General features: G+C 38.4%; 1 protein-coding gene across 2 annotated transcripts; it reads left to right on the forward strand.

The window, feature by feature from the left end:
* Window positions 1–4,966: 4,966 nt before the first annotated feature.
* Window positions 4,967–56,766, forward strand: MAEL (maelstrom spermatogenic transposon silencer). Of its 2 annotated transcripts, XM_004385772.2 has the most exons (12): window positions 4,967–5,361; window positions 5,942–6,034; window positions 7,800–7,899; window positions 8,832–8,987; window positions 10,583–10,624; window positions 21,378–21,502; window positions 22,204–22,258; window positions 22,384–22,525; window positions 38,248–38,310; window positions 39,015–39,147; window positions 55,602–55,677; window positions 56,236–56,766. In XM_004385772.2, exons 1-12 carry the CDS (start codon window positions 5,230–5,232, stop codon window positions 56,421–56,423), a joined length of 1,305 nt encoding a protein of 434 aa, XP_004385829.1. In that variant the 5' UTR covers window positions 4,967–5,229; the 3' UTR covers window positions 56,424–56,766. The 2 variants fall into 2 exon arrangements, with proteins under 2 accessions (XP_004385829.1, XP_004385830.1); XM_004385773.2 differs by lacking the exon at window positions 5,942–6,034.
* The last annotated feature ends 4,788 nt before the right edge of the window (window positions 56,767–61,554 follow it).

The following is a 61,554-nucleotide window of genomic DNA, read 5'->3' on the forward strand; positions in this document are numbered from 1 at the left end:
AAGAAGAACTGATGCCTTTGAATTATGGTGTTGGTGAAGTATATTGAATATATCATGGACTGCCAAAAGAACGAACAAATCTGTCTTGGAAGAAGTACAACCAGTATGTTCCTAGAAGCGAGGATGGCGATACTATGTCTCACATACTTCGAACATGTTATTTATTAGAAGGGATCAGTCCCTGGAGAAGGACATCATGCTTGGTAAAGTAGAGGGTCAGCGAAAAAGAGGAAGATCCTCAATGAGATGGATTGACACAGTGGCTACAAAAATGGGCTCAAGCATAACAATGATTGTGAGGATGGCGCAGGACCAGGCAATGTTTCATTCTGTTGTACACAAGGTCACTATGTGTCGGAACTGACTTGACAGCACCTAACAACAACAAATCTCTGCCTATCACTCCAACTTCAGCATGTATCATACTGGATACACTACAGCAACATCAACTAGTCTTCCTTCTGTTCTGATGATATGATCAGTTCTTTATTGTCCCCTCTGTCTGGAATACTCTTCTTTTAATTTTTCACATGACTAGCTCCATTCCTTTGCACCCTTTCTCATTTTGAATGTCATTTGTCCCTTAAGAGTTTTCCCAGATCACCTATCTAAAAATTTAGCTGTTAAATCTAAGTATTGTTTAAAAATGTTAAGAAAAAGCATTCTTAGCCAAGATGGAATAATAGGGAAGAGATTTATCCTGCAGCCTGAAATAATTTAAAAAAAAAAAAAAAACAGCTAACAACAAATATACAAAACAATGTTTTGACACATTGGACATCAGGGAATTTTGGTAATCCCTGGGGGCGGGGGGGAGAAACAAACAAGGTGAGCCCCAGCAAAAGTTTCCAGAATATAGCATCAAGAGAGATGAACTACGTGGAGCCCAGTGGTCTCCCTGAATTGAGGAGATGGAGTTCAGTGTGCAGGTAAGCAGTGTGCCTAGAGTTTGTAGGGTGGAGTAACATAAAAGAGAGAGTAGCACAAAAAAGGAGCCCCAGAAATCTGTTTAGGATCTCTCTTGAAGCTTCAGCTGAATACTGATGAGTGCATGTGTGGGAGGGAACAGCATGGCGCCAGGGAAGGAGCAACCTGAAAGTATTAAAAGGACCAATCTCTGGAACCCACACCAGGCTGGGAATTGTTTGTGTTCCCATCAGCCAAAGTGGAAAAACCTCCAAATTCATAGGCTATTGGGTAGAGTACTCAGAAAGTTGTTATGTCAATAGTAAAATTAGTCCTAAAGGTTGCTCTGATCTTAAATAACAAAGCATAAATGCAAGCCTCAAAAGGAGCAAAAAGCAAGCCTCGACCTGTTTCCAAGTAATGTTACTGTCTCAGAATAAAGTGCGAGAATATTTATAAGAATGCAAAAACATCCAGCATCCAATAGGGTATTCACAATAACTAGCGTTTAGTCAGCTATTACCAGGCATGGAAAGAAGTAAGGCAATAAAACCCATAATAAGGAAAAAAATCAATCAGTAGAAACAGACCCAGAAGTGACACAGATGATAGGTAGTAGACAAGGACATTTAAGTTAACACACGTTCCTTATGTTAAAGGTAGAGGAAAAACAGAGCAGGTTAAGTAGCAATATGGAAGATAGAAAAAAGACTCAAACTTCAAGATGAAAACTAAATTATCTGAGATGAAAATTACCGTGAATAAGATTCTTAGTAGATTAGACATTGCAGAAGATAGTGAACGTGAGGCTGTAACAATAGAAAGTATGCAAAATGAAAAAGACTGAAAACAAATGAAGAGAGCATCTATTAACGGTGGGGAACTTCAAGCAGCCTAAAGGGGTAGTGAGGAAGCTTTTGCAGGTGATGGATATGTTCATTATTTCGGAGGTGATGGTTTCAGAGGAGTACACAAAACTCATCAAATTATGCACTTTAAATATATGAAGTTTATTGTACAATAATTATGTCTCAACATTGGTATTAATAAATGCAATCTGGAGCAAAAATTCCAGATGATGTCAACACAGGAAATGGGAGTGGAATGGAGGAGGAGTGGGATAGGATATGAGTAAGGAAAACAATAATTTTCTAAGCTTCTTGTTTGAGAAGAGAGGGTATGGATACTTCTTAATTATAGAAGTTGTTAGAAATATGTAAGTTTTAAAACAAGTATCTTAAAATTTTATGGGTAACCAGTGAATGAAGAAAAACAGAATGTATAACTTTGCAACCAGTGGACGAGAAAGTAGAAACCAAAATACTGATCAACTAAAACAGAAAAGGGGAAAATAGAAACCAACAAACATAGTATATGGAAATTGAAAAGAATTGAACTCAACTCTATTCAAGAAATTAGAAAAAAAAAACCCACAAACTAGCCTGAAGTAGTAGAAAAAAGGAATTAATAAACATAAAGCAGAAATGAGTGAAAAAATACAGAAACTTATAAAGTTGTCAAACCTTTTTTTTTTTTAAAAAGATTAAATAGACAATGACAAGTTTGAAGGAGAGAAAGAATGGAAGGCATAAACATTAGGAATGAAAAAGGAGGAAAATATTAGAATTATATTTTAAAATTACAAGTAAATATATATATTTTATAATTTTTTTATTTTTTAAATTAACTTTATTGAGGCATGATTTACACACAATAAAATGCACACATTTTAGGTGTATAGCTTGATGATTTTTTAATATATACCCCCGTACCCATCACCACCACCACAATCAAGGTATAGAAATTTCTGACACCCAGAAGTTTCCTTCTGTCTAGTTCTTAGTCAACCCCTCCTCCACATCCTGGGCCCAGGTAACTACTGATCTGATTTATGTAACTATAGTTCTGCCTTTCTGAAGTTTCATATAAATTGACTCATATAGTATATACCCTTTTATGAATGCCTCCTTGCACTCAGCAAAATTATTTTGAAATGCATTTATATTGATGTGTGTTTCAATTGGTGAACATTTGCACTATCTAGTTTTGGGCTCTTATGAATAGAGCTGCTATGAACAGTCATGTACAAGACTTTATATGGATATATATTTTCATTTATCTTAAATGAGTGGAATTGCTGGGTCCTGTGGTAAATAGTGGTTAAGGGCTACAGCTGCTGACCAAAAGTCCACCAGGCACTCCTTGGAAACTCTATGGGGCAGTTCTACTCTGTCCTATAGGGTTGCTATGAGTTGGAATTGACTCAATGGTGATGGATTTGGGGTTTTTTTGGTAGGATAAGTATATGTTTAATTTTATAATAATCTGTCAAGTAGTTGTCCTACTAGTAAGGTAAGAGAGTTCCAGTTGCTCCATATCCTCACCAACATTTTATACCAGTATATTTGAAAACCTAAATGATATAATTTTCTAGGAAATTCAAAATTACTCAAATTGGCTTAAGAAAAACTAGGAAACCTGAAAATGATAATTGTTGCTGTTAGGTGCCATTGAGTTGGTTCCAACTCATAGCGACTCTACGTACAACAGTACAGAATAAAACACTGCCTGCCATCCTCACGGTCATTGCTATGTTTGAGCTCATTGTTGCAGTCACTGTGTCAATCCATCTCGCTGAGGGCCATCTTCTTTTTCACTGACCTTCAGCTTTACCAAGCATGATGTCCTTCTCCAGGGACTGGTCCCTCCTGATAACATATCCAAAGTTAAGTGAGATGAAGTCTCACTATCCTCACTTCCAAGGAGCACTCTGGCTGTACTTTTTCCAAAACAGATCTGTTTGTTCTTCTGGTAGTCCACGGTATATTCAATATTCTTCACCAACACCATAATTCAAAGGTGTCAGTTTTTCTTCAGTTTTCCTTATTCATTGTCCAGCTTTCACATGCATAGGACACGATTGGAAAATACCATGGTTAATAACTATACAGCATATTGAAATGATAATCTAAGGTCTACACCACCCCCCCCCCAAGATATACCAGGATCAAATGGTTTTATTAGTAAATTCTACCAAACTGTCAAAGAAAAGATATTTCCTGTTTATTATTTAATCTGAGCAGAGAAAACGATGACAGTTCATTTTATGGACTATTGCAACCGTGATACCAACATTTGGTGAGGCTAGCAGAAAAATATAATTCAATTCTCACTATAACCAAAGAAGCAAAAATCCCAAACTGAATGTTTTTTGAAATAAGCAATGTACCATCATCGAGAAGGGTTTATACTAGGAATCATAGGCTGCTTCAACATTAGAAAAACTCTATCAATACTATTTATTAACAAATTAAAAGATAAAACTATATGATCTCAAAAGATGCAGGAAAAGCATTTAGTAAGTTTCCAACTCCCATTCATGATTTTAAAACGTATACATGCAACGTGTATACACATGCTTAGTTAACTAAGCAGACAAGGGAATTTCCACTGAGAAACTCGTATCTAAGTAGAAAATCCAAAAGAATACTATTTGAACCAGTGGCAGTCCAACAGGATGACTAAATACACAAGAACAACACTAAAATCAATACCTTCTCTACACACCAGCAGTAACCAATTAGGAAATGTAACAGAAAAAAAAAAAAATCACAAATGCACCGAAAATACTGCTACTCAGAAATAAACAAGAAACAAGGCAGACTTTCATAAGGAAATCTGTAAAACTTTATTCAAGGGCATTATTTTATATCACAGTCTCTTACTGTACGTGTTTCCTTCCTAACAATTATAAAAACCTAGACTGAAACCCAACGACAATCCTGTTTATTGATTCACTTGTTTTTGTAATTTGTTTTACGGCCATTCGATTGTAAACTTTCTGAGGGTGAAGACCTTGTTTGTCGTGTTCCTCACTCTATTCCCCACCCAATCAATACCTTTCACAGTACTTGGCACAAAGTTGGCCCTTACGAGAACACTCGAGAGGCGAAAGCACCCACTAGTCTCCTTTTCCTGTACCTACTTTGACCCATATTACGCAATAATGTACAGAAATGGCTCCAAGCCTTCCACGTGACACCACCCCCAGGTCTCATCACAGCCAATCAGAATGCTTCTCACCCGTGACCCCCACAGCCCCTCCTGCACCCGACTCCATTACCCCACGAGGCAGAATCTTCCGGCCTCAGACTGTTTTTCTCCGAGTCTCGCCAATGCGGCTGCGCGCCGCGCCCTGATTGGCCGAGAGCTTCCGGCTTGCGCATGCGCCGCGCCTGCCTCGGTTACTAAGGGCGGGAGCCCTGCGAGGGCGCTGGGGGTTGTGCTGTGTGAGGCCCGCTTCGAAGCCTTGCCGAGCTCGCCATGCCGAACCGGAAGGCCAGCCGTAATGCCTACTATTTCTTCGTGCAGGAAAAGATACCTGAACTACGGCGGCGTGGACTGCCCGTGGCTCGAGTAGCTGATGCCATCCCTTACTGCTCTGCTGACTGGGCAGTAAGGCCGGAGGGGGTGAACGGGCGGGCAGGGTAGTTTGGGGCAAGCGGAAGGGCGCTTGCGGGGCTAGGCGGGAGGAAGGGAGGCCTGGAGAAGGAAAGTGGCTGCTTGCTCTCTGCTAGAGGGAGAAAAAACAAACCCGTTGCCGTTGAGTCGATTCCGATTCATAGTGACCCAGTAGGATAGAGTAGACTGTCCCATAGGGTTTATAAGGCTGTAATTTTTAGGGGAGCTGACCACCACATCTCTCTCCCATGCTGAGGGGAGAAGCCGGAAACCAAACCCATTGCCATCGAGTCGATTCCGACTCATAGCGACCCTATAGGACAGAGTAGAACTTCCTAGAGGGTTTCCGAGGAGCGCCTGGTGATTCAAACTGCCGGCCTTTTGGTTAACAGCCGAGATCTTAACCACTGTGCCACCAGGGCTCCAGGGGAGAAAGAACCCCTTATTCCCGGCCGAGGGCAAACCGACGCCAGAACGGCCTCCTTTCCTGCTCAGGCGTTGACCAACTTGGCCGGGGATATTGGGTTCTCACTACTTTTTCTCTTCTTTGTCTCCCCTCTTCAATCTCCCCTAGCTCCTGAGGGAAGAAGAAAAGGAGAAATACGCAGAAATGGCTCGAGAGTGGAAGGCCGCCCAGGGAAAGGATTTTGGGCCTTCAGAGAAGCAGGTAAATTAGCTAGTGAACAGCAGACACCTATTTGGCACAAAAGCGTGCTTAATAAATAGTGGAGTCTTAATGTTGAGTGTGGAATATTGGTTGATTTCAGTTAGCACAAAGAATAATTTTTTTGTTTTGTTGGTGTCAGAATGCCTGTTGATAAATGAACAGGGTCCGTAAGGAGAGTAACATTGGTATTTCATTTGGTGTTGAAAAGGCTAGGGGAGTCCTTATTAGGAAACCTGAAGCCAGTAAACGATGATCAGCAATGGAAGTGTTTGGTATTTAGAGGTTGTACTAGATGACCTCTAAGGGTCCATTTCAACTCCTCTGTGATTAAAGACCTTTTTTCAGATGCTTAAAAGCAGTTTGGGCCATTCCATCTTTATAAGTGATACCTGGAGCCAAGTCAGCTGCTGTGCTAAAATACTGAAATTAACAACACTTGGAGATGATAAAATAATTGAGTAACGTTTATTTAGGTAAATTTCTGTATAGTCGAATGTTAAAGTAGTAAATAAAATTTGTTTTCATGTTGATTTGTATCAGGAAAATGCAGGTTAGTTGTGGAGTTTTTTTTGTTTTTTCTTTTCCTCTGTTTTGTCCATTCTTAATAGTAAAATTTTATTGTTAAACAGTCAACGTTGGATTGAAATTCAAGGGACAGTTTATGTTTGAAAGATTTTTATTTTGTGAATTCGTTTGAGTAGAAACTCTAGTCAGTTGAATTTGTACTTTGTTATGATACTTGCAAGACTTGATTTTTCTTCGTATTCCAATTTCTTATGAGACATTTCCCTCAGAAGTTAAGATACGTTGTGTATATATATTTCATGTGAGATCTGGAGTCAGCATGATCTGGTTTTTACTTTAAGTGAAAAACAGTATGAGAGCAAGTTAGGTTCTTTTGGTCAGTGGCCTGGTGCATAGTTGTTGTTGGGTGCCATTGAGTCAGTTCCAACTCATAGCGACCCTGTATACAATGGAATGAAACACTGCCCTGTCCTGCGCCATCCTCACAATCATTGCTATGTTTGAGTCCATTGTTGCAGACACTGTGTCAGTCCGTCTTGTTGAGGATCTTCCTCTCTTTCACTGACCCTCTACTTTACCGAGCATGATGTCACTCTCCAGGGTCTGATCCCTCCTGATGACATGCCCAAAGTATGTGAGACGCAGTCTCGCCATCGTTGCTTCTAAGGAGCATTCTGGCTGTACTTCTTCCAAGACAGATTTGTTCGTTCTTTTGGCAGTCCATGGTATATTCACTATTCTTCACCAACACTGTAATTCAAAGACGTCAGTTTTTCTTATTTTCCTTATTCATTGTCTCGCTTTCGCATGCATATGAGGCGATTGAAAACACCATGGCGTGGATCAGGCACACCTTAGTCTTCAAGGTGACATCTTTGCTTTTTAACACTTTAAAGAGGTTTTTTGCAGCAGATTTGCTCAATGCAGTGTGTTGTTTGAGTTCTTGAGTACACGTGGTAGGTGGCTCAGTAAGATTAGCTAGGTATCAGTAGTGGGCTGGCCAGTGGCATTCAGTGCCAGTTGAAATAGTTTCTACTCACCTACCAGTTTAGAATATTTATGGATTTTGCTATTTTCTGTCTTTAGGTGTTGGTGTTATTGACATACATATTTAGTCATTGGGTTCTTTTGCTTGGAGAGGTTACTGAAGTAAACTCTGGGCTGTTTTGCAATTCTTTGCTAAATTTAAATATATAATGTGCATAGCAGGAGTTCATGTGGCCCATCTTCTCTCCTTTAGAAACCTATTTCCACACCACTGAGGAGGCCAGGCATGCTCGTACCAAAGCAGAGTGTTTCACCCCCAGACGTCTCAAGCTTGTCTCTCAAAAATGATCAAGGTAGAGTAATCCTAAAATATTTTACCTAGATAGATTTGAATGCTCAAAATACTGTGATATGTTAGTGAGTAAAAATGTTCCTGTTCTTGCGTTTGAAGGTAATATACTACAAGTGATTAGGTGTGATGGTGCTGATGTTATAAAGAATTGTAATTTGTCTTTGTTAAGGTAATACTAGAGTTTTGTTCAGAAATCTGATCTCTTGTTTTCTACTACTTCACATTACTAAACATAGGTACTTTCTAGATTTAAATATCTGTAGCGAGACACTTAGATACATTTATGTTGTAAAGGTAAAGATAAATTACTAAGGTAGCCTAGAAGAGGACATAGCTGATAAGGACCTTGACTGTTTCTTCTGGTTGTTTTTACTAATTGTGTCCTGACTTTGATTGTTGAAGATTAATAAACTTTTAATAGTGTTAAGTGTGGCCAATCCATTTCTCACATTCCTTTCTTCCTATAGAGAATTTGTAGGTGATTTCAGGTGTTTAGTAGTAAAAATGAAGGAAGGAGTGAACTGATTTGTCAATAGTTTGTCCCAGTTTTCCATACTGATTCTATTTGGTTTTATTTCCCAGGCCCTTATATTTGTGAAATATAGGTCACAGTTTTTGTTACGTCGTTTCTGAGATTCAGGGTTTATGTATAGCTGGATTATGTAGAGCTGTCTCCAAGTTTGAATAATTTTGTTGCTTCATGCAAAGAATGGTTACTACTTTAACCCTTTATAAGTATAATTTTAAGAATTTCAATTCATTTGTCTGCTACAGCTGATTAGTTTTCTCTTTTCCAGCTCATTTAGAAATACAGCAACATATGTTTGAAAATAATTCTAAAACGTTTCTCCCCCCTTGAATTAAAGAGGCTTTTGTGGAAGGGGTAAATTTGAGATGCTCATCTGTTGGTTTTGTCTAATTTTTTTTTTTTAGCTCTCCTTGGAGACATTTTTTATTTTTTGAACATTTTCAGCCATGGCGAGCTACCTCCCCATTGTGAACAGCGCTTCCTCCCTTGTGAAATTGGCTGTGTTAAATATTCTCTCCAAGAAGGTATTTTGGCAGATTTCCACAGTTTTATAAATCCTGGTAAGTAGCTAGGTAGAGTGGGTAGATGAGAGAATGCTAGATCTTAAAAGTATATGTGCATGTGTGGTTTTTGTTTTTTTTTTTTAATCCTGACTTCTTTTGATATTTGTTTTCTTTTAACAGCTGATACACAGCTGATTTTTTAAAATGTAAAAAGGCTTCATAACAATTTGTTGAAAAACTGTTAGGAATGAGATGCTGACACAGGGTTTTGGGTTTCTACTCTTAACCTCAAAGATGCATTAGAGTTGAGTGGCTAGAATACCTGAACAGTGTATAGCTTACTGTTCACTTACCTGGGGCCTACATCTTGGGATTTTGTAAAATATTTTTATGCCATCCTTCTCTTCTTCCTCTACCCCATCCTTCACCTCAGTGGTCACTAGTTTTTAAACTGGCTGTTGCTCTGCAGGAGCCCAGTGGCACAGCGGTTAAGAGCTTGGCTGCGTACCACACCAGCGCTCCTTGGAAATCGCATGGGGGCAGTTCTGCTCTGTCCTGTAGGGTCGCTATGAGTTAGAATCCACTCTACAGCAACGGAAATTGCTCTGTAACCTTGAGCAAATTACTTAACGTCTGAATCTATTAGCTCCTCTGTAAAGTGGGGATAATAATCTTTGAAGGGCTGTTCTAAGGAATAGATGAGAACATATGTAAATAGCTTATCAGTATCACTTCTTCCCACTGTTCCTCCCCATTAAAGGCAAGATAGCTATGGAGAGGTAGGATTTGATTCTGTTCCCAAGAGGATAGAGTGGTTAAGGGAACACCATACCGTTAAAAGTAAGTACTGTATGACGAACACACACAGAAGAATAAAGCAGAAGAATGTCATCTTTAGTTTTGTCAGTTGCTTTAAAATTCATTAGGGATGCCTGCATTTTTTTTCCATATTTTTGGATTATATTAAAACTAATCATTCTGTGTATACTTGTGATAGTGGCTGCTTAAAAAAAACCCAAACCTGTTGCTGTTGAGTCAGTTGTGACTCATGGTGACCCATGTGTTACAGAGTAAAACTGCTTCCTGGGGTTTTCTTGGCTTTAATCTTTACAGAAGCAGATTGCCAGGCCTTTTTTTGTGTGTGTGTGATGTTACTGGGTAGGTTTGAACCACCAACCTTAAGGTTAGTAGATAAGTGCAAACTGTTTGTGCCACCCAGGGACCACAGTTGCTGCTTAGGATAAGGCAAAGAGCTGTTTTTTACGTGGGTTATAAAACATTAAAAAGAATTTGGAGACCCTCTTCTCTGAGAATGCATGTAATTTGCTACATCTAGGGCCTTCATGATGCTTAAGACTCTTTTAGCACAAGCTTTCTTTATCTAGTATTTCTTTTTCTATATGAAATAATTTGCTTTTTGAAGTAATTTAGACAATATTCCAAATTCTTCGGTAGTCAGTTTTTTTTTTTTTTTTTTTTTTTGGTTAAAAAAAACACTGTGAAGGTTTAATCTTTTTTATTTTCACGTAGTAATAAAAATTACCTACTTATGTCATAACCTGGTAATTCTATAACATATAATTGTAGCGTAACCAGAGAGCTTCCAGATTTCTGCTTCTCTCAATAATAAAATACTTTATTTTGAATTCTAGGTGAAATTCCACGAGGATTTAGGTTTCATTGTCAGGCTGCAAGTAAGTATAAAGGAATGGGATAGAATATGGAATTGAATGTGTAGCACACATGGTTAAGACTCGCTGCTTTAAACAGACACATAAAACATAAGCTGAGGAGAAGAATAACCTTAAGTTTTTGTTGAAGAATCTTCGTAGAAGTGGTAGATGTGCATATTGATCTTTTGAAAACTTTTGTTGCCTTAGTATAATATCCCTTTTTCTTTAAGGGAATTGTGGTTTTATTTTCTGTATATAACCTTTGGCCTCAAGATCAGCTGCTGTTAGTGGCCAGGTACTTAGATAAGCTTTTTAAGAGGTCTCAGTTTTTCTAGATTCAAGGCCATGTACAGGAATGTCCATTCAAAATTTAAAAAAAAATAAATAAAGCTGATGGGTCAAAAAGAAATAGAATGCTAGTGGTAAACAGATGAAACATAGCTCTGAATTAATTTTGTAGGTGAGAAAAAGTTTTTTTTGAAAGTGTTTTGTGACCAAAGGATATTACTGTGTATAAATAAACTCTTGAACTAAACTGTTTTCTAGAATCTAGGTTTTTAACAGTTTCCTGTTTGATTAGGATGAAAATTTTGATAATAGGTTTATTTTCTAATTTAATTCAGAATTGTCTTTTAGGGACCATTTAACAATTCCTTATCTAAATTAATATTTTTTCACTTAAAAATGTAGATAATTAGCCTGTAAAAGTGTTTGAAATTAGAATTAAGCTTTCCAGATGTGCAGTGACAGGCAACTGTATTATAATGGTGTTTTTAATAAATGAAGATAGTATTTTAGACTCATTTTTCATTGTGTTCTTTGCATTTTTTTAGGCTTTAATAAGAAATATGTGGTATTTTTTTTTGTTTTCCTGGAATCAGGGCTGTAGGCTATGGAATAGGGAGTTTAAGGAAGAGATTTTTAGTAGGTGCCCTACAAAAGCAAAGATGCCACTTTGATGACTGGGGAGCGTGTGACCCAAGCCATGGTTGGGCTATGGAAAGGGAAGACAGAATAAGAATTGATGCACTTGAACTGTCGTGTTGGCGAAGAATATTGAATATACCGTGGACTACCAGAAGAGCAAATAAATCAGTAGAAGTAATATAACCAGGATGATCCTTAGAAGCAAGGTTGGCAAGACTTCAGCTCACTTACTTGGACACATCATAAGGAAAGACCAATTATTAGAAAAGAATATCGTATTTATTAAAGTAGAAGGTTATAAAAAATGAGGGAAACCTTCAGTGAGACGGATTGACACAACAGTCAAAGCAGTGGACTCAAACATAGCAACAATCATAAAGATGGCAGAGGACCAGGCAACATTTTGTCCTGTTGACCATAATTTTGCTAGAGTTGGCACCTAATAACAACAACTTATGTAGCTTTGAATGAAAGAATTAGTAATAAATTCTATAGTAGCTTTGAAGTGTAAACGTAGCTACTTTCTCCCAAGTGTTACATCACCCAAGGTTATTGGCTAAATAGTAGTAGTAAAAAAAAAAAAAAAAAAACCTAGCTGGTGAATTAATTTCACTTAAGCTATTTTTGGTTGAATCTGTTGAATGCATTGCAATACCTACTATGTGCCAGCCACTCATTTGTTAAAATGTCACTGGACTTACCATTTCTTTGCTATTTTGATTCTGATAAAATTTTTGAAAATCACTTTATAAAGGCTTATTTGTACAACTTTTCCAAATTAACCAGGTTACCAGAAAGCATGGTTCTCAAAAAAAGTCTTTAAATTAAAGATTCTAGTACTGTTTTCTTACTTTATTATTAAAACTGAGTAGAAACTGAGCACAGTGTTTCTCGTTCAGGAAACTTGAAATGTTTGGTGCCCACCAGTTTAAGCATGTGTTAAATTGTCAACGTGATAACCCTGGGAAATGTGCCAATTAGATAAATGACTATACTATAGTGATAGCCATGTTGACTTAGAAACTAAACATGCCTGTGCTGGTGTAATCAAACTGATTAGAAGACCATGTTTCATACAGTGACACACTGAAGCAAATTTACAGGTGGTTATGATCAATTGAATAGTAAGTAATATGTATGTAGATCTGTCAGATGTTCTGTGCCATCTGGACTTATGAAGTATGGGTTAGTGAAGTCTAATGAATGCTTCGTGATCATTATGGTTTAGCACATTAGAATCATCAGGTTCTCAAGATTAGAAAGGCTTTTGATACAGAGTCAAGTGATTTTCACCCCGACTGCTCCCAAACTTTGTTCCTCTGAAGAGGTACTTCAGGTTCTTCGTGAGTGTGGCCCTTCTCACCTACCTCAATCAGAGAAGCTCTGCTTCTGTTTACTTTACTGGTTAATGTTTTTCTTGAGAGAAGTTCTGCTTTAAAACAAGCAAAACTTTATAAATGAGTGCTTTCAGCTTCCCATATAAGAGGCCCATCAGCTTTGTAAATGAAGCTTCATACACAAAAAGAATATAACATTCATGTAAGGTATAAAAACTTGAACCAAATCTGTTAATGTCAAGTTGGTTCTGACTCATAGCGACCGTATATGTCAGAGTAGAACTGCCCCATAAGACTAATCTTTAAGGAACCAGATTGCTACATCTTTCTCCCATGAAGTGGCTGTTGTGTCGAACCACCAACCTTTTGGTCAGCAACCGAGCGCTTAACCGCTTTGCCATCAGGGCTTCTTATGTAGGGTGTAAACAATATTAATGAATAACAGTGCATCCACCAGTCAGCTGAAGAAATAACAGATCGCCAGTGCCAGGGAAAATCACTGTATCTCTCCCTGGTTGCATCCCCTTTCATCTTTACAAGAGAACCACTATCCAGAAATCTGCGTTAATTTCTTTTTTGAGTAGTTTACTATGTATAGATAATATTTATATAAATGGTATGTTTAATTTTTTTGTTCAAACTTCACCGTTTATATAATGTATATATTTTTCTATACCTTTTTTTAATGCATCAGTGTTTTTTCCCCATTTTTCTGTTAGGTTGTTGTACTGGTTTGTAGAAAGTTTATTATGTATCTGCTTATTGATTCTTTTTAATTGTGTGCTGATAAACCTGTTTTCGGTTTGTGCTTTGTAGTGTCTTTCACTTTGTGTTTTTTAACAGAAGTTTTTTTAATTCACCATATGTATCAATCTTTTTTTTTAAGTCTTTTGGGTTTTTTTGTTGTTTGTTTTTAAGAGTTTTCTCCTACTCACAGGTTTTAAAGATAGTTTTCATTTTCTTCTAACAATTATGAAGTGTTATTTTTGTATCCCAGTCATTATTCCAGCTAGAATTGACTTGTGTATGGTGTGAGTAGAGATTTAGTTTCAGTTTTTCTCGTGAATAATCAATTGGCTTAGTCTCATTTATTGAACTATCGATTCATCTCCCGGTATGTAATGTCACCTGTATCACGTTTCCATTTGTACATTGGTCTTTTCTCTCTTTTCTGTTCTATTGATCTACTTGTGTTTTGATGTTAATACCATATTTTTAACCACAGTACAGTCATGCGCCCGTAACATGAGTTCGGGAAGTGTCTGACACAATATACGTTGCGGGTCCCAGAAGGTTATAATAGGGTTCAGAAATCCCAATCGAACAATCAGACTGGATGTAACGAGCTAGATGTAACTGGGCATAATGAATGCAATAGCTTGCTGCACACAGCACATGTCTCATGTGTCTTGTATACAAAGTGATTGCACTGCCAGGTGTAAATGGTACAGCAGATATATAGCCTATAACACGTATGTCTTGATAATCATGATAAATGGCCTATGTTACTGACTAATGTATGTACTGTACTGTACTTTCTATCATTATTTTAATGTGAACTTTCTCTACTTACAAATAGAAAGTTTACCATATGACAGTGTACGCTTTGACTTGTAGGCAGCAGCATCTAATCTTGTGTATTTGCACATCTCTTGAGTGTTGTAATGTTCTCTTGGTTTAATTTTCTTTCAAAAGTATTACTGTGAAGTGCATCATGGCTCCCAAACGCAGCAAAACCAGTGCTAGTGATAGCAGCAGCAAGAGGAAAAGGAAAAGCATCGATTTGGAAGTGAAACAAAAGGTTATTAACACAAAAGTGGGAAATCAGTGAATGCTATTGCTTGCAATTTAGGCATACTTGCACAATGTCCAAATCACATAAAGTCCTATTTTCACAGAATGTGTCATGGACATTAAGTGACTCATGACTGTAGTGTTGGTAGTACCTAAGTAGACAAGTCCCTTGATTTTTCTTTTTCTTTTGGGGTACCATGGCTATTCTAGACCCTTTGGTTTCCATGTTTCACAAAAGCGTTGTTGGGATTTATATTGGAACCACCTTTATAGATATTTTGAAGAAAGCCGGAATATTCATGACATTGAGTCTTTCTGTTAAAATGGAATTACTCTTATTTTTAGGTCTTTAATGTCTTTCAATAAAGTTTTATAATTTTCTCCATAGTGGTCTTAATATATTTTGTTAAATTCATAGTTCAGCTTATACTTTTTATTACTGTTAAAAAGAGTAATAGCTCTTTTGAGAATTATATTTTCTAATAGTTTGCTTTTGTATTTTAGGTTTTTATCCCACTAATTACTAAACTCTGATTCTGAGTTTTAAGTAAATTTTTATATAGTCATATCTGTGAAATGACTTATCTGTATGTCTTTATTGTAATATTTTAAAAATTTGTTTTATTATTGTTTATTATTGCTGGCTAGGACCTCTAGTTTCTAATGTTTCACCGATGAGTATACTGTTTCTTGTAGTTTTTTTGTTTTTTCTTTTTGGCTGGTGTGTGATCTTTATCAGGATAAAGAAGTTCCCTTCTATCCCCAGTTTGTCTGGAGAGATATCAGTTGTGAATTTTAATGAATGTTCTTCCTGCATCTCAGATGATTGTGTAGTTTTTTGTTCATGTGGTGATTTACTAATGATTAACCAACCTTGCATTCCAGGAACAAACCTAACATGGTCACAGTGTATCTCTTAAATTGCTAAATTTGGTTTGCTAATATTTTGTTTTAGAATTTGTGCATTCATGTTAAAAACTGAGATTAACCTTGTCTTTCATTTTGCTATCAAGATTATTTTGTCATCATAAAAAGAGTTTGAGGAATGTTCCCTCTTTGTAATAGTCAGGAGATAGTTTTAATATTAGAATGACCTGTTCCTTGAATGTTCTGTAGAATTCATCTGTAAAACTTTCTGGATCACTAAGATACTAGATCTGGGGGAAAACTTCTGACACTTGAAAAATTGGTACATAGGGTCTCGCTTGACAATTCTCAGTAAACCAGAATCTTCCATCTGAAGAGCTTTTATAGTCTGAAGGTTAAAGGTTTCCATAAAAATAATGTTTTTTTGTAAAAGAAATCCATAGTAACTTAGTAGAGTAGTTCTGTTCCTACCCATTAGAGTTGTTGTGGAGAATGGTCATTGGCACTAGTGGTTATTCTAATTTGGAATAAGTGTTTAGAAAGGAACATGCTAAGTAGCCAAGAAATGCTTAAAAAAAAAAAAAACTGGGAATTGGAGAGATGGCTTGACTATCAAAGTCATACATGTAAAGCTGTAGTAACTAAAAATAATGTAGTATGAGAATATTAACAAGCAAATGGAAATGACAATACAATCTAAGAATAACCCTTGTAAATATGGAAACTTATTATAAAGGTAGCATTTCAAATCAGTGGAGAAGAATGAGAAACTAGTAAAATCGTACTGGCGCATTTGGATATCTATTTAAAAATAAAAGCTAGATTTAGACACAGAAGGACAAATATTGTATAAGACCACTGTTATAAGAACTCAAGAAAAGGTTTAAACACAGAAGAAAACATTCTTTGATGGTTACGAGGGTAGGGAGGGAGGGTGAGGGTTATTTACTAACTAGATGGTAGAGAAGAATTAGGTAAAGGGAAGGACAGCACACTACAAGGGGAGTCAGCACAACTGGACTAAACCGAAGCTAAGAAGTTTCCTGAATACAGTCAAACACTTTGAGGGAGAGAGTAGCAGAGGTAGGGTTCTGGGGACCATGCTTTCAGGGGACATCTAGGTCAATTGGCATAACAAATCTTATTAAGAAAATGTTTTGCATCCTGCTTTGGTGAGTGGCGTCTGGGGTCTTAAAAGCTTGCAAGCGGCCATCTAAGATGCATCAATTGGTCCCAGCCACCTGGAGTAAAGAAGAAGGAAGAACACCAAAGACACAAGGAAAGTATTAGCCCAAGAGACAGAAAAGGCCACATAAACCAGAGACTTCATCAGCCTGAGACCAGAAAAACTAGATGGTGCCCAGCTACCACGAGTGACTGCCCTGACAGGGAACACAACAGGGTCCTGGATGGAGCAGGAGAAAGGTGCGGTGCAGAACTCAAGTTCTAGTAAGAAGACCAGACTTAATGGTCCCACTGAGACTGGAGGAACCCCGGAAAGCATAGCCCCTGGATTCTATTATCAGACCAGAACTAAAACAATTTGCAAGGCCAACTCTTCTGACAGGGATTGGACTGGACTGTGGGACATAAATTGATACTCATGAGGAGTGTGCCTCTTAGCTCAAGTAGATACAAGAGACTAAATGGGAGCTTCTGTCCAGAGGTGAGATGGAAAGGGAGAGAGGGTTAGGAGCTGATTGAATGGACATGGGGAATAAAGGGTAGAAAGGAGGAGTGTGCTATCACAGTATGGGAAGAGCTAGAAGAGTCACATAACAATGTATAAATTTTTGTATGGGAAAAAATAATAAAAGCTAGACCTTTCCTACCATAGATGAAATAGATTTCAGATGGATTAAAGACCTTTATGTAAAAAAAGAACAAAAAAAGTTACAAAGGCACTTAAAACATAGGAGAGTTTTTATAATCTGGGGAATAGAGGAAGCCATAAAGGAAAAGACTGACAGTAGGAGAAAATATATACGCATGTGTCACATTCACTTCAGAAATTTTTGAGCACCTACCATATTTGTGCCCATTTCAAAGGTGATCCAAAAGAATGTGGAAATTACCAAACAATACCATTAATATCAGAAGCACATAAAATTTTGCTGAAGATAATTCAAAAACAGTTGCATCGAAAGGAACTGCCAGAAATTCAAGCCTGATTCAGAAGAGGACATGGAACAAGGGATATCATTGCTTATGTCAGATGAATCTTGGCTGAAAGCAGAGAATACCAGGATGTTTGTGTTTCACTCACTATGCAAAGGCATTTGACTGTGTGGATCATAACAAATTATGGATAACATTGCAAAGAATGGGACTTTTCAGAACACTGAATTATGCTCATGAGGAACCTGTACATAGACCAAGAGGCGATTGTTAAAACAGAATAAGGGGATATTGCGTGGTTCAAAGTCAGGAAAGGTGTGTGTCAGGGTTGTGTGCTTTCACCATACTTGTTCAAGCTCTATGCTAAGCAGATAATCTGAGAAGTTTATTATGTGAAGAAAAATGTGGCATCAAGATTGGAGTAAGACTCATTAGCAGCCTGCAACATGCAGATGACATAACCTTGCTTGTGGAAAGCAAAGAGGACTTGAAGCACTTACTGATGAAGATCAAAGACCACAGCCTTCAGTATGGATTGTACTTCAACATAAAACAAGAATCCTCACAACTGGACCAGTAAGCAGTGTCATGATAAATGGAGAAAAGATTGAAGTTGTCAACGATTTAATTTTACTGGGATCCACAGTCAGCACCCATGGAAGCAGCAGTCAAGAAGTAAAACGACATACTGCATTGGGCAGATTGCTGCAAAAGACCTCGTTTAAAGTGTTAAGCAAAGATGTCACCTTGAAGAGTGAGGTGCACCTGACCCAAGCCATGGTGTTTTCAGTTGCCTCATATGCATGCGGAAGCTGGGCAGTGAATAAGGAAGAAGAAGAATTGATGCCTTTGAATTGTGGTGTTGGTGAAGAATATTGAATATACCATGGACTGCCAAAAGAATGAACAAATCTGTCTTGGAAGAAGTACAGTCAGAACGCTCCTTAGAAGTGAGGATGGCAATGTGCTTTGGACATGTTATCAGGAGAGACCAGTCCCTGGATAAGGACATCATGCTTGGTAAAGTAGAGAGCAAAAAAGAGGAAGGCCCTCAATGAGATGGATTGATACAGTGCCTGCAGCAGTGGTCTCAAACATACCAGTGATTGTGAAGATGGCAAGGGACCGAGCAGTGTTTCGTTGTGTTGTACATAGGGTGGCTAGGAGTTGGAATCAGCTTGAGGGCACCTAACAACAACCATGTGCTAGGCAGGTGTTCTAGATGTTGAGGATAAATTGGCGAGCAAAACATAGCCCCTGCATTTGTGGAATTTATATTCTCATAGAGGGAGAAGACAAACATAAAATATATAGTATTTTAATGTGGTAAGTGCTATAGGAAAAAGTCAAAAGAGTTTTAGGAGATCAGCAGTATCTGAACTTCATTTGAGATCATTTTCTCATGGCTGAAGAGTACTGTTCAGTATTTCTCTTAGCGAAGGGTCTGCTGGTGATAAAATCTGTTTTGTTCGTCTGAAAATGTTTATTTTCTTGAAAAATATTTTCACTGGTTTAGAATTCTAGGTTGGCAGTTATTTTCATTCAGTACGTTAGAGACTTGATTAATTTTCTTCTCGCTTTCTTCGTTTCTTTGAAAATTCAGCAGTCAATCTTATATCTTTGTTGCTCCTTCGGAGGTTGCCTGTCTGTTTTTCTGCTGCTTTTATTATTTCGTTTTGGTCTTTTGTTTCAGCAGCTTTTCTCTGGTGTGCCTAGGCTGATTTTATTTGAAATTTATCATTCTCAATGTTTGTTGTAGTACTTGATATCTTTCATCAGTTTTGGAAAATTACCACTTTTTCTTTTTAAAATATTACTTCTACTCTATTCTCCCTCTCTCTTCCTTTTGGGATCCCAATTAAATGTATATTAGAACTTTTCATTGTATCCAGTCTAGCTCTTAACATTATTTTCTGTATTTTCTGTTCATTTCATATTCTCCTTTCTTTATTCTGGATGTTTTCTTCTGCCTCATTTTCTAATTATGTCATTTGTTAAATCCATCTATTGAGTTCTTTAGTTAATTGTGTTTTTCAGTTTTGTAATTGATAACTGCTAACATTGAAAATACTCTTTTATTTCACTTAATATAACAAGTCTGGTTATTTTAAAGTCTTTAATAACTCTTACAAAAAGCTTCTCTTTGGATATATGCAGTGTGTTGGTTATCTTGATGTTCAGTCAAGTTATCAGATCTCTTCATGTTTTCATATGTTTGGTTGTTTTTGAGTGCTCAATAATATATATGACAACTTGTTATTTCTCGCCAAAGAAGATTTATGATTGCATCTGGAAGAAGGAGTCACTAGTCATCTCAGATTACTTTAATAGAATTTCAGAGATTGAGATAATTTACAGTCAGTCTATTTTCTAGTTGAAGTTAACAAAAAAATGGGGGTGGGGGAGAGGCTGTGGACAGATTACTTCCGAAAGATCATCTGTAAAATTGGTAGCTGGCTTCTCAGCATAAATAATGGAAGCCAGAACTCATTGGAATATTTTTTAATGTTTTTTCTTTCTAGGTCTGGACCTGTTGAAAATGCTGATCAGTTTCTCAGCCTCTAAATCTCCTCTTCCAGAAATGCCAAATGCCCTTAGGGGGAAAAAAAAAACCCAAATGCCAGATTCAGTTCTTTAGGATTTCTTCTCTCCAAGATCCTGGGCCCATAGTTACTCACTGATGTTTTATTTCTGCAGTGCTTTCAAGCAGATGTTTCCTTATATTTGTCCAACTTTTCTCTAGTTGTTATCAGAAGTGGAATTCCTCCTGTCTTCTTTTTTTTAATATAGTTTCCAATTCCATGCCAAAATTCATAATCGAATCTCTTTTCTCAAATATAGTAAGCATCATTATTTAAAATCTGTATCTAATAACTTCAGTATCTGGACTCCCGTGGGTCTCTATCAGCTTTATTTTGGTTCTCATATTTCTTTGTGTACCTGGTTTATTCATATACAGTGTTTGAATTAAATGATTGTAGAGTAATTTGAGGCCTATGATGATGATACCTTCTTCCGGAGAGGATTTACATATTTTATGTTCTTCCAGGGTACCTGGGGCACTAGCAAGTCAGGTCCCCAAAACTGTCAAAAAGCAGACTTCTCAGCCATTCAACTTCCTTTTCCAGAATTGGCAAATGACACCAGGGGAGAAACTGCCCCAAAAGCTAGACTCGCTTCTCTGAATTTCTGTATTCTTCTCATCTTGATCCAATAATTCTTCACTGCTGTGTGTGCCCTTGATAATACTCAAGCTTTTTTATTTTTCGCGGAAGGGTTGGTCTGAATTACCTGGTCTATGTTTTACTCCAAGTAGAAATCTTTGACATACAACCTTTTAAAAAGTAGTTGTTACTATTTAGTTCTCCAGCCTCGTTAGTAAAACACATTCACGAAAGGCAGCATAGCAGTAGTGAAAACACTACAGGTTTGGTCACTTAACAAACCTGAATTTGAGTCCTGACTCCATTACTCTCTAGCTATTAGCTTAAATCAACTTCTGTGATTCTCAGTTATCTCTTCTCAACATGTGTATACCACCTGCCTCATAGGATGGCTGTAAAATTATGGGGTAAAATATGTAAAGTACCTAACCATAACCAGGCTTGGTGCAAGTGCTTAAATATGAGTTACGCATTGCCTTCTTCTGTACTCCCACTCCCCAATACCTACCCCATAATATTGTCCTGGTCAAATTTTGAACTCTTTTTCTCCTGTTTTATTTCCTCCAGGTGATTCTAGTCACAAGATTCCTATTTCAAACTTTGAATCTGGGCGTGACCAAGCAACTGTGTTACAAAACCTTTATAGATTTATTCATCCAAGCCCAGGGAACTGGCCACCTATCTACTGCAAGGTAATTTCAGGTTAAGAATTTGTTGTACAGTCTCCAGGAAGCATATTTGCTTGTGTATTAACTGTATGTGTTAAAAGATGTTCATTCTGAATTATTTTGAATATAACTAGATACGATACCTAATTATAGGGATTTTGGAGGCTAGAAAAGCTGAACTTACTTCTGCTTTCATAGATCTCATGCTTTTGAGTTCCTTCTGAAATATCTTCAATATCCTTTAACTCTGAAGAATGGATGTTCTAGTCTGTATGCCCATTCTCCCAAGCAGAATTATTTTTTATTCAAAACTGTGGAGCAAGCCCTTGCCCCTCTTTTTGTCATCTTTACAGAGTCCGTATTCTTTATTTTGTGTAAATTCTAGGCTAGGAGTCGAAGAATCGGTTTCTAACCTTAGTACTTATTAGTACAATCATGAACAGATTTCCTGATTATTTTCTGAACATTGGTTTCTTAATTAGGCTGTTAAGTCTCACTTGCTTTTCGTAAAGTATATTAATATTGCTATACAGATGTTAACTGGTTCTTAATAGCAGTAGTCTTATATCATTTATGTTCTTTTTTTTTACAATTTTTCATTTAGTCATCACAAAGTCTTCAGTCTCTCCCACCCCTTCCCAGTTGGAAAGGACAGTGTTAATTAAAAGTAACTCAAGGTAAGAGAAGAGTAGGAAACACAAGTAATTGTTTTTTTCCTTCTCCAGTCTGATGATAGACCCAGAGTCAACTGGTGTTTGAAGCATATGGAGAAGGCATCAGGTAAGTGAAACTCTTGGTTTCTGCCAAAGTGCATTATAATATCTATATTTGTTTCCATTTTGATGTACATATTTTAAGTACCTAAATTCACTAATTGTATGCATTTCTGTATTTACCAATGGAAGGTATCAGGCACGATCTAGAACTTCTTACTGTGGAGGACCTTGTAGTGGGGATTTACCAGGAAAAATTCCTCAAGGAGCCCTCAAAGACTTGGGTTCGGAGCCTTCTAGATGTGGCCATGTGGGATTATTCTAGCAACACAAGGTATTTATAGTGACTTTGTACTTTTCTAAACTGAGGAAATATGGTAATACTACTTGTATATGCACATAGGCTCACCATTAGTTAGAATTGACTAAATGGCAACTAACAACTTGAATATGCTTTTTTCTTTTCTTTTTTTAGCAGTATTTTCATATAAAGCCTTGGAAGCATTACATTTCCTTGAATATAAGATTCCACTGATTTTAAGATACATGATTTTATGTACCACTAAATATTAAAAACAAACTGCTAAATAAACTGAAACAGTGCTTTCTTATCAGAATTTTTATACTGATGAAAGAATACTTTTAGATTGTATTTAGGCCTTTTTCAGTATATAGAACTCTGGTACTTACATAAAAAGGACTGTATAAGTGAAATAAATTGGCAGAAATATTTAATTTTTATTATGAGATAATTTCAGACTTATATAAAAGTTGCAATGACACTACAAAGAAGTCCCATATATATCTCAGATTCCCCAGTTGTTAACATTTTGATACATTTTCCTTAGAATTTTCTCTTTAAATATATACATACTATTTCTTTTTCTGAACCATTTGATGGTAAGTTGCAGTCCATGATGTGTCTTTACCCCTAAATGTCTTCAGTATGTGCTTCCTAAGATCAAGAATGTTGTCTTACATTACTACAGTAATCAGAATGAAAATACTACTATTGACATTACTTTTATCTAATCCAAAGACCATATTCATATCTTCCAGTTGTCCTAGTAATGTCTTTTATAGCAAAAAAAAAAAATTCTAGTCTAGGGTCCAGTCCAGGATCACACTTAGTTAATCTCTCTCCTTTAATCTGGAACAGTTCCTCAGTTTGACTTTCACAATCTTGACATTTTTGAAGAGTACAGGCCAGTTATTTTCTAGAATGTTTCTCAATTTGGATTTGTCTGTATTTCGTCATGATTAGACTGAGATCATGGGTTTTTGGCAGGAATACCACGAAAGTGATATTGTGTCTTCCTAAGGGCATATCTGAGGACGTAATGATGTCAGTTTGTCCCACTTAGATGTTAGATAACTTTGGTCACTTGATTTAAATAGTATCACCAGAGTTCTCCATGGGAAAGTTACACAGTGGCTGTAACAATAGACTCAAACATAGCCATGATTGTGAGGATGGTGCAGGAGTGGACAGTGTTTTGTTCTGTTGTACATAGGGACGCTGTGAGTTAGAACTAACTCCATGGCACCTAACAACAATAAAACATGGCTGCTTTCACACTACAATGGCAGAGCTGAGTAATTCTGACAGAGACTGTAAAGCCGAAAATATTTACTATCTGGGCCTTTACAGAAAAAGTTTGCTGACCCCAGTCTAGTAGATTGATGGAGAAGGGCTAATGAGTACAGTATTCCTTGCATTTTTGTATGTTTAAAACTTTCTATTGTCTTGAAACTTGGCTGGAGATAAAATCTTTGGTTTAAAGTTTATTTCCTTGCATTTCTAGAAAATGCAGCTTAGTGTATCGCTTTTGAGAAGTTATGTCAGTTAATTCTCTTGGCCTGTTATTTTTGCCAGAAGACCTTAAGAATACTTTTTTTTTCATATTTAGAGTGTGATAGTTTTAGTAGGATATTTCTCCGGAGTTTATTATTGCAGGTCAGTTTCCCCAGATACTTAGTAAGCCCTTTCAGTATATAAAATCAGGTCCCATTTCTGGGGATTTTTTTTTAGATTATTTTTTGATATTAGTGCTGTTCCATTGATTTTTTTTCTTAAGGGAGTCAAATACATGTATGTTTGATCCCCTTATCTTTCAGTCGTTTTCTCTGACTTTTGTTATTTCTTTTTAAACTGATTTTTATTATCATGATTTGCTGCTTTCTTCAGTTTCCCTTATTAACTTTTGATTTGTATCTGTTATTCTTTGGGCACCTTATAATTTAGTCTTAATTTCTTTGCTGAGTTTAGTCAACTCTTGTTTTATATCCATTTCTGTTCTTAGTTTTAACATTTTTCATTCAGGATATGTTTTAATATACTCAAATTCTTGTTTGAGGATACTTAATTCAATATAGAATGTTCTTATAAAATGTTAGGTTACTGTTTTCTCCTTCATGGTGGTTTTTGGGGGGAGGAGTTATAAACAAAAGTGTTTTGATTTTGATCTCAGGATCCTAAATTCTCCCTCTTGCTTTTTTCTTTTTCATGCATTTTCCAAAGGGCTCCTCTCCCTTTCTCTTAATGTCTTCTGCCCAGAAACATCATCTTAAAGACTGCCTCCTTGAGTCCTACAGGCACTTTGAAGTCCGTTTTCTGTAGTCAGTGTTCTGACCTACAAGGACCCTATTTCTGTATCTATGCACTTAAGTGGACTTTCTCATTGTAGGGGTGATTTTAAATTAATACTAGGCTTTCCATTTCTCTTTTCTCTCATCCCCACGTTTTTTTTCTGAACTCCACTCTCCATGTAAAGCTGTATTTATACAGCTTGTGGTGATAGTTTGAAAAATCTTGCCATACAAAATTAAGTTTTATTTTTTAGTACATGTATTTGAGTTTTGTAGTGTTCTCTGTCCTTTAGTTATGCTGAAGGTGTAGATTTTGTGTGATTGGTTTGGTTTGGTTTTTTTTTTTTTTTTTGTTCTTAATCTATAAAGTTTATGGATGATGTGTTAGGATATTAGGATTTATGTAGCCACCATTACCTCAGCTACTGCCAAAAGTATTTCTAGAACTTCATATTCAGTCATTCACTGTCCATGTTTTTATACATTAGTGTTTTCGTGTCATTGAGAGTGTTGGTGATTGTCTTAGTTACCTAGTACTGCCGTAACAGACCACAGGTGGGTGGCTTAAAAGAACAGAAATTAATTTTCTCTCAGTTTTGGAGGCTGAAAGTCCAAATCAGGGTCTCAGCCATGTTGCTTCTTTCTGTGGGCCTCTTTCCATGTTTCTGGTGCCTCTGGCAGTCCTTGGCTTTCCTTTGCTTGTAGACGGGCCCTCAAGTGGCATCTGTCTTTCACCTCTGGGTGTGTCTATGTCTAGTCTGCTCTTTTTATAACTCAGAAGTGATTAAAGACCCACCCTGCTATGGTATGACCTCATTAACATAAGAAAGGAAACCACTGTTTCCAAACAGTTATGTTTACAGCACAGGGGTTAGAATTTCAACACATATGTTGGGATGACATAATTTAATCCATAATAGTGATACAGCACTTTTAAAAAGGAGAACCCCACTTTTGTCTCTGGGATTTTATTCCAAGCCACTGACACCCTTTCACAAACTTTGATGCTGGTTCTTTCTTTATCTTATCAGAAGATGTCAATATAAAGTTTTCAGAGACAAATCAGTACTTCCTCAGATAATCTTTAAATAGTTTATTGGTTAAAATTTGAAGGGTTGCAGTTGTCTGTTTACCTTCAAGAGTAATAATGGAATTCTTACATGCTTAAGCAATGACACTTATTCTCAGACTTCCCAGTAGCAGTTGTAGAGTATCTTCAATTGTAAGATGCATTTAGCTTCAGTTAAAATGGGGGGGGGGGAGTATGTTTTAGAATTGAAGAAATACAGTATTGATTTGAGTAATTAAGTACAGGCTGCAACAAGACTAGAGTAGCTTTGGTGTAAGACATTCTTTGAGGCCTGTACCATAGGGTTTGTTAAAGGTGAAACTGTTACGTAGTACCTTAAACATTTTAGTAGTAAATTGCTTTGGGCTGGGTGAGTCTACCTTTTACTGAGCTTCATAGTGTAGTAAGATTCCAATATATAGTATTTTACAAAAGAGTTTGGGCCATAGGACAATAGAAACTATTAAAATCTGTTAATATAAGCAGATGGGACTCATTTCAACGTGACTCTTAAAGATCTGTGAAAAGATCTTAAAGTTTTCGAGTAAGTTTTGTTAAATATCTCTGAAAAATGAGTAGATTTTATATTGGTGAAATAAAGTTAGACAAAGTGAATATTAGAATCGTAAGTATGCAGACTGTTAATAGCCATCATGTTATTTTGGAGGCTAACATATTTATAACTTTCATAGATCTCTCATTTTCCTTGATGCCTCTTATCATAGTTGTCCTTGGATTAATTCACTGTGTATGACACCGCAGCCTTTATTTAATTAGCAAATAATTGAGCCTTTCCTCCGTGCCAGGCACTATTTAGTACTGTACTGAAGGTACAGTGGTGAACCAGATCAATGGGATCCCTGACTTAATGAAGCTAATATTTAAGTGGGAATGAGAGATACAGTAAACAATAAAGAAAATAGTAATTTTAGTGTGTGATAAGCACTAAGAAGGAAATCAACAGGATGCTTTAATAGAGGAGGGTGGAGAAAAGTAGGCTACTTTAAATAGCCTACCTCAGTAAAGCTGAGATCTGAAGCAAGAGAATGATGTAACCATACAAAAAATGGAAGGAAGAGGAGCATCCTGGGCAGAGAAATGTGAGAGCCTTGAGGTAAAAGCTTGCTGGAAATTGTTAGATGGTCAGTGTTGACTGGAGGCTAGTAAGCAAAGGAGAGAGTGGTACAAGATGAGGTTGAAGAAGTAAGCAGGGGCCAGAAACACAGGACCTTTTTGGCTATGGGGAGGAATTTTATCAAGTAGGGAAGTGACAGTTAATTTAGGTTTCTAAAAGATACAGTGGGTTTTTAAATGAATATACTGGAAGGGAGAAGAAAGGAAGTAAGGAGTCTGTAGTTATTGGATTAATTCTATAGTCCAGGCAAGAATTGGCTTGGTCTAGGATGTCAACAGTAGAGAATGGAGAGGAATGGGTGGATTTCAGATTGGTAGAAATCAATAGACCTTGCTGATGGACTGGATGCAGGAAGAGGGAGTGGAAGAAAGAAACCAGAGTCAATGGCCAGGTTTGTGGTGTATACAACTGGGTAGATGGGGAAGAGAGACAGGAACAGGTTTAGAACATTGTGAGGCATCAGAGCTAGAGATAACAAGCAAGCGCTTGGTCATCCTGTTCCTGAACTCAGTGGAGAGGTTTGGGTAATGCCGGCATTCATTTCACTCTGTGCCAGGCACAGTTCTGGGCATTGACCATACAATGAAGAGAGACAGATCTCTGCCTTGCTGGACCTTATAGCTTGTAGGTGAGATCACTTAGGCAGAGGACAGGACCCTAACAATTTTAAAACTTGGGCAGAGGCTGACTTTTTGAGGTCCCAGTATCACTCAACCCACATTTACCATGTTACACAAATCATCATTGCCGTCTTCGGTGCTGATGAGGATTGAAAAGATGAGGCGGAAAACTAGGATCATGGATTCAATAATTTTGCAAATATCCTTGAGGGACTTGGTAGTATCAGTATGGGCACGTTTGCTTTCTTTCCCTGAATTATCTCATTCTTTTGAGTTGTGGGTTCTTATGTTTCCTTGGTTAGCTTGGTCTTCCTATCTTGGTCCTTTTCATATTGCAGGCTTTCCTTGAATGTCTGACTGTCCATGGTTATCTCTTCATATTTAGAAATGAGGCTGCAAAGACAAGTATGTGCTCGATATTATTTGGTAGGGATTATTAACTTACTAGGCTTTGCTATAGCAAAATCAAGGACTTCTGGTGACACAAACAGTTAAGCGCTCAACTGCTAGCTAAAAGGCTGTCAGCTCAAATCCACCTAGAGATACCTTGGAAGGCAGGTCTGGTGATCTGCATCCCAAAGCCTTGAAAGCCCTACAGAGCAGTTCTACTCTGCACATGTGGTTGACCATGAGTTGGAATCAACTCGACAACAACTGACAGCATAGGGAAATCAGACAGGGTAGCAGCTTATTAAGCTACAGGTGAAATCTTAAATGCTAGAATATGTAGGGGGTTTATTTTAGGTTACCAGCTCCCACTCTTGCTGCCTAGTTCTCCAAGAACCCTTCACTTCTTTGTACAGGATCAGGGAAGTTGACTGTTCTTTATGGAAGAAGTTCTGCCTCATATCTTACCCCTCTTCTCAGGGTAGGGACGTGTCCAGAATTTCAGAGCCTCTGTAGAGTTCTGACAGACAGGTCTTCTCCCTCTTTTGCTGCAGCCAGTTCCATGAGTACTGACGGCTGTGACTTCCTCTGTCCAGCTTCATCAGTTACCACTACTTCATTTATTTCCTGTTTTTCCACAGATTTGTTAAGTTCTCTTCCATGGAGGACTTTTTCTGTTTTCTTGATTGTGGAATCTATCATTTTATTCTTTGTTATATGATAGGGTTTTGGGAGCAAGAGGAGATAAATTTATGCATGTATTTAATTGACCATCTTGAACCGTGTCCACATCAATAATAATATTAAGAGATGCAGTTTAATATTTTGTTATCACTTTGGAATAATTTTTTCTTCAATTTAATGAGCTTTCGATATTCAACAAAATATTGAACAACTCATGCATAATGAACTAGACTAGGTTCGAGTTGTGGAATGACATCAAAGACATCATACATGAAGAAAGCAAGAATTTATTAAAAAGACAGGAAAGAAAGGCCAAAGTGGATATCAGAAGAGACTCTGAAAGTTGCTTTTGAATGTAGAGTAGCTAAAATGAAAGGAAGAAATGATGAAGTAAAACAGCTGAATAGAAGATTCAACAGCTGAACAAAAGACAAAGTAAAGTATTACGATGAAATGTGCAAAGACCAGGAGATAGAACACCAAAAGGGGAAACACGCTCAGCATTTCTAAAGCTGAAGAACTGAAGGAAAAATTCAAGCCTTGAGTTGCAATAGTGAAGGATTCTGTGGGAAAAATACTAAACGATGCGGGAAACATCAAAAGAAGATGGAAGGAATACACAGAATCACTGTGCCAAAAAGAGCTGGTTGACATTCAACCCTTCAAGAGGTAGCATATGATCAAGAACCGATGGTCCTGAAGGAAGAAGTCAGGCTGCACTGAAGGCATTGGTGAAAAACAAGGCTTCAGGAATTGACAGAATACCAGTTGAGATGTTTCAACAAATGGATGCAACATTGGAAGTATTCACTCATCTATGCCAAGAAATTTGGAACACAGCTACTTGGCCGTCGGACTGGAAGAGATCCATATTTGTACCCATTGCAAAGAAAGGTGATCCAACAGAATGTGGAAATTATCGAACAACATCATTAATATCATACACAAGTAAAATTTTGCTGAGGATCATTCAGAAGCAGTTGCAGCAGTACACCGACGGGGAACTGCTAGAAATTCAAGCTGGATTCAGAGGAGACATGGAACGAGGATTATCATTGCTGATGTTAAATGGATCTTGGCTGAAAGCAGAGAATGTCAGAAAGATGTTTACCTGTGTTTTATTGACTACACAAAGGCATTTGTGTGGATTATAACAAATTATGGATAACATTGCCAAGAATGGGAATTCCAGAACAGTTAATTGTGCTCATGAGGAACACCTCCCCACTCCCCACGTCTGTCAGTGTGTCATACTGTGGGGGCTTGTGTGTTGCTGTGATGCTGGAACCTCTGCCACTTGTATTCAAATACCAGCAGGGTCATCCATGGCGGACAGGTTTCAGCTGAGCTTCCAGACTAAGACAGACTAGGAAGAAGAACCCGGCAGTCTACTACTGAGAAGAATTAGCCAGTGAAAATCTTATGGATAGCAAAGAAACATTGTCTGATGTAGTCCTGGAAGATGAGCCCCCCAGGTTGGAAGGCACTCAAAAGACAACCGGGGAAGAGCTGCTTCCTCAGAGTAGAGTTGGCCTTAATGATGTGGATGGAGTCAAGCTATCGGGGCCGTCATTTGCTGATGTGGCATGACTCAAAATAAGAAGAAACAGCTGCAGATGCCCATTAATAATCGGAACCTGGAATGTACAAAATATGAATGTAGGAAAATTGGAAATCGTCAAAAATGAAATGGAACACATAAACGTTGATATCTAGGCATTAGCTGAAATGGACTGGTATTGGTCATTTTGAATCGGACAATCATATGGTCTACTATGCCAGGAATGACAACTTGAAGAGGAATGGCATTGCATACATGGTCAAAAGAACATTTCAAGATCTATCCTGAAGTACAACGGTGTCAGTCATAGGTTAATAACCATACATTTACAAGGAAGACCAATTAATACGACTGTTACTCAAATTTACGCACCAACCACTAAGACCAAAGATGAAGAAGTTGAAGATTTTTACCAACTTCTGCAGGCTGAAATTGATCAAACATGCAAGCAGGATGCACTGATAATTACTGGTGATTGGAATGCAGAAGTTGAAAACGAAGAAGGATCAGTAGTTGGAAAATGTGGCCTTGGTGGTAGAAATGATGCTGTAGATCACATGATTGAATTTTGCAAGACCAATGACTTCTTCGTTGCAAATACCTTTTTTAACCAACATAACTTGTGGCTATACACAAGGTCCTCGCCAGACGGAATACACAGGAATCAGATAGACTACATCTATGGAAAGAGAGGATGGCAAAGCTCAATATCATCAATCAGAACAAGGCCAGGGACTGACTGTGGATCAGACCTTCAGTTACTCATATGCAACTTCAAGTTGAAACTGAAGAAAATTAGAACAAGTCCACGAGAGCCAGAGTAAAACCTTGAGTATATCCCATCTGAATTTAGAGACAATCTCAAGAATAGATTTGATGCATTGAACACTAACAACCAAAGACCAGACGAGTTGTGGAATGACATCAAGAACATCATACATGAAGAAAGCAAGAGGTCATTAAAAAGGAGAGAAAGAAAAGACCTAAATGGATGTCAGAAGAGACTCTGAAACTTGCTGTGGAACGTCTAGTAGCTAAAGCAAAAGGAAAAAATGATGAAGTAAAAGAGCTGAACAGAAGATTTAAAAGGGCAGCTCAAGAAGACAAAGTATTATAATGACATATGCAAAGACCTGGAGTTAAAAAACCAAAGGAAAAGAACACGCTCAGCATTTCTCAAGCTGAAAGAACTGAAGAAAAAATTCAAGCCTCGAGTTGCAATACTGAAGGATTCTACGGGGAAAATATTTAAACGACACAGGAAGCGTCAAAAGAAGGTGGAAGGAATACACAGAGTCACTATACCAAAAAGAATTGGTCGACGTACAACCATTTCAGGAGGTAACATATATGATCAGGAACTGATGGTACTGAAGGAAGAAGTCCAAGCTGCACTGAAGGAATTGGTGGAAAGTAAGGCTGTGGGAATTAACGGAGTACCAACTGAGATGTTTCAACAAATGGATGCAGCACTGGAAGTACTCACTTGTCTATGACAAGAAACTTGGAAGACTGTTGCCTGGCCAACCGACTGGAAGAGATCCATATTTATGCCTATTCCCAAGAAAGGTTATCCAACTGAATGTGGAAGTTATTCAACAATATCATTAATACCACATGCAAGTAAAATTTTGCTAAAGATTATTCAAAAGCGGCTGCAGCAGTATGTTGACGGGGAACTGCCAGAAATTCAGCCTGGATTCAGAAGAGGATGCGGAACCAGGGATATCATTGCTGATGTCAGATGGATCCTGGCTGAAAGCAGAGAATACCAGAAAGATGTTTAAGTGTGTTTTATTGACTGTGCTAAGGCATTCGACTCTATGGATCATAACAAATTATGGATAACATTGCGGAGAACGGGAATTCCAGAACACTTAATTGTGCTCCTGAGGAATCTATACATGGATCAAGAGGCAGTCATCGGAACAGAACAAGGGTATACTACGAGGTTTAATGTCAGGAAAGGTGTGCTTTGGTTGTATCCTTTCATCATACTAATTCAGTCTGTATGCTGAGCAAATAATCCGAGAAGCTGGACTATATGAAGAAGAATGGGGCATCAGGATTGGAGGAAGACTCATTAACAACCTGTATTAGGCACCTGACACGACCTTGCTTGCTGAAAGTGAAGAGACCTTGAAGCACTTACTGATGAAGATCAAAGAATACAGCCTTCAGTATGGATTACACCTCAGCATAAAGAAAACAAAAATCCTCACAACTGGACCAACAAGCAACATCATGATAAATACAGAAAAGACTGAAGTTGTCAGAAGATTTCATTTTACTTGGATCCGCAGTCAACACCCATGGAAACAGCAGTCAAGAAATCAACCGACATATTGCATTGGGCAAATCTGCTGCAGAAGACCTCTTTAAAGGGTTAAAAAGCAGAGATGTCACCTTGCAGACTAAGGTGCACCTGACCCAAGCCATGGTGTTCTCAGTTGCCTCATATGCATGTGAAAGATGGACAGTGAATAAGGATGACCAAAGAAGAATTGATACCTTTGAATTATGGTGTTGGCGAAGAATATTGAATACACCATGGACTGCCAGAAGAACAAACAAATCTGTCTTAGAAGATGTACAGCCAGAGTGCTCCTTAGAAACAAGGATGGCAAGACTTCATCTCACATCCTTTGGGCATGTTATCAGGAGGGACCAGTCCCTGGAGAAGGACGTGATGGCTGGTAAAGTAGATGGTCACTGAAAAAGAGGAAGATCCTCAGTGAGATGGATTGACACAGTGGCTGCAAAAATGGACTCAAGCATAGCAGCCATTATGAGGATGGCATAGGAGTGGCAGTGTTTCATTCTGTTGTACATGGGGTTGCTGTGAGTCGGAACTGACTTTATAAGGCACCTAAGAACAACAGACTAGGTTCTGTGGGAAATATGGGAAAGAGTGACATGGCCATTCTTGCCCTCAGTCAGTAAAGCATGTGAAGGTATTACAACTATATGGTAATTTCTAATAACTTTTAAAAAATTCCAAAAGATATATGGTGGATCATACAGAGGAGAAATTACTTCAGTGGAAGAATTAAAAAATATCAAACACTTTATGGAATAAATGTTTTATTTGATTTTTCTGGAAAGATGGATAGAATTTCTATAACCAGATATTTGGGTTGAAGAGAGTGGCCTAAACAATGGCTCAGAGAAATGGAAAGCACACTGACTGTTTGAGAAAAAACAGTGAATCAGTTTGACTAGAGCATGAAGTGTACATATCTGTAGGATGACAGTGGTTTATAAATATAAAGCAGGTAAAGGTGGAGGTTATCTCTAAAAAGAAGTATTTTAATCTTAAAATAGGAGGAAAGGAGATCACTGAGTTCTTTTGAGATAGAGAAAAAGAGGAGTGTGAAGGCCTTTATGCTACGCATCATTTGACTGAGATAGTGCTAGTGCTTTGAGAGTAGGCTGTGAACTTAAATGACACACTCGCTTGTGGCCTGGTGTTAGGACTTCGGAGTGGATTTTCATGAAAGAAACATACTTGAGATGAATTAAAGTTGGAGCTAGATTTGAGTCGGCAAAGTAAACATTGTTAGGTGCTGTTGAGTCAGTTCCAACTCACAGAGACCCTGTGTACAGCAGGCCTGTGCCATCCTTACAACCATTGTTACGCTTGAGGTCAATTGTTGCAGCCACCATGTCCATCTTGTTGAGGGTGTTCCTCTTTTTTGATGACCCCATACTTTACCAAGCATGATGTCTTGTTCCAGGGATTGGTCCCTCCTGATAACATGTGCGAAGTATGTGAGATGAAGTCTCGTCATCCTCGCTTCTAAGGAGCATTCTGGCTGTACTTTTTTCAAGGCATATTTGTTTGTTCTTCTGGCAGTTCATGGTATATTCAGTATTCTTCACCAACACCACAATTCAAAGGCATTGATTCTTTAATCTTTCTTATGCATTGTCTAGCTTTCACATGCATGTGAGGTGATTGAAAACACCGTGGCTTGAGTCAGGCCCACCTTAGTCCTCAAAGAGACATCTTTGCTTTTTAACACTTTAAAGAGGTCTTTTGCAGCAGATTTGCCCAGTGCAATAGATTGTTTTATTTCTTGACTGCTGCTTCTATGGGCGTTGATTGTGGATCCAAGTAGAATGAAATCTTCTGACAACTTCAGTTTTTCTCCATTTATCATGATGTTGCTTATTGGTCCAGTTGTGAGGATTTTGTTTTCTTTATGTAGGGGTGTAATCCATGCTGAAGGCTGTAGTCTTTGATCTTCATCAGTAAGTGCTTCAGGGCCTCTTCACTTTCAGCAGACAAGGTTGTGTCATACGCATATTGCAGGTTGTTAATGGGTCTTCCTGCAATCCTGATGCCATGTTGTTCTTCATATAGTCCAGCTTCTCGAATTATTTGCTCAGCATACAGATTGAATAAATATGAGAAAAGGCTGCAACCCTGACGCACACCTTTCTTTACTTTAAACCACATGGTATCCCCTTATTCTGTTCAAACGACTGCTTGGTTTAAGTACAGGTTCCTCGTGAGCACAATTAAGAGTTCTGGAATTCCCATTCTTGGCAGTGTTATCTGTTCTTTGTTATGATCCACACAGTTGAATGCGTTTGCATAGTCAATAAAACACAGGTAAACATCTTTCAGGTATTCTCTGCTTTAAGCCAAGATCCATCTGACATCAGTAATGATATTCCTCATTCCATGTCCTCTTCTGAATCCAGCTCGAATTTCTAGCAGTTCCCTGTTGACATACTGCTGTAGCCACTTTTGAAAGATCTTTAGCAGCATTGTACTTGTGTGTGATATTAACGATGTTATTCAGTAATTTCTGCATTCTGTTGGATCACCTTTCTTTGGAATGGGTACAAGTATGGATCACTTCCAGTCCAGTGGCCAGTTAGCTGTGTTTAAATTTCTTGGCATTTCAGGTGAGCGCTTCTAGTGCTACATCCATTTGTTGAAACATCTCAATTGGTATTCTGTGTCAATTCCTGGAGCCTTGTTTTTCACCAGCGCCTTCAGTGTAGCTGGGACCTCTTCCTTCAATACCATCAGCTGGTAATCATATGCTGCCTCCTGAAATGATTGAATGTCTACCAATTCTTTTTGGTACAGTAATTCTGTGCATTCCTTCCAGTCTTTTTTTGATACTTCCTGTGTTGTTTAATATTTTCCCCGTAGAGTCCTTGAATATTGCAACTCAAGGCTTGAATTTTTTTTTTAATTTTTTCTGCTTTAGAAATGCTGAGCATGTTTTTCCCTTTTGGTTTTCTATCTCCAGGTCTTTGCACATTTCACTATAATACTTTACTTTGTCTTCTCAAGCCACCCTTTAAAATCTTCTCTTCAGCTCTCTTAGTTCATCACCTCTTCCTTTTACTTTAGCTACTCTGCGTTCAAGAGCAAGTTTCAGTCTCTTCTGATACCCATTTTGGTCTTCCCTTTCTTTTTAATGACCTCTTGCTTTCTTCATGTATGATGTCTTTGATGTCATTCCACACGTCTGATCTTCAGTCATTAGTGTTCAACGTGTCAGATCTATTCTTGAGAAGGCCTCTAAATTCAGGTGGGATATACTCAAGGGATATACTCTCGTGTAATTGTTCTGATTTTCTTCAACTTGAACTTGGACGTGAGCTATTTGATCTGTTCCACAGTTGGCCCCTGGCCTATTTTCTGTCTTAAGATATTTAGCTTTGGCATTGTCTCTTTACACAGCTGTAGTTGATTCGTTTTCCTGTGTATTCCATCTGGTGAAGTCGATGTGTATAGTCACTGTTTATGTTGTTGAAAAAAAGGTATTTGCGATGAAGAAGTCATTGGTCTTACAGAATTCTATCATGCCATCTCTGGCATTGTTTTTTATGACTAAGGCCATATTTTCGAACTACTGATCCTTCGTTTCCAACTTTGGCGTTCCAGTCACCAGTAATTATCAGTTGCATCTTGGTTGCATGTTTGATCAATTTCAGACTGCAGAAGTTGGTAAAAATCTTCAGTTTCCTCATCTTTGGCCTTAGTGGTTGGTGTGTAAATTTGAATAATGGTCATATTAATTGGTCTTCCTTCTAGGCATATGGATATTATCCTGTCACTGACAGTGTTGTACTTCAGTATATATCTTGAAATGGTCTTTTTGATGATGAACAGGACTCATTCCTCTTCAATTTGTCATTCCTGGCATAGTAGACGATATGATTATCCCATTCAGAATGGCCAATGCCAGTCCACTTCAGCTCACTAATGCCTAGGGTATCGATGTTTATGCGTTCCATTGCATTTTTGTCAACTTCCAATTTTCCTAGGTTCATACTTTGTACATTCCACTTTCTGATTTAATGGATGTTTGCAGCTGTTTCTTCTCAGTTTGAGTCATGCCACATCAGTAAATGAAGGTCTGAAAGCTTGACTCCATCCATGTCATTAAGGTTGACTACTTTGAGGAGGCAGCTCTTCCCCACTCATATTTTGGGCACCTTCCAACCTGAGGGCCTCATCTTCCAGCACTATGTCAGATAACGTTCCACTGCTATTCATAAGGTTTTTACTGGCCTACTTTTTCAGAAGTAGATGGCCAGGGCCTTCTTCCTAGTCTGTCTTAGTCTGGAAGCTCCACTGAAACCTGCCCACCAAGGGTGACACTTTTGGTGTTTGAAAGACTGGTCGCAAAGCTTCCAGTATCACAGCAATGTGCAAGCCACCACAGTAGGACAACTGGTAGACATGTGTTGGAAGTAAACATTATATTTTTAGGGGGTTTGGTGGGGTGATTTAGGGGAACAGAGAAGTATGAGTAAAAACTAATAAAAACATTGTCGTTTTTAGCAGTATAATTTAGATTTTGAGGCATTTTTCCCTGAAATCAAGCTTTTTTGTAGTTTTATTGTTTGCTTTAATCCTGAAGTATATTAGTTTTTTAATTGCTTTCCATTTCAAGTCTGCTCGCCAATGAAAGATGTGTATATGAGGTATAGGTACTGTTGGGGTTTAAGTGCTGGGCAAGGTACAAAACTAGAAACTAAAGATTACTGAATTCTATGTGGTAGTCTAAGCACTTAGGTTTAGTTTTAGCCTAAGATTTTATTTAGTAACACTGAATCACTTTTTTGGAAAGCAGTGGAAAGTTTTAAATCTTGTTTTTAGATAGTCTTCCATTCAGTTAGTGACCAAATGGAAATACCTGACTTTTTACACTTAACTGTTTAGCATGTTTTAATTTTAAATGAAGATTCTTGCTAAATTGAAGTAAGCTTTGTATTATGCAAATAGTACTTACTGTTCTGTGTCTAAACAGTCTTAAGTGTATACTCAGTGGAAAGATATGTACAATTATATAGTGACTCTCATCATGAAAGTATGTTGTTTTGGTGTGTGTAACCTTGTATTTAATCATACCATTTATTTTGGTTATTTCCTTTATATCTCCACTCAAACATCAGCTTCTCAATGATGCCTTTCCTAGCCTCCTGATCTAAAATGTCACTCCTTGTCCAACATTTCATACTGTATTTTTCTTTATTTTTTTCTCCTTAGAACTTACCATTATCTAACTTACTGTGTATTATACTAACGTATCCTTTTTGATCTGTCTTCCCCACTAGACTGTAAGTATTTGTGGACAAGAATTTTTGTCTGTTTCATTTGCTACTGTATCCCTGGTTCCTAGAGCACTGCCTGGCAAATAGTGTTCACTCAGTAAATGTTGGTTGAATGACTACATGTTAACCGTAGTTAGTCAGGTGCCTCTAGAGTACTCATTTTGTTTCAAGGTAAAATGTAACTATTATGATATGTGTAGTTCATATAGTATCGTGAATTTGCATCAGAAGCAGTGACATAAGGAGTCTTTCTGTTTTTAAAATATATGTATTTTTATGTGTTTGATTAGAAAACTTAACCTTTAAGTAACAAGTTTTCTTAAATGATTTCAATTAGGTAAGTTAGAAATCTGGCATATAAAAACCCTCAAGCAGTGCTATTTCAGTTATATCAGGGTATTAAAGTCCACTTTTTCTTGTACAGGTGCAAGTGGCATGAAGAAAATGACATACTTTTCTGTGCTTTAGCCGTTTGCAAGAAGATAGCGTAAGTCAGAAAGGAGTTTCTTCATAGTGCTGTTTTCTGATTTGAATTCGTCTGTGCCATTTTGCTTGCCATTGCTTTGGCAGTTGGGGCAAATCACTGTTCACTTCTATTTTCACAACTCTCTTTTAAAACAAAAATTGCTCTTTACTTCACATTACTTGTATTCTTATGTCAGTGTCACTACTTGTCTGCTAGAGTTAGCACCTGAAGAATTTGAGTGAGCCTGCAAAAGCTCTTACTGAAAATTTTCCATCTAGAGCTCCATAAGAGAGTGAATTTTCCTATCATTAAGGACATTACTTCCTTGTTATGGTGTTCAAAAATATAGACCCTTTTCTCCACATTTTGTAGTCAAAGCACCTGGAGCTCCACATCTCTGCGTGCTCTGGTACCCCCTTTACATGGCAGGTGATTGTTGGATCAGAGGACAGATAAGTGTTTGTGTTTTAGTTTTATTTCTTGTGCTGCCCTACCCCTGCTTTAAACACATGAGAATGCTGGTGGTATTTATCCTCATTCCCATCCCCTTACGATAACTGTTTTGTGGTCAGTATTGCTACCTTATTTCCATCTCTTTTCCGATTATCTAAATTTTTTTCACCAATTTAAAAGTGTCTTTTAGATCCTTTTTTTTAAAATGTGAATGCTTTTAGAGTGAATTAGATGAGATTCTGATAGTGAACTTTTCTTAATTCCTCTTAAAGGTATTGCATCAGTAATTCTCTAGCCACTCTTTTTGGAATCCAGCTAACAGAGGCTCATGTACCACTCCAAGATTATGAAGCCAGTAATAGCGTGACACCCAAAATGGTTGTGCTGGATGCAGGACGTTACCAGGTAAGGAGCTGACTTTTGCGAGCTATTGATTTATTGGGATGCTGTAGTCAATGTGGTCTGGGCCAACAATAACTAAAGATTAAGCCTTTGTTTAGTTCTCTCACTTCCCTTAAACATTTTTATGAAATTCTTCATGAAATGTCAAAACAGTTCTTTAACCAGTTGAGTCTTGCAAGAGTTTTAACGAAGTTTTTTGAAAATTAAAATGGGTACTTAGTCTTTATAAAAAACATATCCAAAGATTTATTACAAAACTTAAACATCTGAACAAAAAAAAATCTTGGCTCAGATGGCTTCACTGGAGAATTCTACCAAACATTCAGAGAAGACCTTACACCAGTACTTCTCAAAGCTATTTCAGAACATAGAAATGGAAGGGATACTTCCAAATTCATTCTGTGAAGCCAGCATAACCCTGATACCAAAACCAGGCAAAGACATCACAAAAAAAAATTACACACCAGTATCTGTCATGAATATTGATGCAAAAATTCTCAACAAAATTCTAGCCAATCAAATTCAATATCATATCAAAAAAATAATACACCACAGCCAAGTAGGATTCATACCAGGTATGCAAGGATGGTTCAATGTTAGAAAATCAATCAGTGTAATCCACCACGTAAATAAAAGGAAAGAAAAGAATTGCATAATCATCTCAATTGATGCAGAAAAGGCATTCGACAAACTCCAATACTCATTCCTGATAAAAACTCTCAATAAAATTGGTATAGAAGGAAAATTCCTCAACATAATAGAGGGCATCTATATAAAACCAAGGGCCAACATCATACTTAATTGAGAGAGGCTGAAAACATTCCCCTTGAGAACAGGAACAAGACAAGGATGCCCTTTATTACCACTTGTATTTAACATTGTGCTGGAAGTCCTAGCTGGAGCAATAAGGCAAGAAAAAGAAATAGACACACCAGCAGAGCCAACATGGCGCTATAGACAGAAGCACCATGCCATCCCCCTGCAGCAAAGACCCAAAAAACTAAGTAAAACAGAGACAAACGTCAATCCTGGAACCCTAAGCATCTAATGAAGAGATAAAGAACTCAGCCAAACACTGAATGGAATAGGAAACTGACAGAAAACAGAGATCAAGGAAGGGTATGTGTGGAAGTCCCCTGTCAGCGAACGCAGCACTGATTGGCCGTCTTGGACTCCTTTTGGAGTACGGGAAGGCACTTCATGGAGCTCCCAGCAGAAGACAGAGCACCTGGTAACCAGCGATATATGCTTTCCCACCCCCTGCCACCCTTCTTCCCCCCTACTTGGCTTCTGCTGATTCCAGCTAGCTGCAGTCTCATGGCCAGGAAACACTGGTTCCGTCCCCATGCCACTTGTATTTGCCCTGCTACACTGGCTGGCCCTGGCAGTACAATTTTTTGCTAGTGTTGCTTTTTTTTATTCTTTTGGTTTCTTCCCTGCCTCTTACCACCTCCCTCTCCTTTCTCTCAAACACCTGGCTCCATGTGCCAGCTTTTGCCTCTTCTTAAAAGCCTGTGAAGCGCCGCGTAGCTGGGGAACTGCTTCCCCAATCCGAGCCACCACATTGGTGGGATCCCCGGGGCCTTTTTCGTTTTTGTTTTGTTTTTTTCTTTTCACAGCTTGGGAGCCCCGTCTAGCTGGGCTGTACTGCCTGGTTTGGGAGCCAGTTCCTCAGTCCGCGCAGCTGCGTTAGTGGGATCCCTGGGGGCATTTATTTTTATTTTTTTCTCTTTTTGTCTTTATTCATTTCTCAGTTTCTCGTCTCTCTATACTTATTTTCCTGTCTCCTGAATATCTGGTGCCATGTGACACCTCTGCTGCTTCTAGCCAGGCTGTACTATGTGGCCTGGGAGCCACTTCCCTGGTCTTTGCAGATGCACCTGTGGGATCCCTGGGGGCTTTGTTTTCCTTTTTTTTCTCCCCAATTTTTTTTTTAATTTTTCTCCATTTCTTGATCTCTCGTCTCCCCGCTCCAATGATAGGCTCCAACGACTGTGTGTGTGTGTATTTTTTCGTTTGTTTGTTTGCTTGTTTCTTTGTTTTTGGCTCCTGTTTCTCTCTGCTCTTTCTGTTCTTTCCCATACCCACGTTAGCTCCACACGTTACAACCGCTCCCCTCCTTCCTGCCTACCTGCACCGTGCGCTAAACATTATACCCCTGAGCAGCACAGGCATGGCCTACCAGAATCTACCCTGAACTGATTCCCAGCCTGCCCTGTCAAAGTAGGTGCCACAAACAACCCATCCCAACCCCTCCCCTTCCCCTGGACCTGCCCTACTGCACCATAGCTGAGCAACTGGCCCTGCCTATTGGACAAGGAGGTGAAAAGTATCGTGCCCACAAACGAGCAAACTACAAAGAATATACAGCCCGCCACGCTCAGACATAACCAAATAGAAGAAAAAAGCAGGGCAAAACAAAAAAATCTACAATCAATAAATGGGGAAAATACTGAATGTCCCGAAGACAGCAGACAATATCAAAACATATATTTAAAAAAAAGGACAGGCTGGTTCCAGTAGGCATCCAAAATAAAACACCAGATAACTTTCCAGTAGAAGAACAGGCACTAGAATTACCTGATAGGGCATTCATATCTCTAATATTCAGAGCTATCCAAGATTTGAAGCAAAAAGCAGACAAAAATGAGGAAAAATTGACAAATTTGTGGAAAATACAGACCAAAAAATGGAAATGGAAGAATTCAGGAAAATAATACAGGAACAAAATGCCAAAATAAATTCACAACTAGAAATCATACAGAAACAACAATTAGAAATCCAAAAGATAAACGAGATTTCAGAAACGGACAGCGTCATAGAAGAGCTAAGGAACAAGTTTGAAATAGTGGAAGACAGGATTAGCAAAATTGAAGACAAACACTTGGCTACAACTTTGAGGAAAGGCAGAAAAATGAATGAAGAAAAATGAAGAAACCCTGATAATTATGTGAGATACAGTCAAAATCAAAACTTTGCAAATTATCAGAGTTCCAGAAGTGGGGAGAAAACGGAAAACACAGAGGATCACTGAAGAATTGGTGACAGAAGACTTCCCTAGTATCATGAAAGATGAAAAGCTGACCATCCAAGAAGCTCAACGAACCCCATATAGGACCCTGTCTTTGGCTGGATCCTCTATAGAAGCAAAACCAGTAAAGCGTATAAATACATATAGAGAGAGGTTTATATCAAGGAAACAGCTCACGCGATTGTAGAGGCTAGAACATCCCAAGTCCATGGATCAGGGTAGAGGCCTCTCCCAAGTCACGCAGCCGCAGAAGCTGGCGAGCCCAAGATCAGCAGGTCAGAGTGCAGGGTTTCTGCTCACAGGCTCTGAAGGTTGACGAATGCCAAGATTGGCAGGCAAGACCATAAGGTTTCTCCTGATTCACGTAGCTGCAGATGCTGGTGAACCCAGGATCAGCAGTCAGAAGAGCAGGGCTCCACTCACAGTCTGTGAAGATAGATGAATCCCAAGTTCGGCAGATAAGCTGACAGCTCAAGTCCCAAGAACCGGAGATGAGACAACAGGAGGCAGCCACAGGATCCAGAGTGAGCAAAAAGCCAGAACATCTGCTTATATTCAGATGCAGTCCACACCCCCGAGGAGACTCCCTTTCATCTGATTGGCTACTCAACAGTGTATTCAATCATGGGAGTGATAACATTAAAACACTGAGATTCATGGTCCAGCCAAGTTGACACACAATCTTAACCATCACAGACACCAAAAGAAAATCACCAAGTCTTAACCATAATCACACTTGCTAAAACCAAAGACAAAGAGAGAATCCTGAAAGCAGCTCGAGAAAAACGAAAAGTCACATACAGAGGAGAAACAAGACGAAGCTCTGATTATTCAGCCGAAACCATGCAGGCAAGGAGGCAACGGGACGACATATATAAAAGCTTGAAAGAAAAAGTTTGCCAACCAAGAATAATATATCCTGTAAAACTCGCGTTCAAATGTGATGGTGAAATTAGGACATTTCCAGATAAACAGAAATTAAGAGAATATGTAAAAACCAAGCCAAATTTACAAGAATTATTAGAGAGAATCCTTCAGTTTGAGAACAGACAACATCAGACCACAGCCAGAAACTAGGCCGCAAGATCATACCAGCCAGATACTAACTTAGGAAATGAACTGTCAAGGACGATCCAAAACCAAAAGATATAACAGGGAACCAGAGAGGTTAATCTGTAAATGAAAGCAACGTCAGAACAATTAAAAAGGGGAAATAAATGGTTTAGGTATAGAACTTTCTAATGGAGAGGAAGGCAAGACGATACCAAGTAATAATAGACTGGTTCAAACCGAGGAAGATAAGGGTAAATTTCAAGGCAACCACAAAGAAAGTTAACAAATCTACTCATCAAAATAAAGAAAAACGTAAGGTCTCAGTAAAAAACAAAATCTATAAAAACAAAAGAAATGAAAGAAATTCACAAACAAAACGAATTCACAGGAGAGTAAGGAACAAAGAAAACATCACTAAAAAAAAAAAGCACTACAAAATGACAGCAGTAAGCTCACACCTATCAGTAATCACACTGAACATAAAAGACTTAAATACACCCATAAAGAGAGAGTGACAGAATAGATTAAAAAAAAAAAAACCAGGATCCATCAATATGCTGTCTACAAGAGACACACTTTAGAAACAAAGACATAAGTTTATTAAAAATGAAGGATGGAAAAAATAAGTAAGGAGTGGCAATACTAATCTCAGAGAAAATAGACTTTAAAACAAAATCCACCGTAAAAGACAAAGAGGGTCACTATATAATGATTAAAAGGATGATCCATCCTGAAGACATAACTGTAATAAACATTTACATACCCAATGACAGAAATCCAAAATACATAAACTCTAACAGCACTGAAAAGAGAAATGGACAGTTCCACAAAAATAGTAGGAGACTTCAACACACCATTCTTAGGAAAGGACAGAACATCTAGAAAGAAACTCAGCAAAGATACAGAAGAGCTAAAGGGCACAGTCGGCCAACTTGACCTCAAATACATGTATAGAACACTCCACCCAAACAGCTACATTCTTTTCCAGTGCACATGGAATGTTCTTCAGAATAGACTACATTTTAGGTCACAGAGCGACCCTCAGCAAAATTCAAAACATTGAGATAATACAAAGTATCTTCTCTGACCACAATGTCATCAGAGTAGAAATTAACAACAGGAAGAGCAAGGGAAAAAAAGAATTAAGAAATGGAATAACACTTTGCTTAAAACTCACTGGGTAATAGAAAAAAATCACAGATGGAATTTAAAAATTCCTAGAATCAAATGAGAATGAAAACATCATACCAAGACCTTTGGGACACAGTAAAGGCAGTTCTCGGAGGACAATTTTATAGCATTAGATGCACACATCAAAGAAGAAAGGGACAAAATCAAAACATTAGCTACACAATTCAAACAAACAGAGAACAGCAAAACAAAAGCGCACAGCCACCAGAAGAAAGGTAATAATAAAGATCAGAGCAGAAATAAATGAAAGAGAGAATAGAAAAACAGTAGAAAGAATCAACGAAACCAAAAGTTGGTTCTTTGAAAGGATCAACAAAATCGATAAACCACTGGCCAAACTGACAAAAACAGGAGAGGACGCAAATAACCCAAATAAGAAGTGAAGTGGGGAGCATTACAACAGACCTAACTGAAATAAAAAGGATCATAACAAAGTATTATGAAAAACTATACTCCAACAAATTTGAAAACCTAGAGGAAATGGACAAATTTCTAGAAACACACTACCTACCCAGACTATCACAAAATGATGTTGAAAGTCTGAACAGACCCATAACAGGAGAAACACTGGAAAGGTAATAAACTCCCAACAAAAAAATAGCCCTGGCCCAGATGGCTTCACTGGAGAATTCGCCCAAATATTCAGAGCTTACACCGATACTACTCAGTTTCGCAACGTAGAAAAGGAAGCGATACTTCTGAATTCATTTTATGAAGCCAGCATACCCCTGATACCCAAACCAGGCAAAGACAACACGAAAGAAGAAAATTACAGACCAGTATCTCTCGTGAATATAGAGGGAGAAACTCTCAACAAAATTCTGGCCAGTAGAATTCAGCATCATATCAAAAAAATAATACACCACAACTAAGTAGGATTCATACCAGGTATGCAAGGATGGTTCAACATTAGATAATCAGTGTAATCCACCACATAAAAGGAAAGAGAAGAATCACATGATCATCTCGATGCAGAAAAGGCATTCGACAAAGTCCGACATTTGTTTCCGATAAAAACCCTCAATAAAATAGGTATAGAAGGGAAATTTCTCAACATAGTAAAGGGTATCTATGCAAAACCAACAGCCAACATCATCCTTAATGGAGAGAGGCTGAAAACATTCCCCTTGAGAACAGGAACAAGACAAGGATGCCCTTTATCACCACTCCTATTTAACATTATGCTGGCAGTCCTAGCTAGCACAGTAAGGCAAGAAAAATTACCATCCAGACTGGTAATGAAGTTAAACTGTCCCTATTTGCCGATAATGTGATACTGTACGTAGAAAACCCGAAATACTCCACGAGAAAACTACTGGCACTAATAAAAGGATTCAGCAGAGTGGCAGAATACAAGATAAACATAAAAAAAGAGTTGGATTCCTATACCCCCAATAAAGAGAACGATGAAAAAGAAATTAGGAAAGCAGTATCATTTATTATAGCCCCTAAAAACATAAAATACTTACAAGTAAATCTAATCAGGGATGGAAAATAACTATACAAAGAAAACTACAAAACACTACTGCAAGAAACCAAAAGAGGTCTACGTAAATGGAAGAACATACCGTGCTCATGGATAGGTAGACTCAACATTTTGAAAATCACAATTCAGCCCAAAGCAATCTATAAATATAATGCAATCTTGATCCAAATACCAGCAACATTCTTTAAAGAGATAGGAAAACTAATCATTAACTTTACATGGAAAAGGAAGAGGCCCCAGATAAGTAAAGCAGTATTGACGAAGAAGAATAAAGTAGGAGGACTCGCACCACCTGACCTCAGAACCTGCTATACAGCTTCGGAAATCAGAACAGCCTGGTAGTGGTCCAATAACAGATATATTGACCAGTAAAACAGTTGAGAACCCAGATGTAAATTCATCCACCTATAGTCACCTGATCTTCAGCAAGGGCCCAAAGTCCATCAAATGGGGAAAAGACAGTCTTTTTAGCAAATGGTGCTGGCAAAACTGGATGTCCATTGGCAAAAAAAATGAAACAGATCCCATACCTCACACCATACACAAAAACTAATTCAAAATGGATCAAAGACCTAAATATAAAACCAAAAACTATAAAGATCATAGAAGAAAAAATAGGATCAACACTAGAGACCCTACTACACGGCATTAACAGGATACAAACCATAACAACACACGAACGCCAGAAGATAATCTAGATAACTGGTATCTTCTAAAAATTAAATACTTAGCTCATTAAAAGACTTAACCAAAAGAGTGAAAAGAAAACCTACAGGCTGGGAAAAAAAATTTAACTATTACAAATCCGACAAAGGTCTAATTTCCAAAATCTGCAGGAAAATCTAACACCTCTACAACAAAAAGACAAATATCCAATTAAAAAGAAGACATTCAAGCAGCTAACAGACACATGAGGAAACGCTCCGGATCACTAGCCGTTGTTGTTGTTAGGTGCCGTCAAGTCAGTTCCGACTCATAGTGACCCTGTGCATCACAGAAAGAAACACCGCCCTGTCCTCCGCCACGCTGACAATCGTTATGCTTGAGCCCATTGTTGCAGTCACTGTGTCAGTCCATCTTGTTGACAGACTTCCTCTTTTTCGCTGAACCTCTACCTTACCAAGCATGATGTCCTTCTCCAGGGACTGATCCTTCCTGACAACATGTCCAAAGTATGTAAGACGTAGTCTTACCATCTCATCCTTCTTTCTAAGGAGCATTCTGGTTGTACTTCTTCCAAAACAGATTTGTTTGTTCTTTTGGCAGTCCATGGTATATTCAGTATTCTTCACCAACACCACAATTCAAAGGTGTCAGTTCTTCGGTCTTCTTATTCATTGCCCAGCTTTCACATGCATATGATGCAATTGAAAATACTGTGGCTTGGGTCAGGCACACCTTAGTCTTCAAGGTGACACCTTTCTTTTCTACACATTAAAGAGGTCTTTTGCAGCAGATTTGCCTAATGCAATGCATCTTTTTATTTCCTGACTGCTGCTTCCATGGGTGTTGATTGTGGATCCTAGTAAAACGAAGTCCTTGACGACTTGAATCTTTTCGCCAGTTATCATGATGTTGCTTATTGGTCCAGTTGTGAGGATTTTTGTTTTCTTTATGTTGAGGTGTAATCCATACTGAAGGCTGTATTCTTTGTTCTTCATCAATAAGTGCTTCAAGGTCTCTTCACTTTCAGCAAGCAGGGTTGTGTCATCTGCATATCACAGGTTGTTAATGAATCTTTCTCCAGTCCTGATGCCTCTTTATTCTTCATAGAGTCCAGCTTCTTGGCTTATTTGCTCAGCATACAGATTGAGTAGGTATGGTGAGAGGATGCAACCCTGATGCACACTTTTCCTGACTTTTAAACCATACAGTATCCCCTTGTTCTGTCTGAACAGCTGCCTGTTGATCTGTGTACAGGTTCCTCATGAGCACAATTAAGTGTTCTGGAATTCCCATTCTTTGCAATGTTATGCATAATTTTTTATGATCCACACAATCAAATGCCTTTGCACAGTCAATAAAACACAGTTAAACGTCTTTCTGGTATTCTCTGCTTTCAGCCAGGATCCATCTGACATCAGCAACAATATCCCTGGTTCCACATCCTTTTCTGAATCCAGCCTGAATTTCTGGCAGTTCCCTGTCAACGTATGAATGATCTTTAGCAAAATTTTACTTGCATGTGATATTAATGATACTGTTTGATAATTTCCACATTCGGTTGGATCACCTTTCTTGGGAATAGGCATAAATATGGATCTCTTCCAGTCGGTTGGCCAGGTAGCTATCTTCCAAATTTCTTGGCATAGAGGAGTGAGCACTTCCAGTGCTGCATCCGTTTATTGAAACATCTCACTTGATGTTCCGTCAGTTCCTGGAGCCTTGTTTTTCGCCAGTGCCTTCAGTGCAGCTTGGACTTCTTCGTTTTGTACCATCGGTTCCTGATCATACACTACCTCTTGAAATGGTTGAACATTGACCAGTTGTTTTGGTATCACGACTGTGTGTATTCCTTCCATCTTCTCTTGATGCTTCATGCGTCGTTTAGTATTTCCCCATAGAATTCTTCACTGTTGCAACTCGAGGCTTGAATGTTTTCTTCGTTCTTTCAGCTTGAGAAATGCTGAGTGTGTTCATTCCTTTTGGTTTTCCATCTCTAGCTCTTTACATATGTCATTATAATACTTTACTTTGTCTTCTCAAGCCACCCTTTGAAATCTGTTCAGTTCTTTTACTTCATCATTTCTTCTTTTTGCTTTAGCTACTCGATGTTCAAGAGCAAGTTTCAGAGTCTCTTCTGACATCCATTTTGGTCTTTTCTTTCTTTCCTGTCTTTTTAATGACCTCTTGCTTTTTTCACGTATAATGTCTTTTATGTCATTCCACAACTCGTCTGGTCTTCGGTCATTAGTGTTCACCACGTCAAATGACCACTAGCGATTAGAAAAATGCAAATCAAAACCACAGCGAGATATACCATCTCACCCCAGCATTACTGGCACTAATCAAAAAAACAGTAAATAACACATTGGAGCAGCTGTGGGGAGATTGGAACTCTTATGCACTGCTGGTGGTAGTGTAAAATGATATGGTGCTTCCTTAGAAAGCTAGAAATAGAAATACCATATGATGCAGCAATACCACTCCTAAGAATATATCCTAGAGAAATAAGAGCCATCACAGGAGTAGACATGTGCACATCCTTGTTCATTGCAGCATTGTTCACAATAGCAAAAAGATGGAAACAACCTAGATGCCCATCACCAGATGAATGGATAAGCTACGGTACATACACACAAGGGAATGCTACGCAATGATAAAGAACAGTGATGAATCTGTGAAGCATCTCACAACATGAGTGAATCTGGAGGGCATTATGCCGAGTGAAATAAGTCAATCATAAAAGCACAAATATTGTATGAGACCACTACTGTAAAAACTCATGAGAAGGTTTACACACAAAAAGAAACAGTCTTTGATGGCTGTGAAAGAGTGGAGGGGTGGGGATAGTGAAGGGTAAGACAGTATACAATACTGGGGAAGCCAGCACAACTTGTACAAAGCAAGGCCATAGACACATCCAAACTCCCTGAGGGACTGAATTACTGGGCTGGGGGCTGTGGGGACCATGGTTTCAGAGAACATCTAGCTCAATTGGCATAACATAGTTTATAAAGAAAATATTCTACATTCTGCTTTGATGAGTAGTGTCTGGGGTCTTAAAAGCTTGTGATCAGCCGGGTAAGATACTCCAGTGGTCTCACCCTATCGGAAGCAAGGGAGAATGAAGAAAACTAAAGACACAAGGGAAAGATTAGTCCAAAGGACTAATGGACCACAACTATCACAGCCTCCACCAGACTGAGTCCAGTACAACTAGATGGTGCCTGGCTACCACTACCAACCGCTCTTGACAGGGATCACAATAGAGGGTCCTGGACAGAGCTGTAGAAAAATGTAGAACAAAATTCTAACTCACAAAAAAACACCAGACTCACTGGCCTGACAGAGACTGGAGAAACCCTGAGAGTATGGCCCCCGGACACCTTTTTAGCTGAGTAATGAAGTCACTCCTGAGATTCACCCTTCAGCCAAAGATTAGACAGGCCCATAAAACAAAACAAGACTAAAGGGGCACACCAGCCCAGGGGCAAGGACTAGAAGGCAGGAGGGGACAGGAAAGCTGGTGATTGGGAACCCAAGGTCAAGAAGGGAGAGTGTTGCCATGTCATGGGGTGGGTAACCAGTGTCATAAAACAATATGTGTACTGTTTAATGAGAAACTAGTTTGTTCTGTAAACCTTCATCTGAAGTACAGTAATAAAAAAATAAACATCTGAATGTAGGTAATACAAATATTCTAAATATTTACTTAAAAATAAGACATAATTCATGATTTGATTAAAGCTGTTCAATTTTCCTGTCATCTTGTTGTCACAGCAACTGGGTAAGGGCTTGCTCCTGTATCTAGTGAGTGGAAGCTAGGGATACTGCTGAACATCCTATAAGGCACAGGTCAGCCATCACAACAAAGAATTATCCAGCCCAAAATGTCAGTAGTGCTGAGGTTGAGAAACCCTGCCTTAGCCCCCATCATCATCATCATCATCTGTATTGAGACTACCAGAATTAATCTCATTATGCACCTTTTCATTGTTTACATTGTTCCCTACACGAAGTCCAGGACTCTAGATCTTCCCTTTTTTTCCCCATACTCCTCTTTTATGGCCTAATCCCATGTCCCAGCCTTCCCCAACTCCTGAAAAAAACCTAGCGGATCTTCTCAACCTCAGTCATCAGCTAAATCTCAGATATCTTCAGCCTCTTTTTGGAAAGGTCTAACTGAAACTTGGCTTCCCTGTAAGGACACTGCTTCCCTCTTAGCCCTTTTCAGAGTGACATTGTTTTTCACAGTCATTTGACATGAGCCTAGATTTGAGGTAATTGTCCTTGTTTAATGTTGCAGCTTCCAGACTTCTTCCTACTTCCGCTGTAAAATTCCTAGACTTCAAATCACATGCCATCCAGGCTGTATTACCTGATGACCTCTTTTTTGAGTCAGTAGACCACTGAGTTGGCCCTCTCCATTCTTTGAGCTCATTGCTCAGTGTTGCTGTAACAGTATTTCTGTTAGAATTCTCGATTTCAGTTTCCCCATAGATAAATCTTCAACTGCCCGACCCCTTTCAGTTCCTTGACTTCTCTTCAAGTGATCCTGTTTCCCCATACTCCCATGATCATATCCTAGAACCCAATGACATCTCCCCCATAATCTCAATTTCAAGCATCCTGCTCTCTGACTAACACTGTCTTGCTGTAGTACCCCGATGCCAACAATTCTTTAACCCCGACTGGGACCTACAATTCATTTATGCTTCCACTGTTTTACACTCCTGTACAGGGCCATGGCATTACACAACTGCAAGGGCACAATTCACACATGGGCGGTGCTGCAGCCTCATGTCCTGTTCTCTACCCCCGTCCCTCATCCTTTTCCTTTCCAGCTTAGATTCCTTGGTCTATCATTTCCACTCGCTTGTGCTCACCCTCAACTCCATTACCCCTCTTTTTCTTCATCGTTCTTGGTTGACGTAGCCCTGGTTAAATCCAACTCCCCACCTACTCTTCTTATACCTTATTTACCTTATAAATGAGGCTGGAAAGAGACTTCCATGCTGACTAGTCTTACTAAATACTAATCACCACCAACGTCAGGTGGGCCCTTAGCATTGCCTGGCGGTCATCCGTTTGTCTAGTCTGATTAATCTCCCACTTTTTTAGACAGCTATTTCACACTTTTTTTCTCTTCAGACTTCCATCACCTCATCTTTCACCCTTGCTGTAGCTAATGCCCTTGCCTCCTTTCTCTGAGAGGATAAAAGCAACTAGGAGAGATTTTCCACATGTTCCTACCACCATATCTATCTGCATCTATAAGCATATGCTCTGCTTTTACTCCTGTTTTAATGAATCGTCTGCTCCTATCTAAGACTGATCTGTTTATATCATTCTTTTACCTACTTAAGGACATGACTCAGATAATTCCCCTGCACCATCAGGGTTTTTCTCTCTTCTGAATCATTTGCATCAGCAGCAAACATGCTATCATCTTGTCTCCAAAGACAAAAAAAAAAAAGCAAACCCTCTTTTGACCCTGTAATTCCCCTCTGAAGACTACCCTGTTCTGTTCTCCTTTACAGCAGTACTCTTCAAAAGAGTCCTCACTATTGTCCAGTTCTCTTCTCCCATTGTATCTTGAACTCATTCCAGGGAGGTTTTTGCCGTCACAACACCACTGAAATAGTTAATGTCATGGGAGCCAGATTACTTCCACGTTGCTAAATCTGATGGTAAGACCTCTTTATACTTGACCTAGCAGCAGCATTGACCAATTGACCATCGGTTTATCCTTGAAATATGTTTTACATTTGGTTTCCAGGATGGCTTATCTTCCTGGTTTTCTTACTGTCTCATTGGCCATAACTCCTAGTTTTCTTTGTTTCCTTCTTGTCTCCTCAGCCTTGAAGTGCTGGAATGTCACGGCTCTTAGACGTTTTCTCTTCTCTACATATACACACTCCCTAATGATCCTTTCCCATGGTTTTATAGACCACTATACTTGATGACTCTTAAATGTATACCTCTGAGCCAGACCTTCGCCATTAAAATCCATTTTGTATATTCAACTACTTGACATCTCCAGTTGGATATCTAATAGGCATTTCAAAATTATCATTTCCAAAGCACGACTCCTGATATTCCCTCAAAAAAAAACCACTTCTTCTCTTGCTCTTCCCCAGTTCTTTAAATGGCAGTTCTGTTCTTCCACTGCTTAGGCCCAAAATCTTGGCAATCATCCCTTACATATTTTTCTCACAGTCTGCCTTCAGAACTATGTACAGGATTCAACAGTTTTCACCACCTCCATCTCCACTGTTGTCACCCTGGTTCAGGCTACCATGATTATTGCAGTAGCTCTCTTAGGTAGTATCTTAGTTACCTAGTGCTGCCGTAACAAAAAAATACCACAAGTGGGTGGCTTTAAAGAACAGAAATTTATTTTCTCATAGTTCTGGTGGCCATAAGTCTAAATCAGACTCTCATCCTTACAGATTCCTTTCGTAGCCTTTCTCCTAGTTTCTGGTGTCTGGCGGCAATCCTTGGCATTCTTTTGCTTGTAGACAGGCCCTCAGGTGGCGTGTGTCTTCTGTGTGTGTCTCTGTGACTATTCTGCTCTTTTTATAAGATACCACTTAGAAGTGATAAGGCTTAGGACACACCCTACTCTGGTAAGACTTCATTAACAACCCTGTTTCCAAACAGGGTCATATTTACAGGTACAGGGGTTAGGACTACAAAACACGTTCCTGGGGAACACAGTTGAGTCTGTAATAGTAGCCTCCTTGTTTCCTCCCTGACTCCCTACAGTCTCTTTCCAGCATAGCAGCAAATGTGATCCTGTTAAAACCTGAATCAGGTAAATGACTCCTCTGTTCAAACTTCCAAACTTCTAATCTCACTTCAAGTAAAAGCCAGATTCCTCACAATGGCTTATAAGGCTCTTCGTGATTTGACCCTTCACTGCCTCTCTGACCTGGTCTCCTACCACTCTGCCACCTGCTCACTACATCACAGCCCCATGAGCCTCCTTGCTTTTTCTAGAACAGGTCAAGCATACTAAGCTCCAGAGCTTCTTACATTGACTGAAACATTGTTCTCCTAGATACCTTTATGACTTGTTCCCTTACCTTGCTCTCTGCCTAGATCTCTGCCCGAACGTCCTCTGCTCAGTGGGGACTTTCTGGATGTTGTATTGAAAACACTTACCCTATTTTTCTCCTTGGTACTTCTCTAACATAATAACTACTTTACCTAGTAATTTATTTTGTTTACTGTTTCTTTTGTGACTAGAACGTCAGCTCCATGAGGATTATTTTACTGTTTTTTTTTCCACTGCTTAAAACAGAGCCTGACATTTGTACCATTAAGTAAATATTGAGTGAATGAATAGAGTATTGATTGCATTCAGTGACAGGTGGTTTGTATACAGTTTCACTTTATTAGTGATGAAAAGCACGGGCTCTGGAGCCTGCCTGCATGTGTTCACATAACTGGCTCCACTCATACTAGTTGTGATCCTTGGGAAAGTGCTTAATCTCTGTTCCTTAGTAGAAATAATAGTCCCCTTCTCAAGGGTTATGAATATTAAATAAATTAATCTCTAACAATCACTTAGAATAGTGCTTGGCACCTAGTAAGCATTGAATAAAGACAGCTAATGCTGTTGTTATTGCTGTGTGTAAATATCCCATTTTTATAGGTGATATGTCAAGGCTTAACAAGAGTGTAACTTGGTGATAGAGTGAGGATTTTAACCCAGGCTGTCTGACTCCAAAACCTATTTTCCAATATACTTTATTGTCTGTGTTATTAACCTCCCAGGCCATTAGAAAGTAACAGTTTAAGCCAGGCTTCTGTTGTGACTATCTCCGCTATGGAGATGGAAGCAACATTTAAGCTGAGTGAAAAGGACAATGAAATAACAAGTGACTTAAGCAAGTTCCTTGTATATTGCAGATTGCTTATCTGTAAAATTTATAGTTGATCAGACATTGAGAAAGTATTTAGGTGTTAGTTTGCATTTTTTTATTATTTTTTTAATTGTACTTTAGGTGAAGGTTTACAGAACAAATAGTTTCTCATTAAACAGTACACATATTGTCTTATGACATTGGTTAACAACCCCATGACATGTCAACCCTCACCCTTCTTGACCTTTTTTTTTTTTTTGGTGAAAAATATACATAGCCAAAGATACACCATTTCAAAAATTTCTACATGCACAGTTCAGTGACATCGATTACATTCTTCCGGTTGTACTGCTATTCTAAGTTTAGATGAAGGTTTACTGAACAAAATAGTTTCTCATTAAACAGTTAGTACACATGTTGCCCTATGATAATGGTTAACGACCCTCCTACATGTCAGCATTGTCCTCACTCAACCTTGGGTTCCCTATCACTAGCTTTCCTGTCCCCTTCTGCCTTCTAGTCCTTGTCCCTGGTCTGCTGTGCCTCATTAGTCCCGTTTTGTTTTACGGGGCTGTCCAAACCCCGGCTGAACGGTGAACCTCGGAAGCAACTTCACCACTGAGCTAAAAGGGTGTCTGGGGGCCATACTCTTGGGGTTTCTCCAGTCTCTTTCAGGCCAGTAAATCTGGTCTTTCATGTGTTAGAATTTTGTTCTACATCCTTCTCCAACTCTGTCCAAAACCCTCTATTGTGGTCCTGGTCAGAGCAGTCAGTGGTGGTAGCCGGGCACCATCTAGCTGTACTGGATTCAGTCTGGTGGAGGTCTTGGTAGCTGTGGTCCATTAGTCCTTCAGACTAATCTTTTCGTTGTATCCTGTTCTCTTCATTCTCCCTTGCTCCTGAAGGGGTGGGACCAGTGGAGTATCTTAGATGGCTGCTCACAGGCTTTCAAGATCCCAGATGCTACTCACCAAGGTAGAATGTAGAACATTGTCTTTATAATCTGTGTTATGCCAGTTGAGCTAGATGTTCCCTGAGACCATGGTCCCCACAGCCCTCGTTAGTTTGCCTTTTTTAACGAGTAATTTGAAATTGAAGTAGAGCCTCTGATAATAAGAAATAAACATTTTTTTTTTTACTGGTATCTTTTTGTTTCTTACAGAAGCTAAGGGTTGAGAATGCAGGATTTCCTCATTTCAACTCTTCTAGTCAGGAACAAAGATCAAACACACCCACTGGTAAGCATCTTATAAGAAGGCATCTCAGGGAGGTTAGGGCCTTAAAGCTTTTTAAGATCCCAGGGTGTGTGGTACTTCTAAATTAGGTTTAGGATATAAAGAGCTTGTTGAATTGGGAAGTTTTACGTGACATTAGTACCTTAAACATTTGAATGGGCACGTTTTAGTGTGTCACTTGGATACAGTTTAGCTTATTCCTTAGACTTGTTCAGGGCATGTAAAAGAAAACCTGGTTTTTCTGGTATCAGCTATAGTTTTATAGTTTTGTTGTGATGATGTCTTTTGGGTGATGAAGTTTAAAAACTAGTGACATAAAATTTCACGTAGTGAATAAAGAATTTCATTTAAGGTTTCCAGTTCTAAATAAGTCCTGGCCCGATCTAAAAACAAAAATGTTCTTGTCTAACTAGTCTGTTTACCTTTAAGAATCCCTTCTTCAAGATCCAGTTAATTATGGCTTTTTTAGTGATCATGTCTACAGTTAATTAAGAGATCACTTTGTAATAAAACTACAAAAAAATTGCTAATATATCTTTTCTTGTATTTTCAATATCCTAGGTGACTACCCATCTGGGGTGAAAATTTCTGGCCAGAACAACAGTGTTCGGGGAAGAGGGATTACCCGCTTACTAGAAAGCATTTCCAATTCCTCCACCAATATCCACAAATTCTCCAACTGTGAGACTTCACTATCACCTTACATGTCCCAAAAAGATGGATACAAATCTTTCTCTTCCTTATCTTAATGATGGTACTTTTTTTCAATTTCTGGAAAAATAACAGCCCAGCTTCTTTCTGACAACACTCAATAAACAGATCCCATCCATAATAAATATGTCACTCCTGTAAAAACTACTTAATTTGTAAGGAAATTCTATTTCATAGATTAAAAAATAATTGTGGTTGGAGAAGTACTTGAATTTTTGCCTTTTTTTCTTGAGGGCTTATTCTACTTCCTGGCTGTATGATGGGAATGCTGTTAGAGTCATACAAGAACAAAACTGCGTTTTCATAGTTGTGTTTTTTGGAATGTTATAAATCTCTTGCTCTATAATACAGGTATTGCATATCTGTTATGAAAAGTTCTAAGACAGTGTTACTCTGTTTCTTCCCATTATGAAGGAACCTTACTTTACACCAGAGCTTCCAACTGGTTCTGTTTCAGACCCCTGCTGAGAATTTGCATTTCTAACAAGTTCCCAGGCATGCTAATGCTGTTGGTTAGGGACCAATTCTGAGAACCACTGATAGAGCAGTGGTTCTCAAAATTTATTATACATAAGAATCAGCTGGAGATCTTGTTAAACTGTAGATTCTGATTCAGTATATCTGGGGTGGAAATGCTAGCTTTACACTAGAGACTTGTAGGCTGTTTTAATTACAGAGATCTAAAAAAAATTAGTCTTCAGTAAAAAGAAAATTTTTACAACTTGAAGTCTTTGAAGTATGCTTCCTTTGGCAAAAGGAGTCATTTTAATGATGAGAAGTCAAAGAGATTATTTAATTTGCCCCAAATTACATGCCTAGAAAGTGACCGAATTCCAGGTCTATTTGACCACAAAGATGTTCACATTTTACCAAGCAGATGTCAAGTATTCTCCTTGTTCATAACTTACTTAAACCAGCTGATCTATTACATAACCCTGGAGAAGGAAAATGGATGTAGGAACAGAACCCCTTCTACTTGGAACCTCAAGCCAAGACCATATGTGGCAGAGGCAGCATTCCCATTTAGTTCTGTCTGGCCCAAAGCCTGGTCCCTCTTACAGAGAATCACTCAGTCTGTTAGAGGATTCTGGTTTTCCTTAATATCCATATTTCCTTTAATAACCATTGAAAACCTGTGTGGCTATTTTGTATATATTGTCTTATGGAATCCTTATAACCACTCACAGGGATGAGATACCTCCATTTTACAGACCAAAAAAAAAAAAAAAAAGACTCACGTGATATAGCTACTAAGTGGAGAAACCGTTATTCTCAGCCAGGTCTGTCTGACTCCAAAGACCATGTTCCTAATATACTGCACTGTCCTTTATCTCCCTTTCATTTATTTCTGCTGTCAGATTTTTAACAATAATTATTTCATAAAGTGGTAAGTTTATATATTGCATTTTCTACTAGCAGATATATTTAAACCTCATATCCAAGCTTTGAAATCATTTTATCTTTATTAAAAATCAGCATGACAATTGGGTTGGCTGGGGAAGAGGAGGAAGGGCCTAAAATTATAATTCAGATGCCTAAGTAAGTCCTGTTGTTTCATCTGAGTTTAATCCTGTGGTAATCAAAATGCTTATTATTTTTATTTTTTAGAAATATTGTTGGTTTTTACTTCTGGGGTATAGTATATCTGCCAAGTAAACAAGTCAGCAGACCTTGGTGATTTATTTTAGGGGAATATCTGGTGTTCCCCTTCAAAGATATAGTATCTAAACCTCTTCCTATATTATCAGTAAAATGCAAACTCATCTCCTATTTTTATTAGGTAGTGAATTTGAAGCATTAATTACCCTCCAAGAAGACCTGAGTGATTATGATGCTAGATAATCCTAGTTGGAGGCAAATTCTCCTTCTAATAGCATTTCCTTTGTGTTATAACACTTAAACTGCTTTTAATTATAGCTATTTGGGTTTAGACATATCTCCTTTCCTGAAATTGCAAACTTTGAGGTGCTCATTTCTGTGTGAGAGGGGGCATTTAGTAGATGTTAGAATGAATTATTGCCATTGCAAGTAATGGGAAAAGGATGCCAGAATTTCGTAAGCATCTTATAAGGTATAAAGTACTCCATGGGGAAAGGGGTTCTCCTTTTTTGTGGACTCCATTCCCATTCCTCTCCTCAAAAGTAAGTGGTTAACTCCTACTTAACATTGTGCTAGAAGTCCTAGCTAGAGCAATGAGGCAAGAAAAAGAAAGGGCATCCAAATTGGCAATGAAGAAGTAAAACTCTATTTGCAGATGATATGATACTATATATGGAAAACCCAAAAGACTGCATAAGAAAACTACTAGAACTAATAGATTCAGTAGAGTAGCAGGATACAAGATAAACACAAAAATCAATTGGATTCCTATACACCAACAAAGAGAATGACGAAAAGGAAATCAGGAAAACTATACCATTTATAACAGCCCCTAAAAAAATAAAATACTTAGAAATAAATCTAACCAGGAAGGTAAAAGAACCATACAAAGAAAACTACAAAACACTACTGTAAGAAATCATGAGAGACCTACATAAATGTAAAAACATACCATGCTCAAGGATAGGTAAACTCAACATTGGGAAAATGATAATTCAGTCTAAAGCAATCTACAAAGACAATGCAATCCCAATCCAAATACCAACAACATTCTTTAAAGAGATGGAAAAACTAATCATCTGTGTGGAAAGGGAAGAGGCCCCGGATAAGTGAAACATTATTGAAGAGGAAGAATAAAGTAGGAGGACTCGCACTACCTGAACTCAGAACCTACTATACAGCTACAGTAGTCAAAACACCCTGGTACTGGTGCAATGACAGATACATTGACCAATGGAACAGAATCAAGAACCCAGAAGTAAATCCATCCACCTTACTGTCACCTGATCTTTGACAAGGGCCCAAAGTCCATCAAATGGGGGAATAGACAATCTTTTTTTAACAAATGGTGCTAGCAAAATTGGATGTCCATCTGCCAAAAAAATGATACAGGATGCATACCTCACACCATAGACAAAAACTAATTCAAAATGGATCAAAGACCTAAATATAAAGCCAAAAACTATAAAGATCATAAAAGAAAAAATAGGATCAACGCTAGAGATCCTAATACACGGCATTAACAGGATACAAACCATAACTAACAACATACAAACTCCAGAAGATAAACTAGATAACTGGGATTTTCTGAAAATTAAACACTTAAGCTCATCAAAAGACTTCACCAAAAGAGTAAAAAGAGAACCTACAGACTAGGAAAAATTTTTTGGCTATTACAAATCCAACAAAGGTCTAATCTCGAAAATCTACAGGAAAATCCAACACCTCTACCACAAAAAGACAATCCAATTAAAAAATGGGCATAAGAAATGAACAGACACTTCACCAAAGAAGACATTCAAGTGGCTGACAGACACATAAGGAAATGCTCAAGATCACTAGCCGTTAGGGAAATACAAATCAAAATCACAAGGAGATGCTTTCTCATCCTGGCATTAATGGCATGAATCAGAAAATAACATGTTGGAGAGGCTGTGGGGAGATGGGAACTCTTATGCATTGCTAGTGGGAATGCAAAATGGTACAACCATTTTGGAAAACAGTATGGTGCTTCTTTAGAAAGCTAGAAATAGAAATATCACATGATCCAGCAATCCCACTCTTAAGAATATATCCTAGAGAAATAAGAGCCATCACACGAATAAACGTGCACACCTATGGTCATTGCAGCATTGTTCACAATAGCAAAACGATGGAAACAGCCTAGATGCCCATCAACAGATGAATGGATGAACAAACTATGGTACATACACACAATGGAATACTATGCAATGATAAAGAACAATGATGAATCTGTGAATCATCTCACAACATGGATGAATCTGGAGGGCATTATGCTGAGTGAAATAAGTCAATCACAAAAGGACAAATATTGTATGAGACCACTACTGTAAAAATTCATTAAAGGGTTTACACATGGAAAGAAACAATCTTTGATTGTTATGAGGGAGAGGAGGGGTGGGGTGGAAAAACACTAAATAGACGATTGGTAAGTGGTAACTATGGTGAAGGGTAAGACAGTACACAATACTGGGGAAGCCAGCACAACTTGTTCAGGGTAAGGTCATGGAAGCTCCATGGACAAATCCAAACCCCTGTAGGGACGGAATTGCTGGGCTGAGGGCTATGGGGACCATGGTCTCAGAGAACATCTAGCTCAATTGGCATAACATAGTTTATAAAGAAAATGTTCTACATTCTACTTTGGTGAGTAGTGTCTGGGGTCTTAAAAGCCTGTGAGCAGCCATCTAAGATACTCCGCTGGTCTCAGTCCTTCAGGAGCAAGGCAAAATGAAAACTACAGACACAAGGGAAAGATTAGTCCAAAGGACTAATAGACCACAGCTACTATGACCTCCACCAGACTAAGTTCAGTACAATGAGATGGTGCCCGGCTACCACCACTGACTGCTCTGACAGGGATCACAATAGAGGGTCACAGACAGAGCAGGAGAAAAATGTAGAACAAAATTCTAACTCAAAAAAAAAGACCAAACTTATTGGCTTGATAGAGACTGGAGAAACCTTGAGAGTATGGCCCCCGGACACCCTTTGAGCCCAGTATAATGAAGTCATTCTGAAGGTTCACCTTTTAGACAAAGTTTAGACAGACCTATAGGACAAAATGAGACTAAAGGGGCATACCAGCCCAGGGGTAAGGACTAGAAGCAGGAGGGGACAGGAAAGCTGGTAATAGGGAACCCAAGGTCGAGAACGGAGAGTACTGACATGTCATGGGATTGTTAACCAAAGCCATAAAACAATATATGTACTAATTGTTTAATGAGAAACTCGTTTGTTCTGCAAGCCTTCATCTGAAGTTCAATTTATTTTTTTCCTTTTTTTATTGTTGTAATTAAATGAAGTTCACATTTCAAGTTAGTCTCCCATACAGAAATTTTTTTTTTTACATACATTGTTATGAGACCCCAACTGCTCACCCCATTCTGCGACAGCGCACTCCTACCCTCCGCCCCTGATTCCCCATGAACATTGAACCAGCTCCTAACTCTCTCTGCCTTCTACTTGACTAAGAGGCACATTCTTCACAAGTATCACTTTATGTCCCACAGTCCAGTCCAATCCCTGTCTGAAGAATTGGCCTCGGAA

This window comes from Trichechus manatus, unplaced genomic scaffold, assembly GCF_000243295.1.
Source record: "Trichechus manatus latirostris isolate Lorelei unplaced genomic scaffold, TriManLat1.0 scaffold00145, whole genome shotgun sequence".
Lineage (NCBI taxonomy): Eukaryota > Metazoa > Chordata > Mammalia > Sirenia > Trichechidae > Trichechus > Trichechus manatus.

Excerpts from the sequence above, each read along its gene's own strand:
- MAEL (XM_004385772.2), top strand. The coding sequence starts at position 5,230 with ATGCCGAACCGGAAGGCCAGCCGTAATGCCTACTATTTCTTCGTGCAG. Across the intron at positions 5,362-5,941 it reads ACTGCTCTGCTGACTGGGCA|CTCCTGAGGGAAGAAGAAAA; the intron begins GTAAGGCCGGAG and ends AATCTCCCCTAG. Across the intron at positions 38,311-39,014 it reads GCCGTTTGCAAGAAGATAGC|GTATTGCATCAGTAATTCTC; the intron begins GTAAGTCAGAAA and ends TTCCTCTTAAAG.